Source organism: Jatropha curcas, chromosome 10 (assembly GCF_041381405.1).
Source record: "Jatropha curcas cultivar XTBG-Jc1 chromosome 10, XTBG_Jcur_1.0, whole genome shotgun sequence".
Classification (NCBI taxonomy): domain Eukaryota; kingdom Viridiplantae; phylum Streptophyta; class Magnoliopsida; order Malpighiales; family Euphorbiaceae; genus Jatropha; species Jatropha curcas.
Window position 1 is genome coordinate 13,760,157 of NC_143160.1, and position 55,383 is coordinate 13,815,539.

General features: G+C 33.4%; 2 protein-coding genes across 2 annotated transcripts; one reads left to right on the forward strand and one right to left on the reverse strand.

Moving 5' to 3' along the window:
* The first annotated feature begins 25,505 nt into the window (after positions 1–25,505).
* Positions 25,506–30,359, forward strand: LOC105628355 (cytochrome c oxidase assembly protein CtaG / Cox11 family). The gene is made up of 7 exons (XM_089715723.1): positions 25,506–25,727; positions 25,817–26,120; positions 26,212–26,264; positions 27,233–27,305; positions 27,398–27,502; positions 29,810–29,890; positions 29,999–30,359. Exons 1-7 carry the CDS (start codon positions 25,648–25,650, stop codon positions 30,098–30,100), a joined length of 798 nt encoding a protein of 265 aa, XP_089571849.1. The 5' UTR covers positions 25,506–25,647; the 3' UTR covers positions 30,101–30,359.
* Positions 30,360–30,664: 305 nt separating this feature from the next.
* LOC149493147 (UDP-glycosyltransferase 43-like) lies at positions 30,665–32,359 on the reverse strand. Its single transcript, XM_089715756.1, has one exon. The coding sequence runs from the start codon at positions 32,318–32,320 to the stop codon at positions 30,797–30,799; it is 1,524 nt and encodes a 507-aa protein (XP_089571882.1). The 5' UTR covers positions 32,321–32,359; the 3' UTR covers positions 30,665–30,796.
* Positions 32,360–55,383: the final 23,024 nt, after the last annotated feature.

The window sequence follows — 55,383 nt, forward strand, 5'->3', positions numbered from 1 at the left end:
TTTCTTATAGTAAATAAATATACTTTAACAATAGAATAAGAAACCAATCTAATAAGTCAAATTAAATATTTATAAATAATAATAAATTTTCATTTTTATTTTTATTTTTTTAAAGCATGAAAGTATTTAAAAATTATTAATAAAATTATATTCTTTAATAGAAATAGGATTTGAATTATATAAGATATCAATGTAATTAATGAAATTCGAGATATTTAAAAATAATAATTTTTTTATTTTAATTTTTGATCAACCAAATTAGAGTGCAATTTATAATTAAAGAAATTTAATAATACCCTTTTTAAATCCAAATTTGAATCATCTAGATATATTTATTTAAAATAAATTCAAAAAATGTAAAAATTTTTAAATGCCTCATATTTACATATATTATTTAAAATAATAATTTTGAAGCTAAATTATAAATTATAATAATGATAAATTAAAATAAAAATTATTATTAATAGTTTGCATAATAATATAATGAAATATAATATAATTAGACATAATAAAATAATAATAGTAAAAATTTAAAAGTTTGAAATGCTTAATTACCTATATATTTATATATTAAAAAGTGAAAAAAAAAATCCAATCAAATTATAGAAACATTATATATATTTTTAGATTAAAATTTTTAATTGGCTAAGATTAATGTTAATTTAGGATATCTTAAATTTCATAAGGACAATATTGGTAATCCTATTATTCCCCCCTCATTCCCAGTTTTATATATAGTATAGATAGATTATCTCTTCTATGGAATGAAAATTTTTGTTAGCGAGACTTTTACTTGGGTTTTGAGATGAAAAAATTTAGTAATATACACAAGTGGCAAAAAATAATATGAAATTTATTATTGATAACGATAGCATATTTACCATTATGTATAAACTGAAATTTAAAATCTCAAATTGTCAATAAATATTAGTTAACATTTCATATGAGAAAGTATTTGTTATTAATTTATACCAAATATTACAAGTACATTTAAATATGTTGCTATTTAACTTTCGATTGGGTGCATATTCATATTCATATTTGCATGTTGAATATTCATGTTCACACATGTTGTCTTTATCTTACACGCGGTTTTTGTAATATTAAAAAAACGATTAAAAATAATTTTAATAAATTATATTCAATCAACTAATAAAATGTAATTTTTTAATTGGCTATAACTAAGGCTATTATAGAACATTTCAAATTTCATCAAGGGCGACATCGAAAATCTCATTGCTCTCCCTTATTTTCACATTTACATATATATATATATATATATATATATATATATATATATATATATATATATATATATATATATATATATATATATTTGATTGAGATTTCTATCAGCTATTAGCTACTGATTAAAAAGATCACCAAACACCAACAACCTAATTGTTTGGTACAAATCAACTATCAGCTGCATGAATCAACTGATAGCTGATATCAGTTACTGATAATTGTTCGCTAATAGTTGATAGTTGTTAGCCGATGAATATTGATATTTGGTAAAATTTTAGTAGTTAGTGCTATTAAAATATAAAATGACTATTAATTATTTTTATGAGGTTAATAAAGTTCAAATATAATGTAAAAAGATACCAACTAATGGAGTCAACAACTATTTGAGACTTCCATTAACTATCAACTGCTATTAAAAAGTTTACTAAACACTTACACAATTTAGCCGCTAGATATGAATTAGCTCAACCTAACGCCCTCTAGATCTCCCTACCTATTTCCCTCTTTGAGGTTGATTCAATTTATTTATTTATTTTGGGGGTCTTGCTTCAATTTCAAAAGTATATACTTTTAGTTATTGTCTTAAGTTGTATATATAAAATTTAAAATATATAATATTTATTACAATGTTATTATTTTCTCAAACATAGCATTGAAAATCTCACATATTAATGATGTGTGATTTGTTTGGTTTTCTCATTTATGTGGAGAGTGAAAAAGTCTTAAATTCAAGACCTCTCAACCACAAAAATTTTCACCAATTTGGTAGGAAGTGGGAGGACTGTCCCTATTGTGTATCCACAATATTTTTTTTATTATTTAGAAGGAGACATTTTTTTTTTGACATTATTTAGAAGGAGACATTTGATAGAACATGTGAATATTACTTTATCAAAAAAAGTTAAATTCCTTAAATCTATAGATGTAAATTTTACTTTGTCAACTACATGGCGAAGTATTTTCCTATCTCAATGGATGGTAAAATTATATCATCGTGCAAATGAAAAATTTAAAACATTACTATAGAGTACCTCATTGATTATTTTTACCAACATTTTTTTGGACTTTCATTTTTGTAATTCGTTAAATTGTTATATTTATGAATTAATTTTTGGATAGCTTTTTATTCAGGTTAATTTCACATGTCATACGTAATAGAGGCAATCAAATTGTCATAATTAAAATTCAATTTGTTACATAAATATTTATCAACTTCTATAGAGATAACAATAAAAGAAAAATGACCTGATAACCTGATCAGAATCACTAGAATTTTAATGTGGAGGACTTTAAAATATAATTACTATTTATTTAAAACCACATCAGACTAACTCAACAATCCCTCTCTCTCATGCCCTCACTCTTTCTTTTACCTTTGTTTTTCTCTCCCGCCCTCTCTTTCTTTCACGTAAGCTTGACCACCATCCTTCATGGCAGAACATCACTAGCATCGACTTCACCAGATCTCCTGCCTCCACTCGCCATTAGTTTTTCCCGCTACCAGATGTTAGTGCAGTTAGTAATTACTCCCTCAGTTTTCTTTATTTAGAGAAATTTTCCTTTTTGGGTGTATTTTTTATATGGAGAATTACTCTAAATAATAATTTTGAGATGCAAGCCAAGTTAAAAAGACTATAATACCCTTAGACTGTATATATTTGTTTTAAGATTGAAGCTCAACGATCAAGGAAAGTAACAGACGCAAATATTCTCAGCATTTAATGTATGCATGTTTCAAGGGACAAGTTATTAGCTCACTTGTCATTTCATTTTATAGTGACAGTGGTTGTTTACATACATTTGGCCATAAAATTAAAGTTTTGATATTAAAAGTAAAAATAATTGCCACATAAATACAGAGTTGGCTCTTATTTTGTATGTTTGATGAATATATGTTTACTTTTATCATTGTAAATTTAACCACAACCATTGACGTCAGAAATGAATATGTGTTTGGCTTAGTTAAGTTTTGAAAACGGTTACATTTTGTTTTTAAAAGTGTGGGTGTGTTAGTTAACAATTGTGAACTTCTGTAAGTCACTTTGTAACCTTTTCATTATTAGTGGTGTATTTCTGTAAGCCATTTTGTGCCTTGTTATTATTAGATGTACACTTTTTCAGTAATTATTGTTTGTCTGTGTTAGGTAAAGGTTGTGAACTTATGTAAGTCACTTTGTGGCTTTTTTATTATTAGTCGTGCACTTTTGTAAACCATTTTGTGGCCTTATTATTATTAGTTGTTGCAATTTTTCAATAGTTATTGTTTTTTGTATTAGGTAATGGTTATGAACTTCTGTAAGCCACTTTGTGGCATTTGTTATTATTAATCGTGCACTTTCAAAAATACAGTACTTTGTTTTCTTTTTTTTTTTTCAAATCCTTGTAATGGTTGTCCTCTTTTATAAGCCACTTTATAGTCTTTTGTTAATAGTAGTTGTGAACTTTTGTAAGTCATTTTGTGGCATTATTATTATTAGTTGTGCAATTTTTCAATAGTTATGGTTTTTGGTGTTAGGTAATGGTTGTGAACTTTTGTAAGCTACTTTGGCCTTTTTATTATTAATCGTGCACTTCTGTAAACCATCTTATGGCCTTGTTTTTATTAATTGTGTACTTTTCAAATGTGAAGTTGTCTAGATTGTGCATTTTTTTAAAAAATTATAGCTTCAAATTCATATTAAAACTCGAATTTAACTACAATTTAGTTAAGTTACAAAAGTTTTCTCATTTTCAAATCAATACTTGTTAAGAGGCCAAATATAGTAATCGTTATTTTTTTGTTTCTAGGCACATATTATGTAAAACGTCACATTGTAATAAAGTGTGATAGAATTAATAGAAAATATTTGAAGCGATGCCCAAAGGATGCAAGTAGGCAATAAATGCATTCTTGAGACTGCCTTTTGTGTCACCTATTGTTTCCATAATTGATGAAGCAATGAACTCTTCTTAAGGGTATTTTAGGGAGAAAAATTCATTTAATTAACTTTTTTAATCAAGAGCTCTTTCTATTTTCTCTAAATAAAGGGAATAGAGGGAGTATATGAGTTGCTATCCCACATCGAAAAAAGACAAAGATAAACTAGTATTTATAAAAACTTAATATGTCTATTTGAATAGAAATAGATGATGGTGGGAAAATATGGAGGGAGCAAAAGTTTGACTATAGAAATTTTAAATATTTATAGTCAAAAGATGGAACACTTGCTCCTAAAATAACTAAGTAATCAATTCTTTTATAAATTATTATTTTTTATTATTTTTTATTATTATTTAATTTTAAAATTAATTATTTAATTAGTACAAAAAATTGTTTTTAACAGTTATAGTAACATTTCTTATTTTGAAAAATAATAAATTGTTAAGTATCTGTTGGATGAAGATTTGTATCTGTTGGATGTTTCTTATCATTATAAAGTCTTGTTTCTAAAACGCTATGATTACTCTTAATTCTTGTGTTTTGTACTGCTTTGTAAATCCTAGAGGAATACTGCAATTAAATTTAGATTCAATTACAGTGGGGGGCTTTAATTTTTTAAGGATAGTGAACACACTATCAAAACATTTTTTATTTTTCCATATTCTGTATCTTTTATTCCTAAAAATCTTAAGGAATTAAACTAACTATGGAGGCTACTGGTTTTAAGATGTTCATGCTTGACATGATGAAATAGGACCGTTTTGATGAAATCAATTTTACCCGCTAGAAAGAAAGGTTGCTGTTCTTTCTCACAGAAATGGAAATTGCTTATTTGTTGAGTACAAATGTTCTTGTAATTCCAGAAGCAACTGATAATGATTTTGAGGAAATAAAGCGACTCGCAAGAAACATGAGAAAGATGAGGCTTGCTGTCGAGGTTTCATTCTAAACTCTCTCTCTCTCTCTCTCTCTCTCTCTCTCTCTCTCTCTCTCTCTCTAATATACTGTATGATTTATTTTGTCCTATTACGTCACCACAAGAAATCTGGCTAGCCTTGGAAAATAAATACACTTGTGAAAAGCAGAACACAGACAGATTTCTGAGTATGAAATTTTTTGAATTTTAGAAGATATATGGTAAATCTATTATGGATCAAGTTGATGAATTGCTTGTGTTGGTGTCTAGGCTTAAACATTTTAAAATTGATATTTCTGAATCACTTCAAATGGCTACTGTGATTGAAAAATTACCAACCACTTGAAATAATTATAGAAAGAAATTATTGCACACTTCTAAGGAATTCACTATTGATCAATTAATAAAGCATGTTAGAATAGAAGAAGAAACAAGAACTAGTGAGAAAAAAAATATGCTTTTGTTTCTAATTCAAAAGTGAATGTTGTTGAGTCTAGGAAAGCAAGCAATTCCAGAAATAAGTTTGTAAAGAAAAAAAAAATATAAAGGTGATTCTTCTAATAGTAAGAAAAACAAAAGTTATTTTCATTTTGGCAAAAAAAGGCATTTTAAGAAAGAATGCAAACTTCGGAAGAAAGTTAAAGCAGAAGAAAAATCTGGACAGAATAAGGCAAATAGTATTGAGCAAGATACTTCTCAAAATATTGCTGTTATGGTTATTGAATGCAATATGAAAACAATTGAAAAATCTGCAGATTGGTGGTTTGATTCTAGTGCTAGTGTTTGCATTTGCAACAACAAAATTTTTTTCAAAACATTAAGTTGCAGGAAGTGATGACAAAGTATTAGTGAGGAATCATGATACTGTCAAGGTTTATGGAAAAGGAATAGTGGAGTTGCAATTCACTTTTGGAAAAAATTGACTTTGTTGAATGTTTTCATGTCCTTGATGTTAGAAAGAATATGGTTTCTGCTAATATATTGAGTAAGAAAGGACTCAAGGCTGTAATAGAAGAAAAAAAGTAATATTTTCTAGGAATAATGTATTTTTAGGACAAGGATATTCTTGTGATAGCATGTTCAAATTATCTATTAATAAAATTGATGTTTCCGTTTATATTGTTGAGTCTTCTTATGATTTCATGTTAACTTTAGATCAATTAAATTTATTTCTACATATGGCCTGATTCCAAATGTTAATAAGCAAGATAAGAAAATGTGAAATATGCATACAAGTAAAGATGACTAAGAAACCATTTCCTAAAAATGAAAGAGCAACAGAATTACTTGGACTTGTGCATTCTGATATCTGTGAATTAATATCCACTTAACTAGAGCTGGAAATATATATCTTACTACTTTCAGAGATGATCATGTTGGGAAAATCGCTATTTTCCCGCCTTTCGGATCAGCTTCAAGCAGGAATAAATGAGAAAATAAAATAATGACTGAGAAATTAAAGAGAACATGATAATTTAACGTGGAAAACTCCCCAACTGGAGAAAAATCACGGCCGTTGCCAAACAACAACCAAGAAAAATATTTACTATGCGGCAAATTGTTACAACCACAATTACAAAATATTTTTCTACCCGACACCCTCAAAACACCCCAAATATTTTATACTCCCTCCAAGAGATTTGCTCTAAATCCCTAATATAAAACACATTCAAGTGTTTTTGGTGTGTTTTGGTGTGTTTAGAAACCTAAACTTTGACTTCCTTTGATAGCCAAACCTACCACCCTCTTTTGCTCATCTCCCCGATGTGGGATTGAGCAAAACTATTATTATTATTTTTATTTGTTTTCAACAAAGGCGGCGAACAATCTCCACCTTGAAAATAAAATAAAAAAACACAACATTGTCTGCTACCGACAATCATAATTCTTATCGTCAAGAATTATCATACTCCACCATAAAAGAGTATCGTCACTTGGAACCACTTTACCGACTCCAAGAATTTTCCATCGACCATGTCGGATCCCGCTAATAGTTTATGGTGCAACCCTCCTATTGACTTTTTCGAGAGTTCATTAGCCATCGACGTATTTTTTCCACCACACACTTTGCATCAACTGTCAACCAATGCCGTGCGCATTTTCGTGGACCAGCTACCAATAATCCGTCCTCTTCCATGGCATCTCAACGGGTAGCAATCATGCCATGAGGACACACATCTCTCAATTACAGAGAGATCACATCATCTCCTTCACCACAGGAGATCACATTGGCAGCAACAACGTTAGAGCTTCTAGCCGAATCAGCTCCACCGTTCGGGCAATCCTTCCTTACGTGTCCAGTTTGACCACAAACCCAGCAGACAACCTTCCTCTTTTCGGAGCTTTTAATCTTTTTCCTGGTACCGACAAATAAAGCTGAATCCTCATATGATTTATTTTTCATTTCATTCAGTCTTCTTTCCTCAGTAATGAGCTTACTAACCACATCCGCATACACCACTTCCTTACTACCATATTTCAGAACAGGTTTCATCTGCTCATATGTCGAAGGAAGTGATAGGATGAGTCGGAGAGCTTTATCTTCATCTTCGGTTTGCACTCCAAGAGTTTCCAAGACACATGCGAATTTGACTTGCCGCTTTGATATCCAGCTCCTCCCATTCTTCATCGCTAATCTTGGATTTTTCTAAGTCTCCACTACTACTGCCTTTTCCTGAATTCTTTCCGCTGACTGGTTTAGCCTTCAAAACCTTATGCAGTCCAGACTAAATCAACACGTCTTTGACTTGCACTTGCCATAGTGCAAAATTCATTCTCCCGTCAAATTTCTCAATCTCACATCTCATAGCCGACATGTTTACTTGTGCTTATAACAGTGAACCCAATAATTAGTGAAGTAAACCGATTCAGCAATACCAAGGAAAGACCACAATGATCTCCTAGACAGTATTACCATTCCACGTAAAATTTCAGTTGGGCGGAGGGGTCACAAGTGGTCCCACTTAAAATCCGGCCTTCTAGATAGAAGTTACGTGCACGGTATATTATCAGAACTTTCGTATCAGAATAACTTCAATAATTATCGTCAGGACATTCACCACCAGTACTCAAGCACACCAAAGCAAAGCTCCACCCGTTTCAAGACTTCCAAAACTCCACCTGCTTTTAAAATAAAATAATTTCTAACAATAGTATTTCTGATGTGGAAGATCAGACTAAGCCGCAACCACAGTGCATACTTATAATTTAAATTACAAGAAATTATTTTAACACTAAAAGCTACGCCTAACAACTAGGCTCTGATACCACTTGTTGGGAAAATCGCTATTTTCCCGCCCTTCGGATCGGCTTCAAGCAGGAACAAATGAGAAAATAAAATAATGACTGAGAAATTAAAGAGAACACGATAATTTAACGTGAAAAACTCCCCAAGTGGAGAAAAACTACGGCCGTTGTCAAACGACAACCAAGAAAAATATTCACTATGCGGCAAATTGTTACAACCATAATTACAAAATATTTTTCTACCTGACACCCTCAAAACACCCCAAGTATTTTATACTCCAAGGGACTCCAAGAGACTTGCTCTAAATCCCTAATATAAAACATATTCAAGTGTTTTTGGTGTGTTTAGAAACCTAAACTTTGGCTTCTTTTTATAGCCAAACCTACCACCTCTTTTGCTCATCTCCCCGATGTGGGATTGAGCAAAACTATTTTTTTTATTTGTTTTCAACAAAGGCGGCTAACAGATCATTCTAGATTTACCTATGTTTATTTAATGAGAACAAAATATCAAGCATTTGATATGTTTACAAGTTACAAATTGTTAGTAGAAAATCAATTGGAAAAGAAAATTAAAATCTTAAGAAGTGATGGAGGAAGTGAATATTTTTCAATGAATTTTCTGTATTTTGTGAAAAAAAATTGTTTGATTCATTAAGCAAGTGCACCATACAACGCAAAATAAAATGGACTAGTTGAAAGGAAAAATAGAACATTGATTGATATGACTAATGCTATGCTTATGCAAGCAAAATTACCAATGAATTTATGGGGAGAGGCTTTACTGATTAACAACTTGTTTTGTCCATACTAGAATATCTTCAAAGAAATTTAAGGTTTCACCATATGAAGTATAGAAAGGAAGAAAGCCTAACTTAAAATTTCTTAAGAGTATGAGGTTGAATAGCCTACTATAGAATTCCAGATCCTAAAAGACCAAATTGGGACCTAGAGGAATTAAAGTGTCTTTGTAGGATATGTTAAACACTCAAAGGCATACAGATTATTAGATTTTGAATCTAATTTAATTGTAGAATCCAAGGATGTTGAGTTTATAGAAATAAATTTTGTTGGTGGTTCAAATTATAATTCACATGTTAATATGGAAAATAATAATCATCCTATAGTGACACAAGATGATACTATAGTAGACTTTGACAACACTACAATAGATCAAAACACTAATTTAGATCATGCCTCTTCTTTAAACAATAAAAGAAAGGCAGTTGAAGCTCCTAAAGAACCTAGGACAAGTCAAAGCGCGAAGAAAGAAAAGAATCTCGATTCTGATTTTATTTCTTCTCAAGCACTAGTATTATTAGCTGAAGGAAGTAGAGACCAAATATTGAATGAAATACTTATTGTTTTAAATTTGAAAGACGATCCTAAAACTTATCGTGAAGCAATGACTTCAAGAGATTTAGCTTTTTGGAAAGAAGCGGTAAATGATGAGATGGATTCTCCTCTTTCAAATTGCACATGGGTATTGGCGGATTGACCACCTAATTCTAAACCCATTGGATGTAAATGGGTGTTTAAAAGAAAAGATAATAATGATGGTTCTCTACAAACTTTCAAGGCAAGACTAGTTGCTAAAGGTTTTAGACAAAAAAAAAAGGAGTCGATTATTTTGATATTTATGCTCTTGTAGCCAGGATTACTTCCATTAAAGTGTTGTTTGCATTAACATCTATTTACAACTTATATATTCATCAAATGGATGTTAAAATAATATTTTCAAGTGGTGATCTTCATGAAGAAGTATATATAGAACAACACGAAGGATGTGTACTTCTTGGAAATGAGAAGAAAGTTTGCAAATTAGTCAAGTCACTATATATGGATTAAAGCAAGCTCGTAAACAATGACATGAAAAGTTTGATAATGTAATACTATCAAATGGCTTTATATACAATGGAGCTGGTAAATATATTTATTCTAAGTTCACCAAAGATTATGGTGTGATAGTATGTCTTTATGTCGATGATATGTTAATTATAGGTACAAACATGCAAGGTGTAAATGATACTAAGAAGTATTTAATTTCTTAATTTAAAATGAAAGATTTAGGAGAAGTAGATAGAGTTTATATTGACAAGGTTCTTTTAGAGTTTAATCATTTGAGCATTAAAGAATTTAATACTCCTTGTGTTGTTACTAACAAGTTAATTGAAAACTCTGGAAGATCCATTAGTCAGTTAGATTATGCTAGTGTAATAGGTAGTTAATGTATGCAATGCATTGTACTAGATCAGATACAACTTTGTTGTTTGTTTATAGGAAGAGTTCTTAGATATTTTTAAGAGAATAAAGTCCCATGCATTATTTTATAATAAATATCCTTCGGTTTTGGAAGGATGTTGGTGATGCTAGTTGGATAACTAGTGCCAATGATAATAAGTCAATGTCGGTTGGATGTTCACTTTGGGTGGAGGAGCTATTTCATGGGCTTTAAAGAAACATACGTTTATAGCTCATTCTACAATAGAGAACTATGTATAGAGCATTTAGCAAGGTATATAATAGCAAATCTAGACATATTGCTTTGAGGCATGAATATATAAGGTAATTGATTTTTGATGGTGTTGTCACAGTTGTTTATGTAAGGTCTAAAGACAATCTTGCTGACCCTTTAATTAAAGGACTCTTGAGAGATATGATATTGAGTAATACGAGCCTATAAATTATCATTGGATAACGGAAACCTTGCCTTTCTCATTGCTTAGCAATTCTAAAGGTTCAAAAGGAACAACAAGTTATTTAGTGGTAGTTAGCAGGTACTAGGAAACTATAGTACTTAAGTAAAAGAGGTTGAGTATATTTTCCTCTTAATGAAGAAATAAAGTTTGGACAAGAACTAAGGACGTCCAAATATATTAAGGACTTGGTTAAGTCTTCACCTATATAAACACACGAAGTGGTGCCGCTTTAATCAAAGTTAGAAATACAACACTTTTGTAAGTGTTATTGAATTCAGGAAGTAGCATAAGTGATGAGAGTCGGGAAATATGCAGCGAAAACTACCCAAAATCGAAATAAATACGAAAGCAAACCACACAATCACACAAGAACTAACCTGTTGCAGAGTAAATTCACTCGCCGGTGTTCTTTCCAGATATCTTCGATTAACCCTGTAGCCTTCTGCCATGTGAGCTTAATTGATTCTATAAATCGTATTTTTCTGAGTGGATAGAAAACCACAGTACGTCTGTTTCTCGAGAAAATATTGCATTTTTTTTTCTGAATACTCTGTTATCAATAGCGTGTATTCAAAAACCAATAATATCTCTTATTCGCATGGGAAGCAAATGATAAGATCAATCGTTTTGTTACCCATGCGGTTAATATTTTAAATAAAATAGATTATCCCCTTTTTTTAATTAAAATTAATAAATAAAATTTTAATTAAAAAATTAATCTATTAATTATTTAAAATACATAATCCACATACGGTCCAAATAATTAAGGCACAACAGGGACCGCAGGAATAAATTAATAATGCTACAAATTATAATAAGAATCCGTACTGGACCAATATATTCTTATTATAATTAATTATAAATTATTCCACTAAAAATTCACAATTGAACTCCTTATTAATTTAATTTTCCATAGCATAATAATTTATATTTCCCATGTGAAGATTACAGATGCTTGTTAAATAAAATAAATCACTGACAATTTATTTAAATAACAATTTTAATCTTTAAGATTGTCGCTTAATTTATTTCATGTGTTGGATTAAAAATTCACCTGCAGGATTTACACAATGAAACCTTATAAGCTTACTTAGTGTATCACCATTCTCTAAACCGAGACATGGATTCTATCATTAATTAATATTTCACAATACAAGTTATCTTTCCCCAATTCACCAAGAATTATTGTCCCGATAAATGAAAATCACTCTTTAATGAATTAAAGCACAAAGCAATATATATTTGCTCATATTTAGGCATGGCCACCGATTCGGTTCTAACCGGAACCGAACCGGAACCGAACCGTACTGTATATGAACCGAAACCGGCGGTTCAAAATTTTGAACCGGAATCGGCGGTTCAAGGGCCGGTTAAGGTTCATGTGAATGTTAAAAAATGAACCTGAACCGGCCCGAAACCGGCGGTTAACCAGCGGTTTCGGTCCGGTTCGAACCGGATTCACAAATAAAATTATTTGTTGCAAAGTGAAAAAAACATCATCATTTTGGTTTAAAAAAATGAAGCATCATCATTTCACTTTTTTTAAAAGCTAATCATTTCACTTTTTTTTACAAATAACTTTCGTTTTACAAATTAACTAATAACTATACTGTTACACAACACTTAAAACTTCAAACGGATATAAGTATTTTATTATAATTTAATAAATTAATTAATTATTTATTATAATTTACTAAATTATCCAAAAATATAATTGTTTTTTTCTGTTATAAGGGACAATTTGGGAAACTACATAAATGAAAAATATGTATAAATATGATGAGTTGATTTTTTTTTTCACAACCAATTATATTCTATCTCTCTTCTTCTTAATATTGCTTTATTTTCATACATCCAATTCTAAATTCCATTAATTTCATATTCCATTTATTTTTTTTTCCCATAATTCCATTTAAAATTATGGCACACAATTCACAAAGCTCCAAGGGAAAGCGAGTTGCTCAAAGCGTGAAAGAAATTGATTCAAATGATCCATTGATTGATTTTTCACCACAAGAAGCAATATCTCCTAATATTTCAATAGGTAAACCACCAAAATCAGATATTTTCAAGAAGCACTTTGCAAAAATTATTCAAGATAATGGAGAAATCAATGCGGTTCGATGTAATTATTGCAAAAAAGAATATGCATTCAAGCTTGGAGGAGGATATGGCACTCTCAATAGGCATTTAAAATCACATCATCCAAGTGAGGTAGGAATGGATGTAACTCAAACTCAATTATCGTCATCAAGGTATGGTGATCCTAACACTCCTCTATTTAAATATAGTGATGAAACTAATAAAATTGAAATGGCTAAAATGGTTTGTATGGAACGATTATCTTTTTCATTTGGTGAAAAAATTGGATTTAATAACTATTGTAAAAAAGCATTAAATCCTTTAGCAAAAAAGATACCTAGGAATACAATTAAAAGGACTATTTTATCTATTTATTTAAAAGAAAAAGAAATTTTAAGGTATGTATTTGCAAATTTTAATGGTAAAATTGCCATTTGTTGTGATATTTGGTGTGATGCTTGGCAAACTCATTCTTATATGGGTGTTACATCCCATTGGATTACTAATGAATGGAAACTTGAAAAAAGAATTATTGCACTTAGAGTTTTTGATGACTCTCACACCGCACATAATATTTTTACCATGTTAAATATTATTTTAGAAGAATATGGTTTGACTAAAAATATTTTTACAATTGGTTTTGATAATGCCAGTGCAAATACAGCATCAATAAATGAATTAAAAACTCTTTGTCAACCTAAATTTGGTGGACAATTTTTTCACACTAGATGTGCATGTCATATTTTAAATTTATGTGTTCAAGATGCATTAACAACATTAAATGTATTTTTACGTCCAATAAAAAATGCTTTAAATCATTTATGGACACATGGATATGTTAGAAAAGAATTTAAAAATTTTTGTCACTCTATGGGAAAAAAATATAAAAAATTTTCAAGAGATATTCCTACAAGGTGGAATTCAACTTATAAAATGTTAAATGAGTCTTATGAATATAAAGATATTCTTTCTTCATTTATGCAATTGCATGCATCACATTTTCAACTTTATCCAACCAATTGGACTATTTGTAAAAAAATATTAGATATTTTGCAAGTTTTTGAAAATTGTACGAGAATTTTTAGTGGTGTTTATTATCCTACCTCCCATTTATTTCCATTTCATTGTTTGGCCATAAGTAGTGCCATAATTGAAAATGAAAATGATGATGATTTACAAGAATGTATATTCATGATGAAAACTAAATGGTTAAAATATTATACTGAAATTCCGGATTTAAATTTAGTTGCATTTTTTCTTTGTCCTAGATTTAAATTAGTTGCATTACAAGAATTTTTTCGTCTTTATTATGGATCTTTTAATATTGAGGCAGATTATTTTTCTCTTACTAATAATGTTTTAAGGTATGTCCGTCAATTGTATGATGAGTATTCTAAATTAGTATCTCCCCTTCCTCAAGTATCAGATCCACAAACTACACAATCCACTAAATTTCATTCTACACAATTTACCTTCATGCAAAATGTTTCAAAAAAATCAAGGGAGGGTCCACATTCATACACAGAAATTGAGACATATATTAGCACAGATTTTGAGTTTTTAGGTGATGATGCGAATGAAGACCCAACAAAATTTGATATTTTGGGTTGGTGGAAAAAGCATGCAAATCGCTTTCCAGTGTTAGCTTCAATTGCAAAAGATATTCTTGCTTGTCCAATTTCTACTGTTGCAGTGGAACAAGCTTTTAGTGCGGGTGGACAAATTTTAGATCCAACACGGTCAAGATTATCGCCAAATAATGTGGAAATGCAAGAGTATGTTGACGATTGGACTAGAGCGGCATTGAGAACTCAAGACCAGCAAAATTCAAGCGACGATGATGATTCCGACTCATTAACGGAGACTAGTGGCACCGATGACTAAAATTAATTGTAATAATTGGTAGGTTATTTTCCAATGTAATAAAAAAAAAGAACTATATGAGCTTTGATTTTCTCTAATTTTCAAGAGGATACGTAGGCAATTAAATTAAAATTTTTCAATTTTAATTTAATTCAAGCCCAAAATAAAAAAAATTATAATTTTCTATATTAGTGAGTTAGCAAAATTTGTAAATTTAATGTAATAATAGTTCTAAATTAATAGAAGTTTTTGTTTTCAAATTTTATAATAATTTATTTAGTTAATAAAATTTAAACATTTTAAAATTATTATTTATTCATGAATTCAAAATCAAAATTTTGTTATTTTTTTAAAAATTTGCGTAATGCCGGAACCGAATCGAAATCGTAATTTGAACCGTCGGTTCGCCGGAACCGTGCTGAACCGTGCCGGAACCGGAATCGGACCGGAACCGGAGGTTCATGGGCCGGTTCCGGTTCAAAATTTTAAATATTTCGAACCGGCGGTTCATTGAACCGGCCATGCCTACTCATATTCATTAAATCAAGATTAAGAATATAAATCTTATTTCTGATGTCCCAGATAATATATTTTTATAGTCAGTATAAAACAACTATTCTTTACTTGGTCCAATTAGATACATACAAAATGTACTAAAACTATTATTATAAACTATGCTGAAAAATTTATTCAATTAATGCAAATTTCCAATTAAATATATAGAAATAATTGTACAAAGAAATAACACAAAAAACGTACTATTACATTTGCATGGTTAGTAGTATATCTCTATCAATAAGACCATATTAAAGTGCTATACTCATTGTGAACACTTTAAGAATTTGACTTGATTTTGTGATTTATATGTATAATTATTTCCGTCTTGTCAATTAAAGAAATTGAGCTTTAATAGAGTAATATCTAACCATCAAATTCGACAAGATTTGAAATATTTCTACAAGTAACAGGGCCGAAAGACACTTGTTATATGCCTAAGTCCTAAAATCAAGCATATAATCAATAATTAAGTGGGGGATTGTTAGTGTAATTAGTAATTACATGAGTTGTTATCCCATATGGAAAAGATACAAAGGAAACCTAGTGTTTATAAACACTTAGTATGTCATTGAATAAAATAGATGATGGTGGAAAAATATGGAGGGAAACCAAAATTTGACTATTGAAATTTTAAATATTTATAGTCAAAAGATGGACCACTTGGCCTTAAAATAACTAAGCTATTATTAAACCCAAATTCAATTATAGTGCGGCTTTAATTCCTTAAGGATAGTGAACACACTATCAAACCGTTTTCTATTTTTCCATATTCTGCATCTATTATTCCCAATACCGCCACAACTTCCACTTCATCATTCTCCATGAGAAAACCAAATATATATTCTATGATATACATAAAATTTTTTTAACTATTCGATCTTCTCTATAAAGAGAGGAAAGGAAAAACTTTCCCTCACTTTCTCTTGCTTCGTAAATATACCCATATATTAATTTTCAAGATTTGTGGTTTTTGTTTTTTTTTTTTCTTGGTTTTTGAAGAGGATTTTTGATTACATCTGTTTGTCTAATGTTGGTCTTCTTCTTCTTCTTCTTCTTCTTCTTCTTCAAGTAATTGAAACGAGAAGTTGGGACGGAGGTGGTGGTGATGGTAGATGTGGAGCTAACATTTTATATGCTACTTATTTTTTCTTTTCCTTTTTTTGGTGTTTTTTTTTTAGTATTAATGAGATTTTAGTTTATTGTGCTTATGGGTTTCCTTCGAATAAAGAGAGAGAGGGTTTTGCTTGGTTGTCTAAAAAAAAGGGATTTTCTTTTGAGAATTGATCCTGTCTAATGGTCAAAGACAAGATTTGCTTTGTTGCTGTATTGAAATGGGAAGAATATTTTTTATGGATTTTATTTTTAAAAAATGAAATTAAAAATTTCAAATTTGAAGTGAAGAAAAATAAAAAAATCTTGAGAAGAGAGGATTTTTATTTTTTATATTATTTAAAAATTAGTATATATTTATGTGTGGACGCTTTTTATTTTGGTTGGAAAGCTCCTTTAGTTCAGGTGATGTATCCTTTTTATGGCTTAAATGAGTCAAGTGAATCTCATCACTTTCAAGTAACCAATTCATTTTAAGGTGAGGGTAGGAGCTGATGTAACAAATAGTGTAACAGTATATTAAAGACCTCCACATCATTCAATTAGCTTGTTATCGAGTCATTTTTCTTTTATTGTTCAATAGAAGTTGATATATATGTGTGTGTGACAAATTGAATTTGAAGTACGAAAAATGTGATGGTACGACATGTGAAATTAACCCATATTGTATAGTTATATGTATCAATGAAAAAGTATATAAGCTAAGCATATTTTTGTAATTTACATTGAAAAAATATTATGTACAACCAAATATAAAACTTCAGCGTTCCTATAGTTAGTTTTCTAAAATCTAATTTTTTTTTAGAAAAATATTTTTCTAAAAAAATATTGAATTTCAATAACCAAATATTACCTTTGTCCTATGAATTTGACTCTGTGATATACAATTTATCCAAAATTGAGCTTTTGGATAAATTTCGATAAAAAAATTTTCAACCAAAAAATCCATTTCTTTTTAGAATAAGTAATGTTAATCAAGTTAATGAGTGAAAATTGAAAAGGATAATGTATTTGAGGTAAGAGAAAACTAGGTCACCACTTTTTCTTATTGTGCATCTTTCAATTGTGTTCATCATTCAAACAATATGCCAAATTATTTTTATTTGATTGAAAATACATATTAAAATTGATTCAAATATTCAATTTTAAGTAAATTGTGCACCTAAAATAACTTTATGGAAAAATTAAAACATTATTCTTATAAAATTTTTACGTTGATATAAGGGATGCCACTCATCATCAAGCTGTTATTCTTCCCACTCATCCTCAAGCTGTTCTTATTTTGAATATTCAAAGTTTGTTGACTCGAGAATTAGATTGTTTTCTAAGTCATGTTTTTCGACAATCTAATTTTGCTATCGATCATTTGACAAGGTTGGGTAATTCTATAACTTTTCTCTAATGACTTGTGAGGTGGCTCATGTTTCTCTCTCTATGTTTCTTTGTGCTTTATGCTGATGCTTGTGGCATTAGTTTATTGAGATAAATTTTTTATTTCTTACTTTCCTTATTTTACCCAAAAAAAAAAAAAAAGTTTATACCATTTTTTGTTCCTAGTTTTAAGAGTTTGATACCTCTAGAAGGGCAAATAATCACCTAGTCTAATGGTGAGGGTGATGACCTGAAACCATGAGGTTTTAGGTTCAATTTTTAACAATACAACATTTAATTTCCTTCCCTTAGTAAGTTGTCGGGTTGTACCCCCTATTGTTGTTTTAATTGCTGTCGACCTTCAATTTTAGTGCATTTTTTAAATTTACAAATTTGTGTTCATCTGAAAGCTTTAGAAAACTAGATAAAATTGAAAAATTGTATAAATTTAAAGATTCATCCACCTTCAATTTTAGTGCATTTTAGAAAATTTACAAATTTGGGTTGATCTGAAAACTTTAAAAAACTAGATAAAAGTGAAAAGTTGTATAAAATTAAAGATTCATAAGATTATTTGACTCATAAAAAATGTTATAATTATAATCATTATCTTAAAAATCCTTTACACAAATAAATGGCTTCTATGGATAGGCATTCAGCTCAAATCAAATTGAATTAATACAAATTGAATTGTTGTACTACAAAATAAAAATGGTTAATTATAAAATTGGTGTTTGAACATTTAAAATTTTTTTATTTTTGTGTCTGAACGGAAAAATTTTACAATTAATTGTCTAAACTACAAAAAATAGATCATTCAAGTGTCTTATATCCATGTGGCATACCGAATTTCCAAATAGGATGATTGGACATCCAATTAAAACATGCTGACTAGGCACCAACTCATCTATCAAATGTTGAATAAGAACATGTACATGAAAGTCACATGACTTCAGTAAAAGTTGACATTCCAACTTTAACTCTTAAGCCTTACAAATCTAACAAACCCTTTACGCATCTCATCTTTGGACCATAATCTATACGCCCCGTCATTATACTCTCCAGCACTTGCGATCATTTATGCTCCAGCGTCTGCCTAAAACCACTAAATTCAATCGCCGACCATTCCCATAGCCACCACCGCTAATTTCTCATCCTACTCTTTGTCCGCCTCTGATTCCCACCCGATGTCCTTCATCTTGTCTATGCCGATAAGTCTTGTTGATGCTATCTCATTGTCTCTAATATCATTGACAACCTACCATTTCACAAACTCACAGAGAGGTTGAGTGAGTCGGATGCCAATCCACAACGAGTTGTTAAACGAGCTTGTTTTTGTTGTTGTTTCTATTGCAGTAATTTAATTCGTTCCTACCTTTGCAAATCAAGTATTTTGTACTGAATTTAAATTTCAGATTATTGGTTTTTGTTATTCCTTCTTTACTTTTTTTTATTTATTTCAGATCATTAAATTTCTGTTTTCAATTTTATAAATCAATTGTTGTACTCTTATTCCTCCAATTCTTTATATGCAAATCATCTATTTTTTTTACTGAGTGCCTTGGACGTTTCGGAGGTTGTATAGTCGATGTTAACAAGATGGAATTGGTTTTAATGGGTTGGAGAATCTGAAGCTAAAAGGCCAAAGAATTGGGTTTGGTTTCATGAGTTTTTGGGTCTACAAAAGGCATTGATGAAAATGTAAGGCTTATAGGTAAGGATAAGTTAGTCATTTTCTTCTCTTAATTCTTTTTTTTTTTTTTTGAAAGAGAAGAAGTATCATATATTATCTCAAGAAAAAATAATCCATCAAACAGTCAGGCACTGAGTCCCAAACATGAACACGATTAAAACGATAGGACGCTCTAGCTAGGCAATGAGCACCTATATTATCGTGTCTTCTAATCCAATGAACTTTGACTAGTGGAATGGAGGCTAATAATAGAATACAATCAGAAATAACAATACCCAACTCACTCATATCTCTAGTCTTAGACAAAAGAGCATTAAAAATACTTTGAGAATCTATAAGGATAGTACCCGCACTCTGAATATGCCGAGTTATAAACTGTAAAGTGAAACGTAGAGCCAAACCTTCTGCCATAAGTGGAGAGGGTTGACCTTCATAGAAGCTGGAAATAGCACGCAAAAAATGGCCTTCATTGTGTTCAAAAATAGCCCCTATACCCGCCGATCGTATATTAGAAAAAATAGCTGCATCCACATGGCAAGTCCACTCTCCCAGATTGGTAATAGCAGGTGTTACGTGCAAAATTTATACCGGGGGTATTTGCGGCTTCACCAAGGCATTCTTGAAGTCTTGAAAAAGAATAGAAGCAGTAGCACTAACATTCAAGGGAGTCCAATCCATTTGTTGCCAAAGAAATTTGTTTCGAGCATCCCACACACTCTATGCGACGTAAGAGATAAAAGCTAACTTTTCGTTATTGTTTTGCTTCAAGACCTGCAAATACAGAGATTTAAAAGAAAGGTTAGTAAAAGCTTCCTCCACCCTACACACCCTCCAAACCTCCAACACCTTTGTGCACAATAATAATGCATGATTAATATCCTCCTCCAGATCACAATAAGGGTATGTAGTGTCCACATTCACACCTCGCCTGCTCAATCTCCGTCGAGTAGGCAATAAGTTACGCAAGGTTCTCCAAATGAAATCTCTAACTTTTGGTGCAACATTCAACTTCCAGATACTCCCCCACCCCTCACCTTCTATGCTCTCATCACCCCTTCCCAACACCCTCAAGGCAAGATAATAACAAGATTTAACACTGAAATTACCCTTCTTATCGTAATGCCAAATCAGCTCATCCTCCAAATCTCTTACACTAAGGGGAATATCAAGAAGAGTGTGGATATCCCTCAAAGAAAAAAGATTAATAATCTTTGCCACATCTCATTGTCTCTCCCCCTCCACCAAAAGATCTTTCACCAGGAGATTATTATCAATAAAGAGACTATCATCCTCCACATAAAAGACTCCATCAATGGGTAACCATGGGTCCTTCACAACATAAATACGCCGACCATTGCCAACCCTCCACCTAACTCCTTGTTTCAAGACCATGTTAGAAGACATTATACCCCTCCAGACAAAACTAGGGTGATGACCCGTTTGTGCATCAAACAACCTCCCATCACGGAATATTTAGATTTGAAAACTCTATAAAGGAGAGTATTAGGCGAAGTCAAAAGATGCCACCCCTGTTTCGCTAACATAGCCATATTGAAACAATGAAGATCCTTAAAACCCATGCCCCCATCTTTTTTACTCCCACACATTTGATTCCAAGCTAACCAATGGAGCTTCTTCTCACTACCCTTCGAACCCCACCAAAAAATATTCATCATTTTTTCCAACTCATTACATAGACATAGAGGCAATTCAAAGACACTCATGCAATAAGCCGGCAATGCTTGAATCACGGACTTAATAAGTATCTCTCTCCCCGCTTTGGAAAGAAATCTGTTAGACCAGCTATTTATATGCTTCCACATTCTTTCTTTGAGAAAACCAAGAACTTGTCTTTTATTCCTGCCAATCAGAGAAGGTAATCCCAGGTAAGAACCACCCTCAAAGGGGTTGAACACGCCTAGAATATGGCTGATATCGGCTTTCACAGTCATGCTAGTATTCGGACTGAACGCAATGCCAGACTTCTGAAAATTAATCGATTGACCAGAAGCACTCTCATATGTAGCTAAGATCCCTTTAACATTAGTGGCTTCAGTATTGGATGCTTTGAAGAAGAAAAGTGAGTCATCTGCGAAAAATAAATGGGAGATTTTGGGACACCCTTGACCAGCTTTACCACCATGAATCTTACCACACCTTTCCGCTTCTGAGAAGAGTAGTGACAAACCTTCTACACATACCAAAAATAAGTAGGGCGATATAGGATCCCCTTGCCGTAAACCTCTTCCGGGGACAATAGATCCAACAGTATTCCCATTAACAATAACTGAATATTTTACAGAAGTCATACACATCTTCATCCAATTTACCCACATAGCACAGAACCCCATTTTCTCAAGCATGGCACAAACATACGCCCAACAACCTTTGTCATAGGCTTTACTGATGTCAATTTTCAGTGCACAATTTCCACTTCTACTTTTACTTGGCTTCTTAAGATGATGCATCATTTCAAAGGAGATTAAAATATTATCAGTGATAAGCCGTCCAGGTATAAAAGCAGACTGATAGCAAGAGATAATATTTGGTAACACAGATTTAATCGGTTCGCTAGGATTTTAGACACAATCTTGTAGAGAGTCCGGGAAAATACCTTGTTGTAGCCAATGGTTACAGGCAGTTACCAAATCCCCACCAATTAAAGGCCAAAATTTCTGATAGAAAGCAGGGTTCAAACCATCCGGGCCGGGTGCTTTATCAGGACCCATTTGAAAAACTGCTGCTTTTGCTTCGTCAAGAGAGATAGGAGCTGTCAACATGCAATTATCTTCATCGCTTATTGTACTGCGTACCAATCTCAAAATGGGCTGAAAATTCGTGGCATTATGCGTAAAGAGATGAGTGAAATAGTCAACAAATAGCTGCTGCTTCTCACATTCCTTTTCAATCCACTGCCCTGCAGCGTTTTGTAGTTTATTAATGGAATTCCTGCGTGTTCTTGCTTTGATTTTAGCATGAAAATATTTACTGTTTCTATCACCATGCTGCAGCCAAAATTGTTTACTGAGTTGTCTTCGTCTAGCATCCTCCTGTGCTAGAATATGGCCCCACTCTCTAATTAAACCTGTGGTATCGGCAAAAGGATCAACCTCTCGGGCAAAATCGATAGCACGCTTCAAGCTGTTCTTTTTCTTCCAAAATCTCGAATTCCTGTCCATACCCCAACTTTGCAGTGCGTCTATACAAGATTTTTTACGAAGCATTATATCAAACCCCATGGAGGAGGACCAACTGTCTCGAACTACTCCAACCAGATCTTCGTCATGAAGCCAGGCATTATCAAAACGGAACCTCCTCTCCTTCCTACGAGGTACCTCACCCTCAACCGTCGAAACTAACAATGGGTCATGGTCCGATGTTGGTGAAACCAACGTAGTCGTAGAAGCTTCTTGGAATAAACAGGACCAGCAATTATTAGCCATAACACGGTCAAGTTTCTCACGGGTGACAATTCGACCAAATCTTTTTAAAAACCAAGTAAATTTATAGCCTTTAGCAGGAATATCACATAAATCACTCTCCACTACCGCCTCCTTAAAACCATTCAACAAGTATCTAGGATATTGGTTTCCACCAATCTTCTCTGAATCAGCCAATAGATTATTAAAATCCCCAACACATAACCAAGGACCATTATGTCTACGAGATAAATTTTTAATCAAGTCCCAGGAGTCCTGCCTTCTACATCTTTTTGGAAACCCATAAAAACCAGTTAGGCAACATGAAATACCAGAATAAAGAACCATAGCATCAATAAAATTATTTGAGTAACAAGATATGGAAACATCAACTTCACTCTTCCAAAGCAAACCAAGACCAACACTTCTCCCAATACAATCCACAGAAAAGCAAGAATCAAAACGCAACAAAGAACAAAGGTCAACAAGCTTCATTTTATGAACTAAAGTTTCACAAAGGAACAAAATAATAGGGCGGTAAATTGCAACAAAGTCACATAGAGCTTGTACTGTCCGAGGGTTGCCAAGTCCTCGACAGTTCCACGAAAGGATCTTCATTGCTTCCGGCCATCCTGCCTCACAGGATCGACCGATGTATGTTTCTCCGACTGATTGATGGTCAAAGTGGTACCAGATGCAGAATCATTTTGATTAGAAACTGCAGCGGTGCTATGAGTTGTAGGAGTAATTCGTTGTCTTTTTTTAGTCTCATCACTGATACATAAAGCCACATCTTCAACTCCGCCCTCTTCAAAAAAATCATCTTCCATTTTATCGGAGTTATTGCCTTCGTCAAGATTTGAAGATGTACCGTAAAAGGAGTTACGAAAATTTCTCACCACAGTGTTATCTCCTTCCAGAACGGATGTCCAATTTCTAAGTGTCCAATTTGCTGAAATTTCAGCGACACCAAAGGATCAGATCCAGGAACTCTGTCGTCTCGCTCCACGCCTCACCGGAGCACGAATACTATCATCCCAAGCCAAAATCAGTTCCTCTCTTGGTTTAGATAACCGAAGATCGCAGAATGACTCTGTATGACCAATGCGGCCACATAGAAAGCAAATCGTGAAAACCTTCTCATATTGAAAACGAACATAATAAACCTCTCCAGACAGAGCAATTAATTTCTTTTTACATTTGAGAGGCTTCCTAATATCCAGTTTCACTTTGATGCGAAGGAATTCAAAAACGGCCTCCATAGATGTCTTAAAATCATATTCCAGATAAGATCCGAGGAAATCACCCAACTCTCTAGCTGTTCCTTCATCCACAATTCCATTCGGAACATCTCTAATTTGGACCCAAATGTCAGCAACAATAAAGGGATCTCCAAAGGGTTTTCACCACTTTGGATCTGTTGCCAAACAAGAAGATGTTTATTAAAGAACCAAGGACCACCGGAGATAGCCCTGTCCATATCAACCACATTGTAGAAACGGAAGAGAAAACGTTTGGCTCCCACTTCCTGAATATCCATTCAGCCTAAAGGATGCCAGAGATCTGCTAGCGTGTGTTTCATAGCCTCAAAGTTGACTCTGCTATAAGTGAGAAACATGCTAACCAAACAGAAACTATACGGATCAACTGGAGGGTTATGAGTTGGAGTAGGAAGGGAAAGCCCAGTCTCCTCCTCCTCATCTATAGAAAGGTGAGCAAAATTATCTTCCATGGCTGAAACGGAAACAAATTCAGGCAAGAGGAAGGAGTTATGTTTTCGTTGGATTGATGGAAACTTGAAGATCTGGAAAAGATGGAAGATGGTTATGGTTTCATGGCGACAAAAAACAAGGCGTGCACATAGTGGACAATATCCAAGGCGTGTGAGTGGAAGACAAAGATTCATTGTTTCAAGGCATCCTAGGCTTGCACATGGCAGACAAGATGTTGTAATTTTGTAAAGTTCTACCACACGACAAAATTGCACATACCCCAAAATCATCCTCTTCAATCCAGGTAAATTATACTCCGTGACCTAGATCAATCCTGAATTTTGATTTAATGACGAATTCTCTTTTTCATTTTTCAATTTTTGATTTCAACATATCTAACAGTTACAAGACTACGAGCACTTCACATTATTGGCCGAGTTTTGGCAGTTATAATCGGATTCCAAGACCAAGATGTGAATTCAACACTTCACCAATCGGTCATTGGCATGGTAATGGTTGTATTAAGAAGAATTTTGCTACCTACAACGCTTCTAGTACAGAGCAGAAATCCCTTACACAACAAAATGTGTAATTTGGTAAAGTTCTACCACACGACACCGTTCCAATGATGCTGTAAACTTAACAGAAAACATCAAATACGCTGCTTATTCACGCCCAAGTCCCTAACTCTATTTCATTTTCTCGTCGATTTTATTCACTTTCTCAGCACCCAAGCAACGGGCTGAATGCAACCTTCAAATTTTTGATCTTGTGAACAAAATTATTATTCAAAGTACCTCAAAAAGAATCATGTCATGGTCAACCGTTGCTAGAGCTAGGACAAGTTTTCACCTCAAATCCATACCCCAAAATCATCCTCTTCAATCCAGGTAAATTATACTCCGTGACCTAGATCAATCCTGAATTTGGATTTAATGACGAATTCTCTTTTTCATTTTTCAATTTTTGATTTCAACAGAGCTAACAGTTACAAGACTACGAGCACTTCACATTATTGGCCGAGTTTTGGCAGTTATAATCGGATTCCAAGACCAAGATGTGAATTCAACACTTCACCAATCGGTCATTGGCATGGCAATGGTTGTATTAAGAAGAATTTTTCTACCTACAACGCTTCTAGTACAGAGCAGAAATCGAGAAAGACACTAATTTATCTAACGGGTTTGGTTATTGCAATGGTTGGGAGTAGTTATGCCGCTGTTCCTCTTTATAGAAGGTTTTGCCAAGCTACTGGTTATGGCGGCACCATTCAGCGCCGGGAGGTCTTTCTTCTTCCTTTCTTTCTCTGTTGCTCATATTATCTTCTTCTTGTGTGTTCAACTATTGGATTCTATGTATTGTGTGTTTTTTTAGAGTGTTGAAGAGAAGATTGTACGGCATTCTAAAGAAGGAACTGTAACTACAAGGTCTTTTTCTTTTCTTTTTTCCCTTTTTGGGATATTATTTTTTCTTTCTAATGTTCTAAGTAAATTGGGGAAGGAACTTTTTGTTTCTAGAAGAAAGAGTGCGTGTTTTATTTTTGTTGAGGTTGTTGCTTACTTCATGAATCAGATATACAAGTGCAAGAAATAAAAAAATTATTTTAAGTTGTTTAAGTTTCGAAAGAACAGGTTTATATCACACATGAAGGTCTTTGTTTTTCTGTACATGTGCTGTTGTAGAATAGAAAGAATTGTTTTTGCTTGTTGAATAATTACACTTGTACATGTGTTTAGTTTTTTAATAATGTATGTTCAGGGTTGAATTGTTCAAGTAAATTGGCATTTTATAGATTCAGTCATATTGCATTTGCTTTTCCTGTTAATTGACACGGCAACTACTGGTTGTACTGGCTTGAATGCAAATTTCATATAGTTGCTCTTGCTCCTCATATGTGAGTGCTTTGATTAAAGGTTTTCATTTCCTTTTTATTTTGAATTACAGTGTTTTTGTCTTCAGCAATGTGGACAGATCGACGCTATTCCTTTGGATGCCTAAAATTCTAGTTTAGACTTTGGAATAAGTTATTACAAATTTTTGTTTTTTGATATCGCATTATTTTCATTTTCTAAAGAACCTGGCTTTCTCTGTCTACTCTTACAAAATCTTAAGATGACCAAGCACCTGTGTTGTCTTCCTTAATTGTATCTTGCTAGCACTGATAAAATGATACATAAATTAATGTATTGCTTCGCTTTCTGGGACCAATACTGAACTTAAGAGTGACTATTCTGAAGATGTCTTAGGGTGCATACATAGGCTAGTTCTATGTGCTTATGATTTGGGGCACGGATTTATATGCAACACTTTCTCTCTCTTATTTTGATTTTCTACAAGCATTATTGTGATGACACATCATCCCCCCCCCCCCCCCCCCCCCCTTTTTTGTCTGCAGGGAGATTGTGGTACAGTTTAATGCTGATGTGGCCGATGGTATGCCATGGAAGTTTATTCCCACGCAAAGAGAGGTTCACCCTTGTATAAAAACATATATTTTTACAATTAACTAGATACTTTCCATGCAAATTGGATTCTTCACTGGAATTTTTCTTCTCTTCAGGTAAGGGTAAAGCCAGGAGAAAGTGCTCTTGCATTTTACACAGCTGAAAATCGAAGTTCAACTCCCATAACGGGTGTATCTACATATAATGTTACCCCAATGAAGGTAGGATTTTTTTTTTTTTTTGACAGATGTGAATTTGATTTTGACTTTCTGCTCTCTACAATAATATTATCCCTTGGCTAATGCCTTTCATATCACTTTCAAATGTTCTGCATTGTGCTCCCTTAGACATAATGAGACATAATGAGCCATAATTGAGATCTTCTGAGAAGAATGGTGGCTATAACTTATTTTCAGCCATTTTTCTTGAGTTATTAGTAGCATGGGAAGGAATAAAATCTAATAATTAAATGAAAATCCTAACAATTGGAATCAGTGAACTCGAATTATATAATTGGATCTGCACATAATTTGCTAATGTCCAATATGTAGTGAATGGTTCGATTGATGATTCAATTCGGAGTTGCATATATTAGATTAGTTATATTCTGAAGGGTTTATTAATAATAATTTTATTTGCCAAACTTGGTCCACAACCTGTTCATTTTTTTGTCTATACAATGCAGTTCTTGCTGAAACTCCTAGTCATTGGCTGATAGCATCTACTTTTTATTTGCTGAATTACTGTGCAGCACTATTGATTTAAAAATATGCACGAGAAAATTGTGTTTAGCATGCATCTTTGGCATTTTTTAAATGTCATTTAATTAGTGTTATCGTGTCCACACATGCATGATGCGGAACCAATGGTGTCCGTACAACATTCATGTCAAAGGAGCAGTTTCTTCAGGAATTACTCTTTTTTTTTTTTTTTGTGCGTGAGTCTTGACATTAGCTAAGAAGCAGTGATAAAATCGATGTGTTTGATTGTGAATTTATTCAATTCTCTCTTTTTTCTTTTTTTTTTTTTTTAACAAATAAATGTTATTTGGTTTTATTTTATCGGCTTTTGTGTTGAAATTTGGGAAGTCATTCTCTCTTTGAATGAGCTCAAATTATAGCTTAGTTTCTTCCTTTATCTAAATAAGCCTCGTTCCAGCATTGGTGTTTTCAGTTTTTAAATCTTTCTTTTCTTAAAAGAAGAATGGGGCACAAAGGAGGAGGAAAGAGAAAAAAATCCATAGCTGAAAGCCCTTGGGTTGCCATTTAACATTTCTTAAGTAGGCTTCAACCACTTATTAATAATCCAACCTTGCAATAGCTTGAAAATTTTCACTTGCTTATCTCATGCAATAATTCATATCATTCCTTCACCAATTTTTTCTTTGTTCTTCTGAAAGTTCTTTTGTTTTTTGGGAACCATGGCATATCAATGTACCTTGGTTGTTTGTTTGGCTTCAGGAAGGTTGGAATTAACTTTTTGAGAGTAAACTTCTCTGCATCAAATTAGCTGAAAGGAATGAATATGAAACTTATTGTAAGAAACGCAAGAGTAAGGAGCTAAAAGTTAAAGCATCTCTCTAAAATCAAATTGAAACACTATCTGCAGAATTAAATCTTTCAGAGGAAATATAATGTGAATACCCATAAGAAATTGCTATACTGTTAGTAAAACAAGAGAAATGGATATGTACAAAATTATGATTGCAGCAATGAAATGGGTAGATTGAAAGTGTTTTAAGAGGTTGGAAGAGTTAGGTTCTGCACTTCTACTTTTCATTTTTTAGTCAGAGCGATAGCAGCTGTGACCACATTCTACTGTCATTTTTATCAAAGTTGCTCATCGTTACCCATTTTACTCAGTTGAATTCTTGAGCTAATGTCATCGTGTAATGCTCACCTTTTGGGTTTTAATTAATAATAGGATGAAGGCACAAAGATTCAATCTCTTATCTACTTCTATGTTCTTTCTTACTAACCTTTAACCCTTTCACCTGACTGCTCCTGATCTGTCCTGCATGCTGCATAATAAGCTTCTTGAAGTCTATCTTGCTTGATGGCTTGCTATGTTGCCCATTGTCTATTCGTTTGAGTTCTCATCTTTATTTTTCTTTGAAGAAAGTACTTCCCTATCTTTAAATTTTTAAGTTGAAAATATCTTTATTTCTGTTGAGCTTACTCAAAATGATAAAATTAGTAAAGATTGATGATCGATCAAATCAATGTGAATATTCAACATTCATCTGAAAGGACCTTAAAAGTCCAAATGGTTACTATTAAAATTACCATACTGAAATCACTTATCAGTTAATATATGAAGATTTAAAACCTCACTAGCCAACCCCATATGAGAAATGAAATTACTATCTAATCCATGCTGGTGTTTATCAGTAGAGGGAAAGCTAGAATGCGGTTTAAAATCTCGTTTTTGGAGCAGGAAATATTTCACCCTAATAACTTTAACCTGTAATCCTTACTTAATTTGTGTACGTGTTACACCTTTCAGCATTAGTTTGCAAATCTTTGCAGGCTGCAGTGTACTTCAATAAAATACAGTGCTTTTGCTTTGAGGAGCAGCGGCTTCTTCCCGGGGAGCAGATTGACATGCCTGTAAGTAGTGTTTCTCCACCATCCTTACGCAGTAACTCTTTATAATGTTAAGATTCAATATCATCTGTTTGAAAACATCGTATGAATAGTCTATTTTTGTGTTTGCAGGTATTCTTTTACATTGATCCAGAATTTGAAACAGATCCTAGAATGGACGGAATTAACAATATAATTTTATCCTATACATTTTTCAAGGTTTCAGATGAATGACTCTATGTACATGCCAGAACTCATTTCCTCCTTAAGTTATAGAGCCATGTACTTTTTTGGTATAGATGACAGTATAAAGGATTTATAATTCTTGCTGATCATGTTTGTTCGCACAGCTTTTGTTTCCTCTAGGTTAACATTCTTTTGATTTTAGTAAGTGGGTTCATACTCGCTGTGAAATGTAATAATTTGAGAATCTATCTTTGAATCATTTTAGTAATTCTCATTCAATACGAGAACTGCCTTAGTGAACATAAAAGAGGGATAATATCTATTTAGTGCTTACAATTTGGCCAAATTAACTAGTTTATTCTTGCATTTTTCAAAAAATACAGTGCTCTTTTTGAAAAGGTTGTTTATAAAATAGAGTGCTTTGGTTCTCTCATTCAAAATTAATTTTCTTCATTAATTTATAATAGGGAAAATGCCTTTTTTTTTAAAAAAATTTGTCTATAGAATTTTGCCTTATGCTTTCCTCCCAGCGAATAAAATTTTTATGTAATTTAATTATTTTCTTAATTCTTCTACAAAATTAAAAAAATTTACAAATAATAAAATATCAAATTTAACAGAACTGAGTGATTAAATAAATAAAAGTAGTATATTTTACATTGATAGCCAAAAGTTAACAATCAAGACATCACTTGATACCAATGACAACAAGACATCAATTACGTAAAAACTAAGAATTTGAAGTCAAATTTCGGCCGCTAGTTTCTCAATCAAGGATGTTAACGATGCGTTGGAAGATCCATTTTCTTTCACAGCCATTCTGCTCTTTTTGCTCATTTCCCTTACCTTTCTCCTTATCTCATTATCACCGTCCATCAGACTTTTTATCCCTCTTTCCAATTCACCGGACAACACCAAATCATTCCCTTCAATCCTATAATCTAATCTAATTTCAACCGCTAATCCCAACTCTTTCACTAATTGAAAAGCATTCATTTGTTGCTCCGCATATATTGGCCACGTGGCAATTGGTACACCATACCATAAACTCTCAAGTATTGAATTCCACCCACAGTGCGATACAAATCCTCCAATCGCTTCATGAGCCAAGATTGTCACTTGTGGGACCCACCCGCAAACTAATCCAATCCCAGCCGTTCGATCTATAAACCCTTCAGGCAATATCGCCCTAGCATCTGTATACTCACCAGGAAGGTCCAATTTACCCTTAGGCGGTTCACGAATGGACCACAAGAACCGAAACCTGCTCCGCTCTAGCCCGACCGCTATTTCTCGCAACTGGTCTCCACCGAGACTTCCCATACTCCCGAAGCACAAGAACACCACCGAGGACGGCGGCTGACCATCGAGCCATTTCATGATGCTATGTTGTTGGTCTCGCTGTGGGTGCCATTGAACCGGACCGGCAAGGTCAAGAACCGGTCCAACGGAGTAGACTGGAGATGAGGTAGTTGATAAAACTGAATTAATTGCATATGGTTCGAGTTCTTGAAACGTATTTACAACTATACCTTTCGTTTCACTATACCTGCGTGCGTGGTGTAAGAACCAGTAATGACTATCTTGCCTTCTTTTCAAAACTGAAGTAGGCAACACCAACGGAGGCAACGGGTTGGCGAAACAAGGAACGATCAACTCAGTGGATGAGTCTTTTGGCACAATCAGCTCGTCAGGATCGTCAGAGTGAATGAACTCAGTAGCGAGTTGAGTATCTAAAACTGGTAAATGAAACATGAACCCTAAGAAACTAGCTGGAGATGCAAAATAAAGATAACAAGGAATATGAAGCTCATTAGCAACATCAATCATTGGAGTAGTGAACATATCAACGAATAGCCCAGCAACTCGGACTGAGTCAGACTGAGTCTGGATTTTAGCGATTGCATTTTTAACATGGAGCTTGTGTTTCTCGATAAAGAGTGAAATATAACCCAGCGAAGATTGGTAATGATCTGGTGAAGGAGAGTCTGCAGGAGGGAGGTGGATGAAGTTGATATCGGAGGACGTGGAGGCGCGTGATTGGATATAGGAGTTAACGATTGGTCTTTGGGATAAGGAGATGATTAGTACGGTGGAGGAGAATCGACGGTCATGATTGATTAGACGCTGGGCAAATTCAACGGTTGGGACAAGGTTGCCAATGCCAGGAGTGGAGATGAAGAGCACTTGGAATTTGGACATTCGTTCTTCTCTTTTTGTTTGTTCTGTTCTAATTTTTTGAGAAGAGGAATACATTAGAAGGCACATGTGATGCAGTTAAAATAGGAGAAAGATGCTTGAGTCATGGATGAGCTAATAGTTCAATAAAATATGCAAAAGGACAAAATGTTTCCTTCATGCAACCATTGTTTCCATTTATTTCAATGCGGTTAGTACAAAATGTGAGATCCTAACAAATCTCATATCACCTAAGCATAAGATGAAAGTGATATATATAAGGAATGACAAGTCTTAGACTAACGAGAGACTTTTTAGACTATGAGTTGGTTCCAGCCCAAGAATAAATCCGTGCAAACCTGAATGGATTCGATCCAAAGTGAATAATATCTTGCTAGGTCTATGATGTTATAAATGTATTCGACGCAAAGTGAATAATATCTTGTTAGGTCTAGAATGTTACAAACGTTAGAGAGGATGCTGAGTCCTTAAGGGGGTGGACGTGACACTTTAGGCGAATCTCGCATCGGCTAAGGAAGGAGAAGAGGACAAGATTGTCTAAACAAATCCATTATGCTATGTTTTTATATTTTTATTAAAATAAATATAAAATAGAAGCAATATCTTACTAGGCATGGAATGTTACACAAAAAATAATTAGACTAATTTAATTCGATTAAATATATAATTCAATTAGATTTGATAATATATAAAATAAAAGCAATATCTTGCTGAACCTGGAATCTTACGTGAAAAATAATTCGATTAATTTGATTCGTTTAAATATATATATTATAAGAAAAATGCATTTTAGCAACGAAGATTTAGCAACAGCCATCAATGCATGGCTAATTAGCCATAGATTAGCCACATATTAGAAAGGGATATGAAGTTAGTTCAACTTTTAGAGTTTTGCAACGGAATTGCAATGAACTATCCACAGATAATTAGCAAGGGATTATTATCCCTTGCTACATTGGGCGGAAATTTTGGCACCAGTATCATTTACAGCTTAGCAATAAATTATTAGCAAGAGATTTTAGCTATGGAAGTACTATCTGTGCTAAATGTCGTGGGAAATTTTGGGGTGAGTATTAGCTAGGTCTTAGCAACGGAGTAGCAAAAGATATTAGCAAGGCAAGTGTTATCCCTTGCTAAATTTGGCGGGAAATTTTGGCGCTAGTTTTAGATAGGGCTTAGTAACATATTAGCAATAGAAATTAACAAAGTATGTGTTATCCCTTGCTAAATTTGGAGGGAATTTTGGCACTAGTATTAGATAGGGCTTAGCAATGGATTAGCAATAGAAATTAGCAATGGATAATATATTCCTTGCTAAATTTCTCGGGAGATTTTGGTGCAAATATTAGCAACAACTTAGTAAATTATTAGGAACATATTGTAGCAAGGGATATAAATTCCATTACTAATTTAAATAACTGCTTTGGCACAAGATCAGGCAATGGATTAATAACCGAATAACAATATAGTTTAGCAAGGTGTACCTAAATCCCTTGCTAATATTTTTTAATGAATTTTCATTTTCACAGTTTAGTCATATTTTTCATTTCACAATTTATTCTTGAGAAATTTAATTTTATTAGTTTAATATATGTATTGTATTTGTATCATATTTTACATCATTATTTTTTTAACTAAAATACTAATTGGAGTTCATAAATTTTTCTGTGGCAAATTGAATTTTAGGTTTGACAACGTGATACCTCTATATGTAATTGAGATAAGATATGGATAAAACAACCGGTTAAGGACAATATAAATGTCATACTCAAAATTGATAATGCTATAATTTTTTATCAATTTGAGGGATGAATTTATTGATAAGGATAGTTTGTTATATTGTGATAAATGTAAATAATATAGCATTATCTCTTGTAACAGATTCTGTATACTATATATACAGCCTACAACAATACAAATAAAATAATAGAAAACATTCCCAGAATTCTTAAATTCTATATGGTATCAGAGCCAGTGCAGGGCTCTTTTTCTTCTCTTCCCGTCCGTCCATTGATCTGATTCACCATGTCTACTCAACCAAGTCTGAGTTCTTCTCCTTCTCCAACGATTTCTTCTACCTCTGCTGAAACTGTTGCTGCTCCTATTCTTCAAGTCCCAAATATTACACCCTTTTTAACCATTAAGCTGAATTCATCGAATTATCTGCTGTGGGAAGCACAGCTTCTTCCTCTTCTTCATGGGTATCGATTAGCTGGGCATGTTGATGGATCGCTTCCTCAACCATCACAAACAATCGAATCTGGTGAGCTAAATCCTGAATATTTAACTTGGTTTAGTCAGGATCAGATTGTTAGAAGTTGGCTCAATTGTTCTGTCTCTGAGTCTATTGCTCATCATATTTTACGTTGCCAAACCGCAAAAGAGGCTTGGGATAAGCTTGCAACGATCTATTCTACTGGTGCTAAATCACATGTTCCTCAATTGCGAAAACAATTGAAGCATCTTTCTCGAGGAACAGATTCGATTGATACATACATGACGAAAGCTCGTTTTCTTGCTGATCAATTAGAGGCATTTCAAAATCCAATATCAGATGCAGCCTTAGTTTGTGATGTTTTAGAGGGTCTAGGTTCTGAATATCAACCCTTTACTCGAGCAATTGAAGCACGAAACACCCCCATCTCTTTCGACGAGCTTCACGCGTTACTGTTAAGTGAGGAAACGCAATTGAAATTGGATTCTATGTCATTAAATGCTTCTGTTCCACCAACTGCCCATTATGGCGCATCTTCTGCTGGGCGTGGACAAGGTAGTTATGGTGGTAGGTCGCGTGGGGGGCGAGGAGGTAGAGGTCGTGGTTATAATCAGTTTGGTTTTGGACGAAGGAACTACAATTCTTCTGCACATCAATCTAGTTATGCTGGCCGTAATAATAATTTGGTTCTTCTGACTTGTTTTAACTGCAATGGCAGCGGTCATGTTGCCCGTCAATGCCCATCCCCAAAAATCTCATCTCATGGCAACGTTGTGCAAGTTGAAACTGCTGATTGGACTGTTGATTCCGGTGCTAATTATCACCTTGCTGCTCATAAGGAAGCTATTGCTCAACCTGTTCCTATTCCAGACATAGCTACTCTTACTATTGCAGATGGTAATACCCTTCCTATTATCTCTCGTGGTTCTTCTTTTGAAACTGTTAATGGTCATTCATATATTCTTGATAATGTGCTTTATTCTCCTGCGATTAAGAAAAATTTATTGTCTGTGTCTGCATTCTCTTCACAAAATAATGTTTCTCTTGAATTTTTCCCTAACTCTTATCTTGTGAAGGATATCCCCACAAAACAGCTGCTTTACCAAGGCTAGAGTAAAGATGGGTTATATCTATTTCCGATGCAGCAATCTGTTCATTCGTTCTCACCAAAAGCGTTTCCAGCAACTGTATCACTTTGGCATGAGCGTCTCGGTCATGCAAACATTCGTCTAGTTCAAAGTGTTCTTCGTTCAAATAATATTTCTGTTGATTCTAATAATTCTTTTCAGTATTGTCATGCTTGTAGTGTGAGCAAATCGCACAAATTGTCATTTTCAAATTCTATTTATCAAACTTCAACACCTTTGGAATTAATTTGTTCTGATGTTTGGGGTCCATCTCCAGTAATTTCAATTGATGGTTATCGTTATTATGTGGTGTTTTATGATCATTATAGTAAATATTGCTGGTTATATTTTCTAAAACAGAAATCTGATGTTCTGCCCATTTTTATTCAATTTAAAAAATTAGTAGAGACGTATTTTGGAGTTTCCATCAAGAGTTTTCAATCAGATTGGGGGGGGGGGGGAGAGTTCCAATCTCTATCTAAATATCTCTCAAATAATGGTATAACACACCGTGTGTCTTGTCCTCATACACCGAAACAAAACGGGTGTGCTGAACGGAAACACAGGCATATTGTTGAATTGGGTAGAGCTTTATTGCACAATGCATCCGTACCTTATGCTTATTGGACATATGCTTTTGATGCTGCTGTCTATACAATCAATAGGTTACCATCCTCTAAAAGATATTTCCAAACTCCATTTGAAATTCTTTTTCATGTTAAACCCAATTATAATGAGCTTCGGGTGTTTGGCTCTCTTTGTTACCCATGGTTGAAACCGTTTTCCCCACAATAAGTTAGCTCCTAAATCGTCTCGCTGTGTTTTCCTTGGTTATAGTAAGGTTCATAAAGGGTATATTTGTTTTGATTTTCTGTCTCGTCGCAAGTTGATCTCACGACACGTTTTGTTTTATGAGCAGGTGTTTCCTTTTCAACAGCCCGGTGATAATAGCACTCGAATTTCAGATCCACCAGCACCTACTTCAATACCGTTGCCTCCTGTTCCACAATCATTGAGTACTCGGCCTAGAGTTCTAGGTGTTGCACCGAAATGCACCGATTCAGCCCCACAACAGTCACAAAACGACACACAAATGGAATTGGTGCCTAATCTGCTTCACTCACCTAATGCGCACTGTTTAACTAATCCCTCTCAACAATCGGCGTCGCTTAACACGCCTTTCACTGCATCTTCACTTCCGGATGAACTAACCGAACCAATTACCACTCCAGATCATAACTTACTCTCAACGCACCATTTAGAGTCTTCTTTATCATCTGATTCTTCGATATCTACACAATCTGGTGTTATTGTTCCGGCAGGTCCAACGAAGACACATACCATGGTTACTAGACAACAAACTGGAACTTTGAAACCTATGTTGCCATGGTCTCCTCAGTCCCACAATGCTTGTGTTGCTTTTACTGTCCCTACATGCTTTTCTTAAGCAAATAAATTTCCTCAATGGCGAGAGGCCATGTTGTGTGAGGTGAATGCTCTTATTAAGACTGGCACTTGGGAGCTGGTACCACGGTCTGCTGCTCAGAATGTGATTGGTTGTAAATGGGTGTTCCGAATCAAACAAAAATCTGATGGCTCCATTGATCGTTATAAGGCTCGGTTGGTAGCCAAGGGTTTTCATCAACGGCCTGGGATTGACTATTCTGAGACATTTTCTCCGGTTATTAAACCGACAACAATTCGAATTCTTTTGTCAATTGCAGTTTCCAAGGGCTGGTTAATTAAGCAACTTGATGTATCAAATGCTTTTCTGCATGGGGCACTTGATGATGTTGTATTCATGGAGCAACCACCAGGATTTAAGGATCTCTCAAGACCAGATTATGTGTGTAAGCTACATTGTTCTCTATATGGTCTTCGTCAAGCACCTCGGCAATGGTATAAGTGTCTACTTTCTGCATTTGTTAGCCTTGGTTTTCGAGTTTCTCCAGCTGATTCCTCATTGTTTATATATACTAAGGGTAATATTGTTCATTTTGCCCTTGTATATGTCGACGATATTATACTTACTGGTTCAAACAAAGATGTCTTGCAAAGCACCATTCAGTCCTTACAAAATAAGTTTATGTTAAAAGACTTAGGACAGCTGGATTATTTCTTGGGCATGGAAGCATGTTGGACAAATTCGGGCTTATTACTTACACAGCAAAAATACATACTTGATCTACTTGCTAAAGCACATATGGCAGATTGTAAAGGAATTTCTACTCCAGCCAGCTCTAAGGAAAAGATGACAGCCCATGGTCGATTATTTCATGATCCAGCTCTTTATCGAAGTGTTGTGGGAGGACTGCAGTATATTAGCCTCACTCGGCCAGAGGTATGTTACTCGATCCACAGAGTATCTCAGTTTATGCATGCCCCAACTGATGAAAATTGGTCCTTTGTAAAAAGAATTTTACGATATTTGAAAGCAACAACTACACATGGTTTGTTTCTTCGAAAGTCATCAAACACCCACTTAAATGTGTACTCTGATGCTGACTGGGCCAACAGTCTTGATGACTGAAAGTCGACGTCTGGATATGCCATTTTTCTTGGTACTAATTTAGTTTCTTGGTGCTTAAAGAAACAACAGACTGTTGCTAAATCATCTACTGAAGCTGAATATTGTGCAATTGGACTTGCAATCACTGAACTTACATGGATTCAATCCTTGCTGCGAGATATTGGCTTCGATTCCTCTCAAATTTCCAACCTATGGTGTGACAATATTGGTGCCACCTATTTATCAGCCAATCCTGTATTCCATGCGAGATCTAAGCACCTTGAAGTTGATTTTCATTTCGTTCGGGATAAAGTCATGAAAAAGGAAGTAAATGTGCAGTTTCTTAGCTCAACGGATCAGTTAGCCGATATACTCACTAAGCCCCTGCCAAAGTCTAGACATCGAGCACTAATGTATCAATTATCAATTCGATCTTCCGCTCCAGAAGCTCGAATTGAGGGGGCATGATAAGGATAGTTTGTTATATTGTGATAAATGTAAATAATATAGCATTATCTCTTGTAACAGATTCTGTATACTATATATACAGCCTACAACAATACAAATAAAATAATAGAAAACATTCCCAGAATTCTTAAATTCTATATTTATTAAGCATGTTTGATTATTAAATTTTGAGATAGACATATATGTGTATTAAATTAATTATCAATTGTTGGTTTGAGTTGGATGTGGGTTCTACAGTACCTATACTACCCATCAAAAACTTAATATATAATTTAAAAATCTTTATATAATATTTCAGATACAGTTCAAAATAATAATAAAATTTGGATGTTAAGGAATTTATATATATACATATATATTTTTTTCTTAATTTATTTACAAATTTTGATATTTATGAATTAAAATTTTATTTTAATTATTTTTATATTTTATTAGTTTTATTTTATATATCATTGATTTTTAAGTAGCTAGATTGGATAAGGGTATATTTCAAAAGGAATTTTAAACATATTATGGATATGGATGTGCATGGTATCAAAATTTTTAGACGGATTTTAGGTGCGAGTAGTGAAAATTTTCCAGATACCCTTCCTACTTTCGTCGGTCCCTAATCTCATACTATCATGCAGATGGTTGTTTTCATAATTATTTTTCTTTAAATGATTTTACTAGTGAATCATATCGATCTATCTGTATGAATATATAAAAGTTGAAGTTAGATGACATGATACGATTCTAAAATTTTGTTTGCTTTGAAATTGATTTTTTTTAATTAAAAGAAATTATTTTTATTATCATTTATAAATATTAATGATGTGAAACTAATATCATTAATAATTTTTTTTTTATTTTAATCATCCAATATCTGAAACTCATTGGCTTGACTAATCCAGATTTGTCGAGCACCCAAAAATTGGGGAAAGCACTCCCTCCCATGCATAATTTTCTTTTATGAAAGTAATTTTCTAGAAGTTTATTATTTTACCACAGGAACATTTTTTAATTTAATTAATTATTCATATGTCCACTCAACCTAATTTTGCATGTGTTAGATTATTCGTGTGTATGTACCATAATACTAATGTGCATGTTATTTAGCATAATAATGCTGAATTTGATTAAAAATTTGAAAAGGATGTTGAGAAGTTTTACTTATGCACAATTTAGTTCAATTTTTTGTTCTTTATTTTTTCCCCATTTTTCCTCTTCAGAAACACGTTGTATGGGATGAGGAAATTGAGACTTCTGTGAAGCAGGTTTGATATAGGAAGGTTGGGGAATGCTATAGCGGCATGCTTAGTAAATGGCACAAGAAGAAGCCTAAATATTTGCCCAACAATATTTGGGAGAGTTGGAAGCCTCATTGGAAGACTCCTGAGTTTAAAGCCAAGTCTAAATAATGTTCCAAGAATCGTCTTAGGGAGACCAGTGGCATAGGAACTGGTCCCTCTTTGCACACAGGAGGCTCTATCCCTCACAAATTACATGCAAAATGCTTGGTATATTCATTTATTCACTTCAATTAAGTTATAAAATTTGCATATTATTTATTTTGAAATGAAAGTATAATGATTGTGATATAAATTTTAGGCTGCTCAATTACATCGAATATCACTTCCACATGAGCTTTTAGAGGCAACACACACTAGGAAGAAGGATCGACAATTTGTTGACCAGAAGTCTAAGAGTACATATGTAAGTTGTATAAATAATATTTAAAATTATTATGCTTATAAGTTGAGAAGTTAATGTAGATGTACTAATTTTAGGTATATATTTTTATTTTCAGTAGGCCGTTTCATTGAGGGCTCAAGTTGAATCTCAACATCATGAAGGATCTAGTCAGTCTTGTCTAGCAGACATTGTTGGCTCAAGGGTCAAAATGCTTATCTCGGATTTTGATGATTATTACAAAACAAATAAATTTAAATTATATTATTTGTGCTAATTTTGTTTTATGCAAAATTTCTTTGGAAAGAAATTATACAAGGCAAGTCCTACATTGAGAGTGAAGATTTCGAAGATTCTAGTCATCTAGGCTTTTAGGAAACTTTGTAGGATAGAGAGAAAGGTTATATATGAGCACAAAAATCGTTTTCTCTCTCAAAAATATTTTTTCGGAAAAATTAGTTTTCTTCAAAATAATTTATTTTCGAAAATATTCCTTTAAATCGAAAAGATTTATTTTTCCTAAAAACTAAAGAGATTTTCTTCTCTAATGTTTTTGGTAATAAAATCATTTACTCTTTCGGAAATATATTTTGAAAGATCTAAGGTGTTTCAAAGTTATTCGCTTACCTTAAAATGAAAGGGAAATCTCTTTCGGTTTTGGTAAGTGCATCTTTCCGCAAATAAATTCTTTCCGCAAATAAATTCTTTCCAAAATAAATGCTGTCAAAAATCTTTTCTAAAGGAAAGTGAAAATCGGGTTTTATTCTCTTACCAAAAAGGATGAAATAATTTTTGGTAACAAAGATTCTCACATCTTCTAAAATAAGGAAAGAAGATATTCTGTTTTCAATCTCTTTCCAAAAGTGACAGCTTCCTTGTTTCCTATATATAAAGGAACACTCACGCCTTAAACATTTGGTGAAGTAAGAGTAATTGTTTTAAGAGCACTCTCTCTCATTTGAACGAATCTTTTTCTCTCAAAACTTACTCTACCCCCATTTTCTTTTCATCTCTATACCTTAACGTTTTCATATTTAAAGAAGAAAAGAATTTTTACAGTTACATTTTGAAAAACAGTTCTGTGTTCTAATCGACCTTCTAATCTGATAAAACTGTTTTTTTCTGTGCTTATATAGGCGTTTCTTTCTGTCTATTTAGAATCTGTATTCTACAGTAGACAGGCTCTTTATTTTGTTAAACTTTTGAGTGTAATAGCTTAGGTTAGAAGCTATTGAGATAGAGGTTATCAAGCGACCTTCTCCATGTGTGGGATAGCAATGTCTTGAATTGAGTTTTCTGTACTCTACCAAAAACAGAAAGGGTTGAGGTTAACTAGAACCTTTGGAAAATCTAGTGGGACAAAAGGGTAGATCTAGGTTGTTGATCTATTTGCCTTGTACTGTTGGTTTGTCTCTTACCCTTTAAAAGAGATAACTTAGTGGAGGATCTCAAGATGCGTCTTGGGGAGTGGATGTAGGCGAGTTAGTGCCGAACCACTATAACTCTCGGTGTTGATCTCTTTATGTCTGAAGTTTGGTTGATACTGTCTCTTTCACACTCTTGTTTAATTTTTAGAAACGCTGAAATTGTTAATATTCAGATGTTCTAAAATGACAATAAGTTTCATCTATTCTAAACGTTAGAACTCTGGTATTCTAATATAGTGAATATACAATGTTCTAACTGTTGTTCTATTTCCAGTATAATTCACTGTTTGGGTTTCTATTTTGTTTTCTAAACTTTATGAGGATGTTCTAATCCTGATAACTCTTCATCATAAAGTTACTTTAACATTTGATTAAGACTCTGTGAAGAAGTTCTAATAACTATCTTTCACATAGTGTTATATGGTCTTGCAAACTTTATGAGGAAGTTCTGAGTTCAATAACTTTCCTTCATAAAGAAGCTCTGATATTGTACAAGTCAGTGTGAAGCTGTTCTAATCAATAGCTGCACTTTGCACAGACTTACTATATCTAAAATTAGAACATTGTGAGGAGATTCTAATCCATATTCTACTCTCACAAAGTTCTGTGTGTTTTTCCGCTGCATTTAGAATTCTAATTCTTGTTTAGAATTTCTAAAATTTATTTCAGTTTTTAGAAAACCCAATTCACCCCCCCTCTTGGGTTGTGCCATACACATTTGGGACCCACAATCTGGTATCAGAGCCTTGGCTCTTGACTTACCGAAGCTTAATCGCTTAAGAGATAAGATCCCATGGCAACCCCACTTCCTCTTTCTACTCTAGAAGGACAATCTGTTTCTAGACCTCTTTTGTTCAATGGCTCCAATTACTCTTACTGGAAAACTAGAATGGAGAATTTTATGAAATCAGTTGATATAAATTGTTGGAGAAATGTTATAACTGGTCCTCGCATTCCCATGAAAACTGTAGGAGATGAGCTAGTTAGAAAAACTGAAGAAGAATATACCGATGGTGACTGGAATGATATTGCTGTAAATGCAAAGGCAATTAATATTCTTCATTGTGCTCTAGATGCAACTGAGTATAACAAAGTGTCTGGATGCAAATCTGCAACAGAGGTATGGGAAAAACTTAAAGTAACCTATGAGGGTACAGACAGGGTAACAGAATCCAGAATAAATATCCTTTGGAGAGAATATGAAATGTTTAGTATGAAAGAAGGAGAAACTATTGCAGAACTAAATTCTAGATTTACTAATATAGTTAATCCTTTGAGAACTCTCGGAAAGGAAATTTCAGAAGATGAGCTTGTTAAGAAAATCCTTAGAATTCTACCTAGAAAATGGGATTCTATAGGAACTGTTATGAATTACAAAGAGACTCCCGTCACGTATGATTATCTAATAGGAGCTCTTGTCTCAGAAGAAATGAAATCTTCCTTAACAACGGAAGATAAGAAAAAGAAAGGACTGGCTTTGAGGGTAGACTCTAGTGAAGAAAGTTCTTCTGATCTTGACAGTGATGATTTAGCACTTGTTGCTAAGAGATTTAAAAAGTTCTATCGAAAAGGTGGAAGGCCACAGAAAAAGTTCAATAAAAAGAACTTTCCATCTAAAAATAATAACTTGTCCAAGAAAGAACCTTCTGAAGTGGTTTGTTATGAATGCAACAAACCTGGACATATTAAGCCAAACTGTCCTAAATTGAAAAAGAAGTCAACGAAAGAGAAGCTGAAGCAGGCTCTCGTAGCTGCTTGGAGTGATTCAGATGATTCTAATCCTGAAAGCCACGATGATCAGGAAGAAATTGCTAATATTTGTCTGATGGCTACTATCGACTCTGAATCTAAAGAAATCAGCACTCTGACTTCAACACAGAAAGCTGGAAACAACGAGACAAATGCAACGATCCATGAGAATGATGAAAGCACTGTAAGTATTTCTGAACCAGAATCAGAAAGTGATCTTCTAAATACTTACAATAATCTTTGCAATGAGTTTGAAAAACTTGTTATAAAGCATAAAGTTCTAAAGAAAGATTTCAAAAAATTAAAATCTGAAAGTAACCATTTAAAAGATGCTTTTTATCAAGAAGTTACATGCAAAGATCTTATTATAGAAATCAAAGATCTTAAAAGTTGCAATAATCGATTTTCTGAAAATCTGACACATCTTGAAGAAAAATGCAAAAATCTGAATTCTGAAAATGAATCCTTGAAAACTGAGATTAGAATTCTAAAGTCAATTTCAGAATCATTTTCTAAAGGGAAAACAAGTTCTAATAGCATTTCTAAACTGAATCGTGTTTCTAATCAGAAAAATGCTGTTTCTAATGTTGTGACTTTAGAACATCAAAGTTTCAAAAAGAAGAATCATAGTGCACCTGTTACCACTAACCCTCCAGGACCCAATATGAGTTGGGTACCTAAATCTGCTTGATCTTTTCAGGTGTGCCTAAGGAGCGAGCTAAAAACAGAGATGTGGTACATGGACAGTGCTTGCTCTAGGCATATGACTGGTGACAAAAAGAAGTTCACCAGATTAGAAAAGAAAAAGGGAGGTACGGTAAGTTTTGGAGACAAAGCAAAAGGTAAAATCGTTGGTATTGGTGTGGTAGGTTCTAATCCTTCAATAGAAGATGTATGCTTAGTAGAAGGATTACATTATAACTTGTTAAGTGTAAGTCAGATTTGTGATTAAAAATAGAAGAGTGATCTTTGAACCTTCTCATTGTGAAGTTCAGAACATGCAAGATAACAAAACCTTATTCGTTGGAAAAATGTTTGGAAATATATACCTTGTAGATCTCTCTGATATGCATAACCAAGATATATGCTTAGTTTCTATTGATAATTCTAGTTGGTTATGGCATAGAAGACTTGGACATGCAAGCATGTTCCTTATTTCTAAATTATTTAAGAAAGACTTAGTTCGTGGTTTGCCAAAGTTGAAATTTGAAAAAGATCACATTTGTGATGCTTGTCAAATGGGCAAACAAACCAGAACATCTTTCAAATCTAAGGACATGGTTTCTACTTCTAGACCTTTAGAATTGCTGCACCTTGATTTATTTGGTCCAATTACTCCTTCTAGTCTTGGAGGAAAATTCTATGCTTTTGTTATTGTAGATGATTACTCAAGATTCACCTGGACACTCTTCCTTAGAAATAAGGATGAGTCATTTGACATGTTTGTTCATTTGTGCAAGAAAATACAGAATGAAAAAGGCTACAACATCACAGCAATTAGAAGTGATCATGGAGGAGAATTTGAAAATCAGAAATTCAATGCTTTTTGCAATGAAACAGGAATCTTCCATAACTTTTCAGCACCTAGAACACCTCAACAAAATGGTGTGGTGGAACGCAAGAATAGAACACTTCAAGAAATGGCTAGAACCATGCTAAGTGATTCTAATTTACCAAAGTATTTCTGGGCAGAAGTAGTTAACACTGCTTGTTATATTCTAAACAGGGCTTTGGTAAGATCTAAACTTAAAAAGACTCCATATGAGCTATACAAAGGTAGAAAACCAAATATTGGTTATTTTCATATCTTCGGGTGCAAATGCTTTATTCTAGATAACAAGAAAAATCATCTTGCTAAATTTGATGCAAAATCTTATGAAGGGATTTTTCTGGGATATTCTAATAACAGTAAAGCATATAGAATTTTTAATAAAAAGACTCTAGTTGTAGAAGAATCTATTCATGTTGTGTTTGATGAAACTGACTCTACTTCTAGAACATTAGAAAGTGATGATGCTGTAGATTCTAATCCTGAAAAGTAGAATGAGCAATCAGAACAACTAGAACAGCCAGAAAGCAATCAGAACATCAATAGTCAGGCTGAACCGGAATTAGAACATGAAGATCAGAACATTGTTGAAAGTCAAATGCCAGAAACAGAAAATGAAGATTCTCAATTACCAAAAGAATGGCGATTTCATAAGTATCATCCCCAAGAAGATATTATGGACAATCCCTCAGAAAGGATGATGACTAGAGCTCAACTTAGAAGATATTTTGGTAATGTTGCTTTCGTTTCTCAATTAGAACCTAAAAATTTAGAAGATGCTCAAAATGATGAAAGTTGGATTCTTGCTATGCAAGAAGAGCTAAGTCAATTTGAGATAAACCAAGTTTGGAAACTTGTTTCTAGACCTAAAAACCATTCTGTTATTGGAACAAAATGGGTGTTTAGAAATAAGCTTGATGAACATGGTAATGTTATGAGAAATAAAGCAAGATTAGTGGCTCAAGGGTACAACAAAGAAGAAGGCATCGATTTTGATGAAACTTTTGCTCCGGTTGCTAGACTTGAGGCCATTAGAATGCTTTGTGCATTTGCATGCTTCAAAAACTTCATGTTGTATCAAATGGATGTGAAAAGTGCTTTTCTAAACGGTTTTCTAAATGAAGAGGTGTATGTAGAACAACCTCCGGGCTTTGAAATTTTTGATAAACCTAATCATGTTTACAAACTTACTAAAGCTCTTTATGGTTTAAAAGAAGCTCCTAGAGCTTGGTATGAAAGATTGAGTAAATTTCTATTAGAAAATGGTTTTTCAAGAGGAAAGGTTGATACAACACTATTTATTAAAAACAAAGCACATGATATTCTAGTTGTACAAATATATGTTGATGACATAATCTTTGGTTCTACTAATGACCTTCTTTGTAAGGAATTTTCTAAGATTATGCAGGGTGAGTTCGAAATGAGTATGATGGGAGAACTAAATTTCTTCCTAGGGCTTCAAATTAAACAATGTGAGAATGAAATTTTCATTAATCAAGCAAAATATACTAAAGAGTTGTTGAAACGATTCAAAATGGAAAATGCCAAGGTATGTAGTACTCCAATGAGTCCATCGTCAAAATTAGAAAAAGATGAAAAAGGCAAAGACGTGGATATCAAGCTGTTTAGAAGTATGATTGGTTCTTTGCTATATCTAACGGCAAGCAGACCAGACATACACTTTAGTGTTTGTCTTTGTGCTAGATTTCAATCGTGTCCCAAAGAATCTCATTTAATGGTTGTGAAGAGAATACTAAGATATCTTTGTGGAACTTCTAATCTGGGTCTGTGGTATTCTAAAGATGATACATTTGATCTTGTTGGGTATAGTGATTCTGATTTTGCAGGAAGCAGAATAGATAGAAAAAGCACGTCCGGAACTTGTCAATTTCTGGGTAGCGCCCTTGTATCTTGGTTTAGCAAGAAACAGACATCAGTTGCTCTTTCTACTGCCGAAGCAGAATATGTTGCTGCTGGAAGCTGTGTTGCACAAGTTCTATGGATCAAACAACAGTTGGCAGACTATGGACTGAAATTAGAAACAGTGCCTATCAAATGTGATAACATAAGCGCCATCAATTTATCCAAGAATCCAGTTCAGCACTCTAGAACCAAGCATATAGAACTCAGACATCATTTCATACGTGATCATGTACAAAAAGGTGATATCGTGATTGAGTTCATTCCCACAGAAAAGCAATTGGCAGATATTTTTACAAAACCCTTGAATGAAAGTCAATTCTGCGCAATTAGAAGAGAACTTGGTATGTTAGTTCTAAACTCATAACTTTAGAACTCTGTAAGTATGTTCTAAACTGCTTTCTAATTTCGAGATTAGAAGATGTGCTATGTTCTATTTTATTTTTTTTGTGTAAAAACTGATTTTTGTCTAAAAACACATTGCTCTGACATGACTTTCTAAAGTCACTATCAGAATCTCACTTTAGACAAAAACAGTTATTTTATTGTGTTTATTTTATTTTGTGTTTGTCTTTAGTACTTTGGCGGTTTTAGGGTTTTATTTTTATTTATTTTGTTTTGTTTTATTTCCTTTATTTATTTTGTTTCTTTTGTCTTATTTGCCATTTTGAATTCCATTTAAAAATTGTTCTTTAATTCTTTCTTCCGCCACTTAAGCGTCTCTATTTTGTGTTAACTGCTTAGCATACTCTTTATCTTCTCTTTGCAAAACTGAAACCCTAAGTTGCTTTTGAGTTTCGAAAACTACAACAATGGCCGAATCAAGTTCAAACTCATCTTCAGACTCTCTTACTGAGCAAGAGCTTCAACTTCTGAAGAAGCTCTGAAAGAAATACGAACAGAAGGAGTCGAAGGAGAAAAAGGCTGAAGAGAAAACCAAGAAAAGAAAAGTCGAAACAGGGGGCGAAAATTCTTGACAAAGGTAAGTCAGTTCTCTCAACTTACCCTCTTATGCGCTCCTATATGATTGATTGGAAATTTTTTGGTGGTGATGAGTTTAACTTCAAGGAACTTTTTGAGTTCCAAGGCTGGATGAAGTTTCTGTCTTTAAATGTGTTATGTTATGAGAACCTAGTTAAGGAATTCTATGGTTCGTTGAAGGTAAATGGGATAGAATCGATTTCTGTCAGAATTCAGGGTGAGACTGGGGAGATTTCGTATAATGATTTTGGGAGAATTTTTAATGTACCTAATGCTGGGTCTAGAGTAACCAAAATCAAAGATGTATCTAGGGTTAGTGATTACAAGAAGGAAGACTTTGTGAAAAAGATAATGAAAAAGGTGTCTGCAGACAAACAAGGTTCAATAGAATGCTCCAACTTGACAGAAAGCATGAAATGGTTGTACAAGATCATTGTACATTATATCTATCCTAAGAGCGCTTCACTGACGTATGTGAATCAAGTGGAACTATGCATTATGTGGCACATAGTTGAGAAGAAACCTCTCAATCTATGTCACATTGTGTTTGACAAACTGCAGAACAACCCGAAAAAGCTACCCTATGGTATGATTCTAACGCCTGTGTTTAAGTTTCTAAATGTTGATTTAGATAAGCATGTTGGTCAGTCTGTTTCCAAGCTGGATAGTGGATCCTTGAAAATGAAGGATGAGGAACCAGGTGAAGAGAAAGGGAAAGAAGAGAAGATAGACGAAGAAAAAGAAAAGGAAGAAAAGAAAGTAAAAAGGGAAACTGGAAAAACAAAAGAAGAAGTAATTAAGGAAAAGGAAAGTAAAGAAGAAGTTGAGAAGAAGAGAAAAGAAAAGGGGAAAGGAAAATTAGATGAAATAGAGAAAGAAGAAAAAGTGAAAGAAGAGGAAAAGAAGACTGAAGAAAAGAAAGAAGAAGAAGAAACACAAGAAGAAGGAGAAGACACTGAAAAGGAAAGTGCCACAGATAAAGAAGAATTAAAAGAAGAAGAAGCAGAAAAAGAGAAAGAACATGAAGAGCAAGAAAAAGGGAAGGAAGCTGAGGAAGGTAGCGATGCTGAAACAGAGAAAATAGAAATCAGTGATGAAGAAAAGACTACTGAGGGCAAGGCAGAGCAAGAATCTGAGTCATTGTCAGCTCAACGTAGTAGGGATGCTATGCTAAAAAGATTAGAAGAGGATCTAATAGCAGAACATAACAGGGAACTTGATGAGGCGATTCAACAGTGCAAGACTATGATTGAACAAAATCAGTCTCTCATTGAAGTTCTGGAAAGGATAAAAGATGTAAATGCGAGGAAGTTAGCTACTCTAAAGGTGAAAGGAACACCTTACGTTCCCTCCTCAGAGAAGCCAAAGAATGTGAAGCATACTGCTGGCAAGCACAGAACACATGGAAGAAAGCCTCCACTACATCCATCTTCAAAAAGGACAGAAAGTTCTTTTGAAACTGCTCCAGCTCAGCCTTTGAGAAGTTCTAAGAGACTTAGAACTGGTCTTAAGCCTCTCTGATCTGTTTTCTATATGTTGTGAACAATTTATTTTGTGTTATCTTCGTAGGATTATTATTTTTTAACTGTTTATTTTCTTTATTTTTGCTATGACTATGTCTAACCCTTTTATATGATGACAAAAAGGGGGAGAACAGGTAGTCTGATGGTAATTGGTGACAGATATTTTGGTGGTACTTGGCAACTACAAGGACTTATATTTTAGTGGTTATAGTAGTTATCTGTGTGTTTATTATTTTCTAATATGGTCTATTTTTGGTGAGCTATATTTTCTAAAGCTGTGTGATTTTAGAACTAAGGTTCTTATTCTAATGACTGTTCTTGTAGGTTGGGCGTAAGATCTTCTGTTCTATTCTATTTTATTGCTATGACCATATGTTCTAAATATTAGAACTCAGAATATCCTGTTTATCTTTGCTAGTTCTAATTCTTGTGCTCTGATTATTAGAACTTAGAATATCTTGTGTATACTTGTTAGTTCTAAAATCATTTTCTAAAAATGCCTCCCTAGTTCTAATTTTTCATAAAACAGTTTTCTTTTCATAAAACAGTTTTTACTGCATCTATTCAGGGGGAGCAAAATACATGTTCTAATTTGCTTTATATTAAAATCTTTTGACACTGATTAGAACTCTTTTGCATAAAATTCAGGGGGAGCACATGTATTTATGTTTGCTAAATTTATTGGTTTTGTCATCATCAAAAAGGGGGAGATTGTTGGCTCAAGGGTCAAAATGCTTATCTCGGATTTTGATGATTATTACAAAACAAATAAATTTAAATTATATTATTTGTGCTAATTTTGTTTTATGCAGAATTTCTTTGGAAAGAAATTATACAAGGCAAGTCCTACATTGAGAGTGAAGATTTCGAAGATCCTAGTCATCTAGGCTTTTAGGAAACTTTGTAGGATAGAGAGAAAGGTTATATATGAGCACAAAAATCGTTTTCTCTCTCAAAAATATTTTTTCGGAAAAATTAGTTTTCTTCAAAATAATTTATTTTCGAAAATATTCCTTTAAATCGAAAAGATTTATTTTTCCTAAAAACTAAAGAGATTTTCTTCTCTAATATTTTTGGTAATAAAATCATTTACTCTTTCGGAAATATATTTTGAAAGATCTAAGGTGTTTCAAAGTTATTCGCTTACCTTAAAATGAAAGGGAAATCTCTTTCGATTTTGGTAAGTGCATCTTTCCGCAAATAAATTCTTTCCAAAATAAATGCTGTCAAAAATCTTTTCTAAAGGAAAGTGAAAATCGGGTTTTATTCTCTTACCAAAAAGGATCAAATAATTTTTGGTAACAAAGATTCTCACATCTTCTAAAATAAGGAAAGAAGATATTCTGTTTTCAATCTCTTTCCAAAAGTGACAGCTTCCTTGTTTCCTATATATAAAGGAACACTCACGCCTTAAACATTTGGTGAAGTAAGAGTAATTGTTTTAAGAGCACTCTCTCTCATTTGAACGAATCTTTTTCTCTCAAAACTTACTCTACCCCCATTTTCTTTTCATCTCTATACCTTAACGTTTTCATATTTAAAGAAGAAAAGAATTTTTACAGTTACATTTTGAAAAACAGTTCTGTGTTCTAATCGACCTTCTAATCTGATAAAACTGTTTTTTTCTGTGCTTATATAGGCGTTTCTTTCTGTCTATTTAGAATCTGTATTCTACAGTAGACAGGCTCTTTATTTTGTTAAACTTTTGAGTGTAATAGCTTAGGTTAGAAGCTATTGAGATAGAGGTTATCAAGCGACCTTCTCCATGTGTGGGATAGCAATGTCTTGAATTGAGTTTTCTGTACTCTACCAAAAACAGAAAGGGTTGAGGTTAACTAGAACCTTTGGAAAATCTAGTGGGACAAAAGGGTAGATCTAGGTTGTTGATCTATTTGCCTTGTACTGTTGGTTTGTCTCTTACCCTTTAAAAGAGATAACTTAGTGGAGGATCTCAAGATGCGTCTTGGGGAGTGGATGTAGGCGAGTTAGTGCCGAACCACTATAACTCTCGGTGTTGATCTCTTTATGTCTGAAGTTTGGTTGATACTGTCTCTTTCACACTCTTGTTTAATTTTTAGAAACGCTGAAATTGTTAATATTCAGATGTTCTAAAATGACAATAAGTTTCATCTATTCTAAACGTTAGAACTCTGGTATTCTAATATAGTGAATATACAATGTTCTAACTGTTGTTCTATTTCCAGTATAATTCACTGTTTGGGTTTCTATTTTGTTTTCTAAACTTTATGAGGATGTTCTAATCCTGATAACTCTTCATCATAAAGTTACTTTAACATTTGATTAAGACTCTGTGAAGAAGTTCTAATAACTATCTTTCACATAGTGTTATATGGTCTTGCAAACTTTATGAGGAAGTTCTGAGTTCAATAACTTTCCTTCATAAAGAAGCTCTGATATTGTACAAGTCAGTGTGAAGCTGTTCTAATCAATAGCTGCACTTTGCACAGACTTTCTATATCTAAAATTAGAACATTGTGAGGAGATTCTAATCCATATTCTACTCTCACAAAGTTCTGTGTGTTTTTCTGCTGCATTTAGAATTCTAATTCTTGTTTAGAATTTCTAAAATTTATTTCAGTTTTTAGAAAACCCAATTCACCCCCCCTCTTGGGTTGTGCCATACACATTCGGGACCCACAGACATGACACAAATATATCTAGAAGCAGTCGGTGGTGTAAAGAAGAAACGAATTTATGGTCTCAGTTTGCAAACATCAATTTTGTATGGGCACTCTAGCGCTTCTAGCTCCTCTACGACATCTCGCATCGAGGAACAACAAAATGAGGATATGAATTCGCGTATTCAAGAAATGGAGCTGTTGGCTCAAGAGTCAATTTCTAAGTCTCGGATTTTGATGATTAATTCAAAACAAATAAATTTAGAATTATGTTATTTGTGTTAATTTTATTTTATGCAGAATTTCTATGGAAAGAAAATCATACAAGGCAAAACCTACTTTGAGTGTGAAGATTTCGAAGACCTAGTAGCTAGGTATTTAGGAAACTTTGTAGGATAGAGAGAAAATCCATATATGAGCACAAAAATCCTTTTCTCTCTCAAAAATATTTTTTCGGAAAATTAGTTTTCTTCAAAATAATTTATTTTCGAAAATATTCCTCCAAATCGAAAAGATTTATTTTCCTAAAACTAAAGAAATTTCTTCTCTAATGTTTTTGGTAATAAAATCATTCACCTTTTCGGAAATATATTTTGCAAGATCTAAAGTGTTTTAAAGTTATTCTCTTACCTTAAAAATGAAGGAAAATCTCTTTCGGTTTTGGTAAGTGCATCTTTTCGCAAATAGTTTCTCTCCAAAATAAATGCTGTCGAAAATCTTTTCTAAAGGAAAGTGAAAATCGGGTTTTATTCTCTTACCAAAAAGAGCTAAAACAATTTTTGGTAACAAATATTTTCACATCTTCTAAAATAAGGAAAGAAGATATTCTGATCTCTTTCCAAAAGGTGACAGCTCTTTGTTTCCTATATAAAGGAACATTCACGCCTTAAACATTTGGTGAAGTAAGAGTATTTGTTTTAAGAGCACTCTCTCTCATTGAACGAATCCTTTTCTCTCAAAACCTAATCTACCCCCATTTTCTTTATCTCTATTCTTAACGTTTTCAATATTTGAAGTGAAAAGAATTTTTACAATTACTTTTGAAAAACAATTCTGTGTTCTAATCGATCTTCTAATATGATAAAATTGTTTTTCCTGTGCTTATATAGGCGTTTCTTTCTGTCTATTTAGAATTTGTATTCTATAGTAGACAGGCTCGTTATTTGTTAAACTTTTGTGTGTAATAGCTTAGGTTAGAAGCTATTGAGATAGAGGTTATCAAGCGACTTTCTCCATGTGTGGGATAGTAATGTCTTGAATCGAGTTTTCTGTACTCTACCAAAAACAGAAAGGGTTGAGGTTAACTAGAACCTTTGGAAAATCTAGTGGGACAAAAGGGTAGATCTAGGTTTTTGATCTACTGCCTTGTACTGTTGGTTTGTCTCTTACCCTTTAAAAGAGATAACTTAGTGGAGGATCTCAAGATGCGTCTTGGGGAGTGGATGTAGGCGAGTTAGTGCCGAACCACTATAACTCTCGGTGTTGATCTCTTTATTTCTGAAGTTTGGTTGATACTGTCTCTTTTACACTCTTGTTTAATTTTTAGAAACGCTGAAATTATTAATAATTCATATGTTCTAAAACGGCAATAAGTCTCATCTATTCTAAACGTTAGAACTCTGGTATTCTAATAAAGTGAATATACAATGTTCTAACTGTTGTTCTATTCGCAGTATAATTCACTGTTTGGGTTTCTATTTTATTTTCTAGACTTTATGAGGATGTTCTAATCCTGATAACTCTCCATCATAAAGTTACTTTAATATTTGATTAAGGCTCTGTGAAGAAGTTCTGAATTTTAATAACTATCTTTCACATAGTGTTATATGGTTTTGCAAACTTTATGAGGAAGTTCTAAGTTCGATAACTTTCCTTCATAAAGAAGCTCTGATATTGTATAAGTCAATGTGAAGCTGTTCTAATCAATAGCTGCACTTTGCACAGACTTTCTATATCTGAAATTAGAACATTGTGAGGAGATTCTAATCCATATTCTACTCTCACAAAGTTCTGTGTGTTTTTCGCTGCACTTAGAATTCTAATTCATGTTTAGAATTTCTAAAATTTATTTCAGTATTTAGAAAACCCAATTCACCCCCCTCCTGGGTTGTGCCATATATATTCGGGACCTACAATCTGATATCAGAGCCTTGGCTCTTGACTTACCTAAGCTTAACCGCTTAAGAGATAAGATCCCATGGAAACCCCACTTCCTCTTTCTTCTTTAGAAGGACAATCTGTTTCTAGACCTCCTTTGTTCAATGGCTCAAATTACTCTTACTGGAAAACTAGAATGGAGAATTTCATGAAATCAGTTGATATAAACTGCTGGAGAAATGTTATAACTGGTCCTCGTATTCCCATGAAAACTGTAGGAGATGAGTTAGTTAGAAAAACTGAAGAAGAATATACCGATGGTGACTGGAATGATATTGCTGTAAATGCAAAAGCCATTAATATTCTTCATTGTGCTTTAGATGCAACTGAATACAACAAAGTGTCTGGATGTAAATCTGCGATAGAGGTATGGGAAAAACTTAAAGTAACCTATGAAGGTACAGACAGGGTAAAAGAATCCAGAATAAATATCCTTTGGAGAGAATATGAAATGTTTAGTATGAAAGAAGGGGAAACTATTGTAGAACTAAATTCTAGATTTACCAATATAGTTAATCCTTTGAGAAATCTCGGAAAGGAAATTTCAGAAGATGAGCTTGTTAAGAAAATCCTTAGAATTCTACCTAGAAAATGGGATTCTATAGGAACTGTTATGAATTACAAAGAGACTCCCGTCACTTATGATTATCTTATAGGAGCTCTTGTTTCAGAAGAAATGAAATCTTCCTTGACAACGGAAGATAAGAAAAAGAAAGGACTGGCTTTGAGGGTAGATTCTAGTGAAGAAAGTTCTTCTGATCTTGATAGTGATGATTTAGCACTTGTTGCTAAAAAATTTAAAAAGTTCTATCGAAAGGGTGGAAGGCCACAGAAAAAGTTTAATAAAAAGAACTTTCCATCTAAAAATAGTAACTTGCCTAAGAAAGAACCTTCTGAAGTGGTTTGTTATGAATGCAACAAACCTGGACATATCAAGCCGAATTGTCCTAAACTGAAAAAGAAGTCATCGAAAGAGAAGCTGAAGCAGGCTTTCGTAGCTGCTTGGAGTGATTCAGATGATTCTAATCCTGAAAGCCATGATGATCAAGAAGAAATTGCTAACATCTGTCTGATGGCTACTATCGACTCTGAATCTAAAGAAATCAGCACTCTGGCTTCAACACAGAAAGCTGGAATCAACGAAACAAATACAACGATCCATGAGAATGATGAAAGCACTGTAAGTATTTCTGAAAC

Excerpts from the sequence above, each read along its gene's own strand:
- LOC105628355 (XM_089715723.1), top strand. The coding sequence starts at position 25,648 with ATGTCATGGTCAACCGTTGCTAGAGCTAGGACAAGTTTTCACCTCAAA. Across the intron at positions 26,265-27,232 it reads GAAGGAACTGTAACTACAAG|GGAGATTGTGGTACAGTTTA; the intron begins GTCTTTTTCTTT and ends TTTTGTCTGCAG. Across the intron at positions 27,503-29,809 it reads ATAATGTTACCCCAATGAAG|GCTGCAGTGTACTTCAATAA; the intron begins GTAGGATTTTTT and ends AAATCTTTGCAG.
- LOC149493147 (XM_089715756.1), bottom strand. The coding sequence starts at position 32,320 with ATGTGCCTTCTAATGTATTCCTCTTCTCAAAAAATTAGAACAGAACAA.